Source organism: Leiobunum rupestre, chromosome 9 (assembly GCF_980474605.1).
Source record: "Leiobunum rupestre chromosome 9, qqLeiRupe1.1.hap1, whole genome shotgun sequence".
In the NCBI taxonomy this organism is placed as follows: domain Eukaryota; kingdom Metazoa; phylum Arthropoda; class Arachnida; order Opiliones; family Sclerosomatidae; genus Leiobunum; species Leiobunum rupestre.
The window spans coordinates 40,764,009-40,836,097 of record NC_143392.1 but is presented as its reverse complement, the minus strand read 5'-3'; the positions used below and the strand labels follow the sequence as shown (position 1 = coordinate 40,836,097).

Sequence of the window (72,089 nt, the reverse complement as noted above, 5' to 3'; positions counted from 1 at the left end):
ACACCATTTTGTAAAATGGCGGATATCAATAAAACTTATCTACGTTTTATTATCTGCCCGAGCTAATTAGGCCTATGGGTTTTCCAATAATAATCCGACGCCATTTTGAAATATGGTGGATATAAATATAACTTATGATGCGGTAACTGCCGAAATTATTTGTCGATTTACGTGAAATTTTCTACATTACATTATCTGACCGAATAAATAAGCCCCTTTACATTGTGATAGAAATCTGGCGCATTTTAAAAAATGGCAGATATCAATATCTCATAATGCGATAACTGCCGAAATTATTTGTCCATTAATTTGAAATCTACCGTTTGAAAAATAGCGCATAACAATTTATATCTTGATTGTTATTAGAAAAATTATCGGAAAATTTATTTAAAATGGGTATATTTCGGTATATTCCCATTGGATCGAAATCCCATTCGACCGAATTCAATATGTTTCCGAAATATAGCCCAAAAGGCGGATTCGGTTCATTGGGACCTTTTGTTTTGTTTTTTTTACTTCTGCCCCGAGATATAGCAGGGTACGCAAAAAACGTTATATACCTAAACAAAATTGCTACAGGTGTACTAACGGTAGGGTTAGGTTAGGTTAGCTTAGGTTAGTCTCTCACTTCCCTAGGGTAGCGCGCTTTTATAAATATATTTATGCTTTGAACTTTTTATTTATATCAAGAATACAATAATTCGAACTATTTCATTTTTAATGTGAATGTTTAAGTTTGTAGCAATTGCGTCAATAAGACTATCAACACTTATTTATATAAGAAGTAAACCTATTTAAAAAACGTCTCATAAAAACGAAATTTGATGTACTATAAAACCGCACAATTGGGGTATTTTCGATCGATTGGGACTCAATGTTAAATCGTTTTCGAACGAATGGGATTTCGGTCGAATGGGACCAAAGCTATATTTCGGCAAATTCAAATAATATTGGATATGTTCTTATATCATTGGGTTAACTGGAATAATTCAGGTTAATTTCACATTAAATTAGGAAAGGAAAACATTTAGGTAAATACTTATTATTTGGGTAAAATGGAATTACATTAAATTAGTTGAAATTACATTGTCGACATTCATATAAATTGAGAGAAATTCAAACTATATTTGGTGTTCTTAATAATATTGAGTAACTTCAAATAATTTTTGGTTAATTGAAATAATAGTATTGTGTATATTTATATAAAATTGGTAAATTGAAATAACATTGTGTATATTTGAATATATTAAGAAAATTCCAATAATATTGGGCAATTCACATAATTTTGTTTACAGTCTATTAATTTTCACTAAATCCAATTTATATAGTGTAAGTTCATTTAACATTGGGCAAATTATAATAATTTTGGTAAGTTTATATTATAATATATTATTTGATTAAAATAAATATCGGAAAAATTTATATTACATTTTGTAAATAGACGAGTAAAGAAATTAGCTTTTAAATTGTTGCAACGATTTTCCTAGGGAATTGTGGGAAGGAGAAGATAAAGTGATTGGCTATTTCAGGGGTCTACACATAACCTTACTACTCTTTAATCAAATTAATAAATATACAGACCAATATTACGCCTCCTATAGGTGATACTTTAACCCTACTCATTTGCTGTAGTGAAGCCCCAAACGTTAAAATATTTTTAATTAGTTCTACCTTACCTTGGCGCATAACTGATTTTGACCATGTTTTGACATACTGGCATATAATAACCAATAATTTCCCGAGTTACCAATAATTTCCCGAATTACCAATAATTTACCGAATTACCAATAATTTCCCGAATTACCAATAGTTTCCAGAATTACCAATAGTTTCCAGAATTACCAATAGTTTCCAGAATTACCAATAGTTTCCAGAATTACCAATAGTTTCCAGAATTACCAATAGTTTCCAGAATAACAAATTATTACCCAAATTACAGCCATTTCCTGATTTACCAAACATTTCCCGAATTACGAATAATTCTACAATGCCAATTGAACTAATTTAATAATATTTCCATTTACCCAAATTATGCCTAAATGATGAATTTAACCATAACTATTTTATATTAATCCAATGATATAAAAACTTACCCAATATTATTTGATTTTGCCGAAAAGTATTAAAATTTACCCATTTTATATGAAGTTTCCTATAATTTTTTTCTAACAATAACAATACGGAATTTATCGCACCAAGGGATACATTGATATTTTGAAAAACGGCTTATTTCTCTCAAAAGAAATAGGACTAATAAACTCGGTCAGAAATAGAAAATTTCAGAATAGTTGACGAGTAATTACGGAACTTCTCAGACATGAACCATTCTTTCAAAATAGAAAGGACTTATTTATTCGATCATTTAAAATGTATATTAAAATTAATAGGAATAATTATCTTTAATAGGTAATGTAAAGTAGAAAATTTCAAGTAATTGGACAAATAATTTTGGCAGTTATCGCATTATGATATCTGCCATTTTGTAAAATGGCGTCAGATTTCTATCACAGTGAAAAGGGGCTCTTTTATTCGGTCAGATAATGTAATGTAGAAAATTTCACTTAAGTCGACATATAATTTCGGCAGTTATCGCATCATAAGTTATATTTATATCCATCATATTTCAAAATGGCGTCGTATTATTATTGGAAAACCCATGGGTCTAATTAGCTCGGGCAAGATAATGAAACGTAGAAAATGTCTGATTAATCGACGAATATTTACGGAACTTATCGCACGATGAGTTTTATTGATATCCGCCATTTTACAAAATGGTGTCGGATTTCTATAAAAATCGATAGTACGAATTCATTCGGGCAGATAATGTAACGTTGAAAATCTCAGGTTAATCGGATACAAATTACCTAACATATTGCACCATGATTTATATTTGTATCCGCCATTTTATAAAATGGCGTGGTTTTTCTATAGAAATCTAAAAATCTGTTAACATCGTTCGGATAATGTAATGTTGAAATTTTAAGATTTATCGGCGAAAATATATGGCAGTTATCACTGAATAAGTATTACAAATATTTTGTATTATACCTAAAATTTCGACCTTATTATTCAAATTAGCTCGAGTTCACCCAAAATGGTTTTTATTCCCCCCAATTTGTCCAAAGTAAACCCAAAATGTAAAATTTACTATTTTTTAATTTTATTAAAAATAATTTATTTTTTTTTTGGATTTATTGAAGTTTTGCACAGGGTTAGAATTTGTCTTTTTCGCTTGTTATTTTACATAGACATTTTCTCATTTTATGTTGTCAAAAACATTTTTGGTTGTCATGGCAAAACGGAAGCCCAGCGTAACTTTTCCCTTTAACGGGTTTCATGTTACATCTAGGTCTAACAATCCCCCAACTTTGAACAAAATCGGTGAGAACCACCTCGGGTCGTCTCCTCGTCAGTGGAACGAAGGGAAAGAAAAATGGCATAAGTAAAAAAATATTAACTTTAGGAAACCGTCTTTCAGTTGCTGCTAAAACAGCTCTCGATGATCCAGAATAGTAAGGTACATAAATGTTCTATAATTTCCAGATCTCTTTCTTATATTTTTTACTCTTAATTACCTCATCTAGAAGAATGAAAGTGTGTAGTTGTCTTCCTTACCTCTTGGTATATTTCTTACTTTATACATATTTTATATTTGCACTACTTATTGTGCCACAATAAATAAGGTAGCTATTTGTGATGATAACAACGTAGTTTAGTCTAGTAATTTAAAGAATTATGACTAAAAGGCAAATTTCGAAAAGGAGAGAGATCTAGTAATCATTACAGGCGTTTGTTAAAAATAATATGTCAATTGTATTTTCAAATGAAACTCGTGTTCCTGCAAATGTTGATGACTATACTAGTTATATTTTTGTTTAATTAAAATGTAAAATTGGTGCATTAGAGGTTATTTACAGTAGATATGCAGTTTGATTTGTTAAATACCAAATAGAATATGGATCATATTTTGAATATATAATTATGATGTATTATTACTGTTGGTCATGTAAAGCAAATGACACCAAAGTAATTATCCTTTTTGGTAAAATAATAATTTTAATAAACTTTGACTAAAAATTTCATTTACAGTTAAGTTGCTTAACATGTCAATGTGTGATTGAAATAAGACGGTTTCATTTAAATTAATCATAGTTCTGTAGCTTATATATGGTTTTATTAAAAATTGAATTTAGTATGAGTGTGAAATGTAGAGTTTGGTTGGAAATGTAAAAATACCACGGTTTTTATTAATTTAATTTTAAACGTTGATTGAAAAATGTAGGTTTGAGTAATGGGTAATTTACAGTTTGAAAATATCTTATTTTACTGGTCAATGTGCAATTGATGTAACTATAACGGTTTGGGTCCACTTGCGCAGTTTTCATTTGCACAGTTTCCATTTGCGCACTTCCCACTTCCGCAGTTTTCGTTTGCGCACGTTCCCAATTGCGCGTTTCCCATTTGCGGAATTGCTATTTGCGCAGTTTGTCATTTGCGCAATTTACCATTTGCGCGCTTTTTCCCGATTGCGCAGTTTCCCGCTTGCGCGGTTTTCTCGTTTGCGCAGTTTCCCGTTTGCGCGGTTTCCCCGTTTGCGCAGTTTCCGTTTGCGCGATTTTCCTGTTGCGCAGATTTGTTATTTGAACGGTTTTCCCATTTGCGGGGATTTTTATGACTTAAATATTCACTATTAATCCTTTTTCCTAGAAAAAGGGTTATTTCTGGCAGGTAAATTTTAACATTACCTTGTTTACCATCCAGCTGCGCTGCTAGTGTTTGTTTAATGTTCGGTTGGGCTGTAAATACCAAAAAAATTAGGTTTTTCTTCGTTAAAATAGCATTCGTTGAATTAGTCTCTTGGGAAAATATATATAGTCCAACAGCGACTCGTAGCTTCTCGGCCTTTAGGCTAAGATCATAGTGTAGTAACTGTTTACTGACAGTTCCAGCTTTAAGGACCATTTTAATGATGGCCATACCTCTTAAACAATTGTAGGCGGCACAATAAAAACGATACAATAAAAAATGATAAAAAATAAAAACGATGTTTAAAATCTAAAATAAACAGGAATTAAAAAATGTTTCAATTTCAGATAAAAAATGCTGCTATAACCTTAGCACCACTTTTAAAATGGCTTCTGTCGTAGGACAATATACGTCCTCTGTAGTAGAACACCTATATGAAAACGGTGCCTACGCGCCTGCGGCGCGATCGGCTCACCTAACCGTTGCGCGCTAGCCTTGATATAACTACCTCTAAATAAAAACTATTTCGTTGAAATGGCCTCCAATATAGGACAGTAAGCATCCTGTATTTCGTAGGAATGGCCTCTGTCATAGGACAGTTACGTCCTATGTGAGAGGCCAATACTAAGATATTTCGTTAGAATGGCCTCTGTCGTAGAACACCTCCTATATGAAAACGGTGCCTACGCGCCTGCGGCGCGCCCGGCTAACCTAACCGTTAAAAAATATTCTTTCTGACCCCTAGGAAACATGCAGTGCAATTAAAAAGGGGCATTTTTGGTGGAAGGCACTAAATTTAAATAGCAGCCAATACACTGTCCTCAGTTTTACAGATACTACATTTTCTTTTAGCCTAAATGCTGCGAAGCTACGATTCGCTTGTCGACCGAAGATTTATTCCCAACAAAATAATTCAACAACCGATATGTCAACTTCAAACAACTTTAAATTATTGGTATGGACAGCGCGACCGGTAATTAAAAATACACCAGCAGCACAGTTGGATGGTAAACAAGGTTACGTTAAAAATAAACTACCTGAAAAAATCTTATTTCAAGGAAAATTGCTTAATATAGAATATTCAGGTCGTGAGAAGCCGCGGAATAGAAAAACCTGCGCAAATGGAAAACAGCCCCATTGGGAAACCGCGCAAATGGAAAATCTGCGCCAGTGGAAAACCACGCAAATGACAAACCTGCGCAAATGAAAAACCGCGCAAATGATAAACCGCGCAAGTGGAAAACTGCGCTTACGGAAAAAGCGCAAATGAAAAACGCGCTAATGGAAAACTGCGGAAATGGGATACTGCGCAAATGAAAACTGCGCAAATGAAAACTGCGCAAATGGAAACCCGCGAAATTGCATTTGCGGAAATGGGAACTGCGCTAATGGGAACTGCGCAATTGGCCCATTACCAACTATAACAGTAATATGAAACATGTCTCAACCGTTACTTATACTGCAAAAGCAATGCAAATTAACTGTTATTTCAACGTACAATGCATAATCACGTCACTGGAACATGCACAGTCATGGCACTGTACAACGCAGTCACTATACAATGCACAGTCACGTCTCCGTAAAATGCATAGCTTAGTAACTGTAAAATTAACAGTCACCGTGCAATGCACAGCCACGTCACCGTACAACGCACAGTAACCGTTAAATGCACAGTTAATTAACTAAAACCTACAGTCATTGTGCAATGCACAGTCACGTCTCCGTAAAATGCACAGTTAGGTAGCTGTAAAATCTACAGTCACTGTGCAATGCACAGTCACGTATCCGTAAACTGTAGAGTGAAGTAACAGACAGTTAAGTGAAGTAACTGTAAAATGCACAGTCACCATACAATGCACAGTCACATCACCTTAAAGTGCACAGGTGTGTCACCGTACAATACAGAGTTACGTGACCGTACAATACACAGTCACCGTAAGACGCACAGTCATGTCACCGTACAACGCACGGTCACGTCGGCGTACAATGCACAGTCACGTCATAATAAAATGTACAGTAGCGTCGCCGTACAATGCACAAGCGAGTCACCGTAAAATTTACAGGCCTGTTGGCGTAAAATGCACAAGCCTGTTAACTTAAAATACACCCCTCACTCCACTAATAGATATTTGGAAGTCTTACCAGACTTGGTCGAAGCGTACAATACCTCTTACGATTGCACTATAAAATTGGCTCCTAATGACGTTTCGGAAACTAACATCTTACGAGTGTACAAAAATATATTTACGCTAAATATTATGCCGAGAAACTGAAAATGAAACCTCAATTCCAAGAAGAGGATTTGGTTAGAATAAATACTACTAAAATGATAGTTCAAAAGGGGTTCGAAGCTAATTATACCGAAGAAATATTAAAAATTGTAGATAGTTAAAAGACATCCTCCCGTTTATAAAATAAAAGACCTAGCTGGAATTGATATAAAAGGGACATTCTATTCGAGATAACTTCAAAAGGTCAACCCACCTCGTTCGTACAGGTTAAACAAAGTTTTACGGAAGTGAACGAAAAACGGAGTCAAACAATTGTACGTTTGTTGGTTAGGATATCCTCCCTCGTTTAATAGTTTTGTTAATCAAGATGACGTCTGGGATTTACATAACTCTTCCTAGTTATAAAAGAGATAAGAACAAAAACAACCCTGAAAATACTCTAGCCTCGTACTCTACAACGTCGGCCAAACCCATTAGTTTACGAAGCGATTGGGAAATTGCCCTGGTAGAAATTATTTATCCTTTATCTTTTATTAACGTAAGCGAAAATCGGGGATGGGGATTCGAGATTAAGGAATTCATATTAAAGAAGCCAGAACACATAGTAGATTACAAATATAAATACGACTTCAGAAATATACCTCAAAGATACTACAAAAATCCCCATGAACTTTTGACTGTACTTAATGAAAGGCCCTAAATGGGTTAGAGTGTGCAATAACTGATGGCTTTACCGGGGAGTCGGGGTACGGCTCTTGTAACCCGTAAGGGCGGTGGCGCACTGGGAGATGTAAGCTCTGATCAAATGGTCCTATCTCCACCTCCGACTTCGGTCAGGTTTGGGCTGGATACTGAACTTCGGTTCAGGCTAACGGAGAGGGTCCAGGCAAACTGGCCGCCTTGGCGGATTGGGTAGCCTGCTGTGGGGTGGCGAGCCTCCGTATGAGGGCACGGCGGACCCATCTCCCGGCCTTTTGGACTAACACCGGGATCTCCGGTGCCAGCTGTGCCGGGTTATGCGGGCTGCTGTGTGCTCGTCGTTCCCCTTTAGGAGCTCTCTCCAAAGGGTTTGGCTCCTTACCTTCATAGGTAGGGTGTCAGCTGGAGTTGCTATAGCATCCATTCTTAATCCCACTGCTGTGTGCGAAGTGGGGATTGGTCCACCCATTGCTGCACTTTCTGCTGGGTTGAGTGGCTTGCGTCTAAGGTGAGACCATCAGTAGTAGGGTTCTGCTACCCATGCTGGATTTGTCACCTGTCCGGGCTAGTGGGACGCTGGCGTAGGGGACTATGATGATAGGCCTCCGTCGGTATGGTCTCTGTTACTAGGTACACCGGGCTATGAATTCTGACACACTGTACTTAAAGAAAGTATAAAAATTTTGAGCAGTCAATTAAAGGATTCAGTTAGTAGAAGAAAGTGATAAAACGGAGTTCGATAATGAATCAAGTATAATAGGTAAATTTGAATACAGTTTAGAAAGCGGGCCACGTACAATACACGTCCTATAGTAAACATTATTGTAATCTCGTATTATCCGAAAGATTAAGGAAATATTTAGGATTTAGAGATAATGGCACTAATATTTCACCTAGGCAAGCCTTCAGATCGGATACCCCAATGCAATTAATCTTATTCGTCCCTGATATTTTTTTCGTGTATTCCGATTTGGTGGGAGATACTTTAACGCCCCTGTTACGGAAAATAGTGGTAGACCAAAATGCTTCTCGCGGATCTACTGTTTCAAAAACTTTCAATTCGCCGCATTACCTTAAACTGAGTAGAAATTATTTTGACAGTATCGAAAATAATATAAAAACTAAGTTAGGTGAATTCGTGCCATTTCAGTTTGGTACAGTCAAGTGTAAAGTACATTTACGACGAGCTCCGTATAAAATGGATTATCAGTACGTAGATAGAAATTGCCCCTACATGCAATTTTATTTAAAACAGGTGGGGGAGGAGTAGATTTGTCATATTTCTCAGGGTTTGCGAGGCAAAATGAACACGGAATTGATAGCTTGTTTCTGGTCTAGCTAGGTTTGTATTCCCATTCCTAAAACAATCCGCAAAATACGTTGGAAAAAGGGCTCTTTATACAGGAAAGAAAGTACTCGGAGACGTCTTGCAAGGTCAGGACTTAAAACGTGGGTAAATAAAAGAATGGCAGAAACTGTGGATAATATGGCTGCGTAAGAAGGTTCGGGTAGGTGCAAGAAAAGATAAACTACTAAGAAATCTTTAAAGAAAACGCGCGCTAAGAAAAAGAGCTCAGTTAAACGCCGCCAGTTCACGCGTACGGTTCGCGGTAGTTTCGCTCTCTAAAGAATAAATGGAAGTACTTAAAAGCGAATTTAATTTTTCCAACGAACTACCGACTCAACACAGCGTTGAACAAGTCGGCCCAGGCCGTAATATTAGTTCCACATCAGTGTATTCGAATGGGCAAAGCCATACACCCTTAGTAGACACAGGTAGGCAAACTAATACAAAGCTTTTGAGTCTTTGTGATTTCTTATCGTTGGATATATAAATTGCCACCCTAAGTGAAAGGGTGGATGCCGCCCACCATCAGGAGACCCGGGTGGGCAAACTAATATAAAAACTGTTGAGCCCATGTGATTTCCTATAGTTAGATATACTATTTACCATCCTATGTTAAAGAGAGGCCACCGCCCACCCTCAGGATACACGGGTGGGCAAACCAATTCATAAGCTGTTGAGGTCATTTATTGACTTAACTTGCAAGGTAATTTGACAAAAAGCTATATTTTAAATTTCAATCTATTTGTGGTAGAGCTATAAACGGGTAGTCTTTACGTGAACTTGTAAGTTAATATACCTAAGTTTTGCGAATGGTATACGGCAAAGATTATCGTAATAAAAATTTACCTTCATAGATATAAAACTACATATGCCCGAATGCCCCTAGTTTTTGGATGAGTATGGGAGTCCAATAATTAATAATGGCGGTACGTAAGTATGTGAAGGGAAATAGAGTCTTCAATGCTTTAACTTTTTAAGCGTACGCGTGTTCTTAATAATATAATACCTTCTCCCGATAGTGACTTCAATTTATAATTGTTTCTCTATGGTTCTATTGCTTTTATTACCCAAAAGGAAGTTCGTCAGTGTGGATTGAACTCGCAGTTTGTCTTGAACCTTTTGTTTGTGTAACGGGTGATGAAGTTTTTTAATGTCTCTTGTTGATTTATTTAAATAAGAAAATAAGTATCTCATTGTGGGGCTTTTAGAGCATTTATAAGTGCATATGGGGAAGAGGGCATTTAAAATTTTCGAGCTCGTTTATTCGAGTACTCACTTTCGAGCGAGGCATCTTAAGCGAGTGTGCCCACCTACCACTGCTCACCACCCGAACATTTAAAATTTTCAAGCTCGTTTATTCGAGTACTCACTTTCGAGCGAGGCATCTTAAGCGAGTGTGCCCACCTACCACTGCTCACCACCCGAACATTTAAAATTTTCGAGCTCGTTTATTCGAGTACTCACTTTCGAGCGAGGCATCTTAAGCGAGTGTGCCTACCACCCACCACCCGACGCGAAGTTTGAGGTTCACTTGGCCTTAAACTCCGGAAATATACGTAAAATAAGGCGTAAAAACGGACGAGAATTTCGACAACTTAACTAGCCAACTCCCCCCGCGCCGCTAAAACTGACGAGAATACAGTAGAAGTTCCGAACAAATTTTGGCAAGCTTCCAGTGGCTGGCTAAGAGCGTAAAGGCGTCATTAATCGGAGTTTTTGACTGTGAGTTCGAATCCCGGTTTCGCCGAAACTGCAAATTATTTTCGCAGCGCCATCTGCCGTGTCGTTGCTTTCCACACCAAACAAACAGACAAAAAACAAACAGACAGACAAACAAACACACAACACTTAACGACAATCTGTCCATAGCAATAGTCCCACTTCGATATATATATATCTCGATGTGGAACTAAAAAGGACAATGGGTGTGGTACAAACCAATCTCGTCTATCTATCTATTTTGACTACCTGTGTTAAGACTTGCTGGTATTTTAATGTACTGTTTCCTAGCACAATAAACAATATTCAATTCAATTCAATATAAAAATCTGGAAAATTTTAATATTCGATTAATTTTAATTATGGGTTTAGGATTCGGTTTTATCCGTTTCAGCATCTGTCAGAACAGCATGGTGTTACCTTACCTAACCTAACCTAACCTCGTCTCATCTCACCTCACCTAACCTAACCTAACCTAACCAGTCAATTTTTATAGTATTAAAAAAAACATTTAATTAAAGGAAGACTAAAAATCTTTTTTTTTGCGGTCGCTCAATTGTGAATATTGCGTCGGTTGATTAGAAAAATACAGAACCCGCCTTTGGGCTAATTTCATCAAAAACATTGACAGAATTCGGTCTAATGGGAATTCGGTAGATGGACAATTTTTTTCACTCAAGAAATAGAATATGGCCGTTGATAAAACAGTAAGAGGAAAATTTGTGGCCCACTTTTTCTCCTAGGAGTCTAAAGTGGTCAGCATTGCGGTAAAGGTTTCGATTCTCCCCTTCCTGAGTAACGCAAACGAAATGTCAGTTGTGGCTGCTTGTTACTGGTTCGAATAATCCGAGAATGGAAAGTTTTGCTGGGCCAAGAAAGGCATTCTTGTGTGACTTTACTTAAAAAATTGCTGGAAGTCTGCAGTAACAAAGCATTTGAATCTAGGCATTCCCTCAACACAGAGGACAGTGTGGTTATTAGGTCTTTCAATAATCATTAGTGTTCTTACGGAATTGAACCCCTCCACGCACAAGTTTTTGACTTATGTGGATTGGGGTTATGTAGTATAAAAGTGTAAAATTGTATTATTGTATTATGACATCAATAAATTAATATCCAATCTAATCAAATTAAAATATTAGGTTAGCACCTTCTGAACAATTGCCTTCACCCAAAAATTAACTCAAGCATAAACGCGTGCTGTTCCAAAGAATAACGAGGCATACTTAACTCAAATTTATAAATTGTCGGAATAATTTTAAATACAGAAAACGTTACTTTAAATAATAAATGAGAAATTTTTCTTTTGACAATGCATTAAATTTATTCAAGTAGGTCTTAAATATCAAAAATTTTGATTGAATAAAAAGCTTTTTCTTTGCTACACTGCATAGTGTTTTGCTATTTAATTTATTTTGAAATGGCTCCGCAAAACCTGTTTTAATTAGTACGCACTTGATTTTGTTCATGGCGTTATATCTCAGTGAAAATTGGCCTCTTTCGATGGAAGAAATATAATTTGTTGGTTGGAGAGTACGCTATAAAGCTTCCCAATGAAACGCCAATCGGCGAAAAAATAATTTGAAAAAAACTATGAAATGTTTTTTAATTTTTCTGAAATTTACAAATTAAAAAGTTTCCTTGTCAATAAATGTACCCTAAAAATTTCAAAACTCTAGATTAAATAGTTTTTGAGAACAATTGTCGGTTAGATCTACCTGAAACACCTTGTATAAATATGTGAAATATTTGTGTTTTATTAGATTGTAATAACGAAATGTTGCCACGAAACCATGTAAAACCTCTAACTCAACGCGATATGAACCACAGAATTCTGGTTTCTCAGTTGTTCGTTTGTGAGAAGATTTACAAGAAGTCAAATGTTTGTCAATTTCTTCATTTTTTTCTAACTCAAAATGCCATTAATGAATATGGTATTTCTGCCACGTTAAATTAACGAAATTATTAAACTTTCTTTGTGGGACCAGCAAAACTTCAATAAAAGAAAGTATTTTGTCTCTTAAATATGTAGATGCCTTTTGTTCCGTCCGTTTAGGGGACGAATATTATTTTTTTTAATAACATATTTACTCAGCTTTCTTTTTTAAGTAAAACCGGTGCAGTTGCGTTTTGGCATTGCTAGTGGTTTGGAAGCTGTTGTGCATACTGTTAACCACCTCAAAAGGTTTTGTTGAAAATAGACTTCCTTAACGGTTTCAATATGGCCCGTCGAGATCGCTTTCTCGAATGCGTAAATTGCGTATACAGTTTGGCCCTGCGGTTTTCTGTCTTTCGGTTCAGAAAATAGCGTCTCGAATATGTCTTTCAAATGATACTTGGATGACTCTTGGGAGGAGACCCGTTTACAGATTTGAGTGACTTAATTAGTATAAAAATTTCTAGGCTGATACGGTTATAGCACTAGGCCCTGCCAAATGTGATTTATTAGTTGTTAACAACGGTGGCTAAAACGACAGCCACTTAATGTATCTTTTCGACTCATAAGGAGACTACCCGAGGTGTTTATCTCGGATTTCGTTCAAACTCGGATCGTTGGTAGACCTTTGTGTGACTTGATAATTCCTAAAAGGTGAAGTGAAGTGAAGTGAACAAGAATGGGCTTTCATTTAGCCATGGCAACCAAAAATGTTTTTGACAACTTAAAACCCGATTTTATCTACGGAAATTAACATGAGAAAATTAAAGATTTTAAGGGTCCCGAATATTTTTCAAAAATTTTAAAGTATTTAATTTAAACAGAATTTAGAAAATGGGTATTTTGGGTAAATAAACTTAAATTGGATAAATTATGTTCCAAATATTGAAATGCAATTATCTAGAGATAATACTCAAATGAGAGGAAGCGCACGCGGAACGAGCGCATGGAGGCGGCCGTGAAATTTGTTACGGTTTAAAGCTTTTTCGCCCCCTTTCTATCGTGGACGTTTCTACCTTTTCGCGTATTTTAACTTTTTGAAAAACCGTTTTCTTAAACGTGCACATTGCAAACTCATTTTATGCTTTGCGTGTTTTAATTAGGACTACCACATGCATTTTTAGTTTTATTTGTTTAAGAAATAGGCATACCAGTTAATATAAAGTATTACCTTCACTGTTTTGGTAATTTTTAAAATTAAATTATTTCTCTACATAACATTGCGTAACACTCATTTAGACTATTTTCATTGAGTAATAAACATTTTACTTTTCTGCGCTATTTTGAAACGACTTAATGTTCCAAAAGAAATATGAATGCCTTTATCAGCTTCTTTTAAATAATAGTATTAATCTCACAAAATTTAATAAGCATATTCATTATACTGTCGTAAAATTGTTTTTCAAATCATTACTTCAAATACCTGTTTTTATTTTAATTAAAATGTATATGAGAGTTTTTATTTCTAAAAAAAGGAGCCAAACCTTTCGTTAGCGTTTCACTACAAAATGTGCTGTATAAAATTGTTAAAAGAATTTAAATGGATTTTAAATGCGGTCATTTTTTTAATTAATGAAAAATATATTTATATAAAAATATTTTTCGTTAATTACTTAAATTAAACCTAATTTACTAAAAATGATTATAAAACATTAAATTTTTTAATAACTGTACTATTGTCGTACAATTTCACAGTTATTTGTTTTCTTATCCTAATAAAATGTTTCATTTTTTTATTAATTTTACTTTATCAATTTCGTACTTCCCTCATTTTATATATATATCCAAGTTTACTTGCAATTACCTATATTTCAATAAGTTGACCCAATTTATGTATATTCAAATTTACACATATTTAAACAAAATTACTCAATCTTAACCAATTTACGTATATTTACCCAAATTTGCTCAATTTACGTAAATTTACCCAAGCTTACCCAATTTACATAGATATACCGAAACTTACCCAATTTAAGTATATTTACCTAAATTCGTATATGTTTCGATATGTTTGCTCAAATTTACGCAATTTACAGATATTTTGAATAATTTTTCTAGTTAAATAAACTTTTAAATTTTGAAGAAATTTTCCCATGTTTATTTCCGTAGAGAAAATCAGGTATTAAGTTGTCAAAACATTTTCGGTTGCCATGGCGTGGTCGTCATCGAAACCCTGATCTCATTTGACAAGGAGGCTCCCGGCTTGGTTCTGGATCGTCTTTGGAAAACTGTTTGTTTGCTTTACCTTAGTGTAATTTTTACTGTTCCTTTTTAAATAAAAACTCGCAAAAACGTTTTAATGGAATTAAATTCTCTTTATTTCGGGGTTAGTTACATTTTTGAGCAAAAAATAAATGGATTGAATGTGATTGAAATTTATGTTGAAACAATAGCCGTTCAGGCAGGGGTGCTCACATTTTCAATTTCAAAGATCGACCTTTTGAAATTTGATTTTAGTATATTTTCGTTTTAAACATTTTAAAGGTCAAAATGACCGTTTTTAAGGTCAAGATCGTCATTTCTTGCACCACTGCGCTGAAGATTTACAATAATTTTATTAAATTCCCCTACTAGTTGGACTTGCCTAAAAATATAGATTATTTTAAATATGATTGAATTCAATCTCAATGTTCTCGAAAAACCAAATAATCGGTTTTCTAAACCACAATACAAAATAATTTTTGTTGAGTGTGTGGAGTATTTATTTTTTTTATTTCTAAATTATAAAAAATATTTTTTTCTTTTATTTGAGCCATTTTAAGATTCGGTGCTGAGCCATTTCAAGAAACATGGTCACGATGGAAATCTGTAATCCAAAGATCCACGAATAAAAAATCGACGTCAGACTATATATTTTCATCGTTTTTGGCGGAATGCTCGGATCCGGAGGGAAATCTTGAAGTATGTGTTGTCCGAATGGCCGTGTCAGTTGAGTCTCCACAATTCGAAAGACACTGAAAATCAAAGAGAAACGGAAATTTTATCAAAAATTTCTGACCGTTTTATAGTTGAGGATATTTAAAATATTAAAAGTCTAACTTTAGATAACTAAAATTAGCGTATCACAATTTCCAAGGTGATTTGTTTTAGGAGATACATAGATTGAAAATCCATAAAAGGATGTGGGATAAACATACAAAAAATGGTGATTTAGAACAATAAAAAAGATATTTCATTAATTAAATCTAATGATGATCATGATAAATATTAATATTTTGCTGAAGTAAGGGTTTTTTAATTTTAAACAAGTTTCATTTCCCATAAGCAGACGCTGATATGTAAACATAAGCATACCAAAAGCAGATCTTTGAATTTTTTTAAGGAATTATATATGAGATGGGGCAGATATACAAATAGTAACGAAATATCTTTGATTTAGAAACAAAATATGTTCAACATTCTCGTAGCCTGGATTTCACAAAGGAAAAATATTTATTGCGAATACCATTTCAATCGACTGATTGTATTCTGCCCATGAGCATTAACGTCAAATTTTTAATTCTTAGCTTCTTTACCGCTGATAAATTAAAATATAACATCAAATCTCATAAAGACTGTAATTCGGTAGATTTATCTTCCCCTATTTTAATTTCCTGATGTGAATAAGAAATGTCACTTTTGCAGGTCCAAAAACTGGTGGTTTTAAAATGTTCATATACATTTTAGCGTCGTCTTAAGAACGCGGGTAGTGGTTAGGTAAATAAAGAAAAATCTATTTTAGTTCTTTTAAAAAGGACAAATTATAAAACTAAGGAAAACTAAAACCATAATATACCGCCATTATCCTTCTTTTCTTAACAGTAATAGTTAACGTAGGGAGCTGTTGGATCACGTGGCATTAACGTATTAACGCCACCTTCCAACGCTGTAGCGGCCCCAGCAAGTTTTTCAGGTGGTTCGAGGTCTCACTCATTGCACGGCTAGTTTCGTAATGCCTCTCGAAAAGTATTGTTTGGGTTCAAATAAAATACACGCAATGGAATTAATTAGCGCTTTCAATTATTGGAATTTATAATTGCGGTTTTAAAAACTGAAATTGCTTAAATCTACTGAAAACCTTGCAGATTGCGATGCCTTATCCTAACGGGTTTCGCAGACTGACGTACAGGGTAAGAATAAGCATAAAACTGTTTACACCAATATATTATAAAATTCGGGGTTTGTACAGTTGAAGTGGCAAGATTTTAAGTTCAAATGTTTAAAACTAAACAAATTACACTGAGTAGAGTATTAATTTGTTGAATATTTACTCGTCATTGATTACTAAACAAATAGCTTATCGGTCCTTCAGCTACGATTAAGGTACAGATAATCTAACATGGCGTAGGATCGTTGGATAAGTTTAAGTGGGCAAGGTCATACAACCGTTGAGGTCACGAGAGTGGTTGGTTTAGAATATGCGAGGCACTGCAGTCAAAAATGTTTTAGATTTAATATTGATTTCGGCATTTGTAACTTTTAAGACGGATTACAGTAGATTTCAAGTATAATTAACTATAAAACCAAAATTTATTTAATACAAAAGACAACGCAGATCATTAAGTTACTCATCAGTTTTACCTTTTGAACAAACATTAGTTGCTCTTCCTAGCCAATATATTTAGGAGCGGCACCTGGCACCCAAAGTAGTCAGCTAAACTTAACTCTGGCCATGTCAAGAGTAGGACAGAACGTGTTTTTGGTAAACGTGGGATGTAATATTAACCCTTACTATTCACTTTTTAGTTCGACATCGAAAATTATTTCGGTATCATTAGAATGTAAATAGTTCTTAGTGAGATCATGGATAAAACCTCAATTATACATTCCAATAATTGAAAGAGCCAATTAATTCCATTGCGTGTGTCTTATTTGAACCCAAACAATACTTTTCGAGATGCATTACAAAACTAGCCACAATGAGTGAGATCTCGAACAACCAGAAAAACTTGCTGGGGCCGCTACAGCGTTGGAAGGTGGCGTTAAGACGTTAATGCCACGTGATCCAACAGCTCCCTACGTTAACTATTACTGTTAAGAAAAGAAGGATAAGGGTGGTATATTATGGTTTTAGTTTTCCTTAGTTTTATAATTTGTCCTTTTTAAAAGAACTAAAATAGATTTTTCTTTATTTACCTAACCGCTACCCGCGTTCTTAAGACGACGCTAAAATGTATATGAACATTTTAAAACCACCAGTTTTTGGACCTGCAAAAGTGACATTTCTTATTCACAACAGTAAATTAAAATAGGGGAAGATAAATCTACCGAATTCCAGTCTTTATGAGATTTGATGTTATATTTTAATTTATCAGCGGTAAAGAAGCTAAGAATTAAAATTTTAACGAAAGACTCCCTCGAATAAGTGGTGTCTTAAATGTATTAGTTTTCCACGCACCTTTTTTGTGCAGAAGAAAAATATCCTTGACCTCTGAAGATTTCGATGAAGTATTTAAATTGACTATAAATTATTTTTAAGATCTTCTATCTCAGGATAACCGAAATATTTATAAAAAATTATAAATGTTTTAAGAGAAGGCTAATTTTAAAGGGACAGATTTAAAAATCTGTCCGATTTCAATGGGTTAAAACTATTAATGCTGTTAGTGCTTTTTAAAATTTAATTGTCTTTCGGAAAGGGAGTTAAGATTTTTCCTAGTTGACTTTTTACTAAGTACTCTTATTTTTCATTTCTTTCATAAATTTTAAACGTTTTTTATAAAAAATCCGAAGCTTTAATTACAACAAACGTACATTTTGACCCCTAGGCGGGGTTATACAATCACCGTGTCTGTGTGTCTGTCTGTCCTGCGAACGCGATCGCATTTTCCGTGCAAAGGTTAATCATTGCGTACGCAGTTTCTCGAAATCTCTGCGTTCGCAGTTGCTAGGACTGTCGAAGGGGTGGCAAAACCATCATGCGACGGTGAGCGTTAACGGATTAATGTGCGGTTGGGTTTTGATTGGATGGTGTTTTTTCGTTAACTCTCACCGTCGTGACAGTTTTAACTCAGTTTGATTGGATATTTCGTTATTGTAATGTTTATGTGTAGGGTGTGAATGTCGAGTTTGTGTTATGACGGTTGTGGGTGCTCAGTCTGTTGTGTTTGTTTTTGTTGAGTCTATTGCGTTTGAGTTTGTTGAGTCTATTGTGTTTGAACACTCTTCAACTTCTTCTTATTGACTTTTGGGACGGACCGAGTGCTGAGTGTTATGCAACCTCTCAACGTTCAATGGCAGGGTTCCCGCCAATTGTTCACGGTATTCGTCTTAGAATCAATTTGCGATTTCTTGGCGCCGGCCGGGAATCGAACTCGGGTTTGCTGCGGGCAAGAGATTTACTCTAACCACTGAGCCACCGACGCTTGTTAAATTACGGTGTTTTTCGAAAACCGCTTTGGCGAATGTCCTTTACGAAGTTATAACGTTAGGTACTATAATTTATTCTACATCATTTTAAATATTTATAAATTATATTAATCTTATATTTATAAATTATATTAATGTTATATTTAATTTAATATTTTAGTATTTTAATGTAAAATTTGATCGTGATCAGGAATTGAACTCGGGTCGTTTATTACAATGCGGATAGTTCACCGCCGAGCCATTGACTTCCTTAAAGTCGTGGGTTGAAAAGTAGGAAATCTAGAGGGACGAGTCGCGAGCGCTAAATTCCATTGAGAATAAAGGACGAAATAATTCCCTGCGTCGCAATTTCGAATTTATTTGTTCGGATCCTAGGACCCCATGGTTTATCCCTATGTAAGATAGTGAAAGAGAGTGGTTCAAATTCATATAAAAAAATAGTAAAGATTTAATATCACACTGATAGTCTTATCACAGTTATATTATCACAAAATTACGAAGGATATTACCTTGTAGTCTGTTTAACGATGTTGAGTTATATAACAGGTTTCGACAAAATTATTTAGGAACTGAATGATCCTTTTAGAGTTGTATAGACTCAGTTTATGGGTTGGCAGGCAAAAGATAAATTTAAGTAGGGCGGCAAATGCAAAGAGTATAAAAACTACGTAACCTAGAGATATAATGACGGTCGAAAGCAGTAAAGGTAGTTGTAGCAATCGGGGGGGGGGCACTCAGTGAATTTGCTCTTCAAATTTCGGTACCGCAGCGCCACTACGGCAGTTTTTAGTATAAACAATGATAATACCGGAGAAAAACGGCAGTTACGGTGTTGAGTAGGTGCTAAATTTGGCATTTTGGATATTTAATTGTCTAAAATCTGTCAATTCAAAAAAGTGCCAGTAATTTGTTACTGTTTCGTGATTTTTGTAGTTAGTATTTGTTGATTTGTTGTTTCGGTGTTTATTTTCTAAAAGTGAAGAATAAGGCGTTTGTTCTCTAACGTTGCCAAGTCCTAAAGGTAGCCAAGTTCCTAAGGAATTTTCTAGAATGTTGAATGAGTATTTGTCTTTCAGTTATCTTCTATACTAAATCAAAATTAAGTATTGTCTATTTAAATCGTGTAAAAACAATTCTAAAAACATTACGAATTCCGGTATATTTTTATACCTAAACCAACTACAGACTTAGCTAGGTGTAAGATGTGGCTTAAAGCTGCTGGTCGTAGTGATATGAAAGTGCAAAGTGTGTGTCGCTCCCACTATGTTTGTTCAAAGCATTTTGGTGGAAGTGCTGGAGCCACTAAAGAATTTCCAGATCCTATTCCCGAAGAACAGGTTAAGAAAGTATGTGGCTGACTAGAATAAAGTCTGATGGAGTTTTTTTATTTTACTTATTATTTCATTTAGAAATGTGTTCACGTAGACCATTCATATTGCAAAGCCACGCAAGGTGTTAATCGTACTACTGACTGTATTGATGAAAGGAACCCAAATATTGTGCAAGAACTCCTTTTAAATGTAAAAACTTAGATTGGTTTGTGAATGTTGAATTTTTTAATGATTTTAATATTTCACAGGAATCAGAAGTCAAGAATACTGATATTGAAGTTATCAAAAATAAAATTTCATCAAATACTGAAAGAAACCCTACATTTTCACCAATTGAAGAAACCCTATCAATATCACCGATTGAAGAAACCGTATCAATATCACCGATTGAAGAAACCCTATCAATATCACCAATTGAAGAAACCCCATCAATTTCCCAGATTGAAAACTTGCTCTTGGAATTTAATCGCTGAGGATCAAGCCAAAAATTATGAATTCACATTTGTGAAAACAAAGAATGCTCCGTTTTCCATAAAAATCAAACACTCCTCTCTAGAATTGAATTTGTTAGTTTACGATGAAATTCTAAATAATGATCACGCTATATATGGATCTCAAAACTTAACTTTTGGAATGCACGTAACAAGTGTCAATGATTTACTGAAGATAATGTTAGAGCTGGAAAAATGGAATGTTTGTGAAGGAGTGAAAGGTGATTTGTTGAAACATTTTGAAACTACTTATTGCGCGCTTAGTAAAGCCTTAAGATCAAAGAAATGTGAATTTATATTTAAAAGCCAACAGACGAAACTTTGTTCAACGTGCAGACAGGTAAAAAGACCCTTAAAAAACGATTGAAGTATGACAAGGCTAATGAAAAGTTCAAAAATCAAACGAATAAAGGGCCAGCTAAAAATCGATGTGCAGCTTTAAGATTAAAGAATTTAGCTTTAAAAAAAAGGGTTAAATCTCTTGAAGAAAAGATTAGACGCCTTATATTTAAGGACGGTGTGAAACTCGGTCCTGAGGAGTCGGAAGATTTTGATAAACTTTTAAAGGAAAATCCATTTCAATGTAAAAATACATTCCAGATTTTTTTTCTCCGTGAACAATTAAAAATTCATCAATCAAACATTTCGAGACCAAGAAAATGGCACCCAGCCATCATTCAGTGGTGCTTGTATATAAAAGCTAAATATCCTACCACTTATGAGTAGAGGATAGCGCCGCCGATCAAACGCCGCCGATTATTTAGATAACGCCGAAACGCCGCCGCCGATAAATTTAATATCGGCGGCGCCGCCGCCGCCGCCGCCGAAACATTTTTATTTCGCCGCCGAATTTATTTCCATTATTAAAGTATAATAATTACGTTTTGAGATCTAAACTACATAGATTTTTCTTTTGGTAGTGCTACGATTCCTAGGCTGTTGGGTGCACCGTACTAGCGTTATAAAATAAAAATAATTAATAATTTCCAAAAGATCTGGCACCACTGCACCACGCGCACCAAGATTTTCTGCAGCAGATAGCTGGGATAGGAGAGAGAGAAACGAAAACGGCTTTGGAGTTGCCTCGCCTCGTATTTTGTAATAAGTACAGAAACGTATCAGCTTCATTGGCTGCATTCAGCAATAACTATTCTATTACATTTTAAAAATTCCTTTGATATAAAGATAAAATAATTTGTGATAATAGACTTAAATGCGCGGGGAAAAAACCGGATTTGGGGGGATGAAATTTATGCGGTAGAGGGCTGGCTCGTTGGGTGTCTGTACGATAATGGCGGCGCCCAGCAAAATTTTCTAAAAAGAGTGTATAGATAATAATACTAGTGAAATGGTAGTAAATTAGTACAGTATTGTTATTACTAGTGTAAATGTTTTAGTTTAATAGTATCATATGTGACATAGTTACTCATAAGTGTGCCTCTGTTTAACATATCTGTATTAAAAATTTAAATGAGACCTTGTTTCACAGCCACCAAAGACTATATAAAGCTACGCGTAACTTTATATAGTCTTTGACAGCCACCAAAGAAAATACAGCACTAACGTCGCGTAAAACTGGTTTTAACTTCCTTCCCCCCCTACGCGAGAACTAGTTTTGATGACGATAAAACCGTCATCGACTGGGAAATCCTTGCAACAAGGTATCATTATGAAAAAATTCTTTCAGGCACACTTATGATTAAATAAGTTACCAATGTTACCTCTTCTTTGTTTTGGACACAAGTGGTTCCTATTTTAATAAAATACATTCTATTAAACATTTTTTTTTAAATGTGTTTAACAATTTAAGTTCTAGCGGTCTATTAAAAGGCTGGCGCTATTTCTGAGGGGGGGGGGCATTTTTTCCCCTTAGGCGCCGCCGCCGCCGATTTTTTTCAACGCCGCCGATTATTTTCTGAAAATCGGCGCGCCACGCCGCCGCCGAACTAATTATCGTTCCCGCCGCCGCCGTTGAAAATTGGTTCGGCGCTATGCTTTACTTATGAGGCACTGAAAGAAAATTTAGTTCTCCCATCAAAAGTAACTCTTCATAATTACTCTAAAGACTTAAGTGCAAAAAGTGGTTTCAATGAAGACGTGTTAAAAGAAATGAGATAAAAAGTAAACATAGAAGTCTTAACCGGACATCAACAGTATTTCTCGTTAATATTAGATGAAATACATACAAAAGAAGACTTAGTGTTTAATAGTGGCACCGGAGAACTTATTGGTTTTTGTAATTTAAATGATTACCGCAACACTTTTCATAAAGCAGAACGAAAATTTAATGGATCATATGATGATAAACCGACTTTGGCCAACAGTGGTTTGCAGTTAATGGTAAGAGGGATAACAACCAATTCTAAATTGCCGTTTGCATATTTTCCTTTGGCAAAGTTATCCGCGGATGATCTACATTCGATAGTGAGTGAAGCAATTGAACACCTTTCTGGCGCTGGATTTAAAATATTAACAGTGGTGTGCGATGAAGCCGGTGATAATCAAAAAATGATTAAACTGTTTACGGAAAGTGAAAGGGTGAAAAATGGAGATAAAGTTGGATACCGAAGTGTCAATTACTTTAATGATTGTGAACCAATTTTTTTATTTCTGATGTCTGCCACCTCATTAAAACGGTGCGAAACAATTTGGCTAATAGTGGCAAAAAAACTTTTTTGAAGAACAAAAAGGAGAGATACATTAGATTGCTTAAAAAAAATAACAAATTAATGCTGTGGAAACATGTACATGATACTTTTCAAATTGATAAGCGTGAACTTTTAAGAAAAGCTCCCCGGGTAAATGCTGAACATGTAAAAAATACACCTTTTGGTGCTATGCGAGTTAAATTGGCGACACAAGTGTTATCTTCGACTTTTGCAAACGCAATGGAAGAACTTCTTACAGACCAAGCCTCGGAAACTGTCCAGTTTTTGAGGATATTTGATAAGTTCTTTGATATCTTCAATGTTTCGAACTTAACTGAGGGAAAACATGCAAGAAAACCCACTTTAGATCCCTTTAGGAGTGTAGATGATTGGCGTTTCAAATTAAGTGTTCTAGTTCCTTGGTTAATGTTTATGGAATATTTTTGGTAACGAAATTCAAATATTTCAGTGGCTGGACGAAAGGTTTCTGAAGTATTTGTCTGAGTGGGAGCAAGAAATAGCTGCCCTTGAAGATAAATTCATTCCAGATGGATTAGGCAACGATAAATCAAGAATGCTAATGAGTAAAGAAACGCTGCTAGGCTTACGAATGACAGGTAATTAATTTAATTATCTAATTTTCAAAATAATCAATAACAATTCCATTTTTTTATAGTAAAATCAACCACAGAAGCTGTGAAAATTTTACTCAGAAAGGGGGCAGACTTCGTTCTCACCTCGCGATTTAATCAAGATCCTTTGGAACGATATTTTGGGAAACAACGCTCGGCAATTGGACATGGATCAAATTAGAGGATAGCGCCGCCGATCAAACGCCGCCGCCGCCGATTATTTAGATAACGCCAAAACGCCGCCGCTGAAACATTTTCATTTCGCCGCCGAATTAATTTCCATTATTAAAGTATAATAATTACGTTTTGAGATCTAAACTACATAGATTTTTCTTTTGGTAGTGCTACGATTCCTAGCCGCTGTTGGGTGCACCGTACTAGCGTTATAAAATTAAAAATAATTAATAATTTCCAAAATATCTGGCACCACTGCACCGCGCGCACCAAGATTTTCTGCAGCAGATTGCTGGGATAGGAGAGAGAGAAACGAAAACGGCTTTGGAGTTGCCTCGCCTCGTAATTTGTAATAAGTACAGAAACGTATCAGCTGCATTGGCTGCATTCAGCAATAACTATTCTATTACATTTTAAAAATTTCTTTGATACAAAGATAAAATAATTTGTGATAATAGACTTAAATGCGCGGGGAAAAACCGGATTTGGGGGGATGAAATTTATGCGGTAGAGGGCTGGCTCGTTGGTTGTCTGTACGATAATGGCGGCGCCCAGCAAAAGCTTCTAAAAAGAGTGTATAGATAATAATACTAGTGAAATGGTAGTATATTAGTACAGTATTGTTATTACTAACGTAAATGTTTTAGTTTAATAGTATCATATGTGACATAGTTGTTCATAAGTGTGCCTCTGTTTAACATATCTGTATTAAAAATTTAAATGAGACCTTGTTTCACAGCCACCAAAGACTATATAAAGCTACGCGTAACTTTATATAGTCTTTGACAGCCACCAAAGAAAAAACAGCACTAACGTCGCATAAAACTGGTTTTAACTTCCTTCCCCCCCTACGCGAGAACTAGTTTTGATGACGATAAAACCGTCATCGACTGGGAAGTGACGTCAATAACGTCATATCCTTGCAACAAGGTATCATTATGAAAAAATTCTTTCAGGCACACTTATGATTAAATAAGTTACCAATGTTACCTCTTCTTTGTTTTGGACACAAGTGGTTCCTATTTTAATAAAATACATTCTATTAAACATTTTTTTTTAAATGTGTTTAACAATTTAAGTTCTAGCGGTCTATTAAAAGGCTGGCGCTATTTCTGAGGGGGGGGGCATTTTTTCCCCTTAGGCGCCGCCGCCGCCGATTTTTTTCAACGCCGCCGATTATTTTCTGAAAATCGGCGCGCCACGCCGCCACCGAACTAATTATCGTTCCCGCCGCCGCCGTTGAAAATTGGTTCGGCGCTATGCTCTAGATCAAACCCAACAATATCTCAATATGGACAAAGTGAAAAAAGATTAAAGTTAATTGGTAGTTTTGCTTTGCACCCCAGAAATGGTAATTGTGAATTGAAAAGGAAACGTATTTCACGGAAAAATGAGGCCAGAAAGAGACTAAGAATGTAAATAATTTAATTTATTTAACATGAAGTAACAAATAAATTTTATTTGTTTAAAATAAAATATCTTAAAATAATGAATTATTTAAAATGATAACTTAAATTTAAATAACTGTTACTATTTAAGTTGACTTCTTAAAGCATTAGTATTTAGGCTTTGTTTCTTCTCCATTTGAATTTCATTTTTGAATTTAGAAATGAAGGCTTTCAAATATGTATTCTGCAATGTCTTATACGCTAACTTTTGCGCCTTTACTGCGTCATCAGACTTATCTCCCCAAAGCTCAAACCAAGCTGCTTTTAATTCTTCACAATTATCAAGGGCTTCTAAAATAAAGCGATTCCGATTTTCATTCTCTTCCAGTATTTTCTGATCATTTATTTTGAAAAAAGGTTTAATAATTTGGACTGCCATTTTGAAAAAGCTGAAACCTTTTTCTGATAAATAAAGTAGTCCACCCCTATCTTGTTTTAATGACCATGAATGCTGGGCGAGTATTGAATCTTTAGGTTTTGGTTGGAGCACATTTTTCTGGAAATCTTTGCAATCGTACAGATCTATAATTTTGTTTATAATATTTCCACATGCATGGTGTAATTGGCCATATTCAAAATTTTCAGGCTCTTCTGTCGAATTGTCAGCTTCTTGGTTTGGACATGAATTTAAAAATTTACATTGCAGTTCGTTGAAAAATCGAATTAAGAATGAATAGATGACAGTCTTTCGGTTCCTTATGTTAAGTTCGTTAAATGTTAAAATGTGTTGAAATGATAACTGCACTTCATTTATGAAACCTGTATCTCCCAGCAACAACTCTTTCTTCAAAACAAATCCATTAATATCGAAATTATAATTTGGTTGGCGTTAGATAAGTGATTTCTTTCAACCTTATTTCATCGTAACATTGAAGAACTTCTTTGCTTTTTCCTATAGAAATAAATCTTCTTCATTTTGGAAGTTTCCTTCAAAATTTCGTTTAATTCTCTCAATAGCGTGTTTTCATTGTAAACAGCATTAAGTAGTTCTATATTAGTTATGAGTATTAGCCCATTAGATTACATATTTATAGTTTAGTTTATACCATTTAATATAAATTATTTACTTTCTTTCGGCTTCTTTCTTTTTGGGTGAGTATGCTTACAATAATTATGATCTAAAAGCATTATTCGTGAAAACATTTTTGGGTTGAAGAATGGTGACGCGTTTTTCCAATTTAAATGAGGCGCTAAGGAATTTACGATGGCCTCTAAAAACTGCCGTAGTGGCGCTGCGGTACCGAAATTTCAAGAGCCAATTCACTGAGTGCCTTCCCCCCCGATTGCTACACTGCCGTGATTTGCACAAAGGCATTAACGACCAAAACGTCATTTTAAGAAAAACTCATTTTTGTTGCTTTTTTTTATCAATGAAAAACTTTACCTCGGATTTTTCTTGAAAATATCCTATCTAGTAGTATTTTTTCTGCTCTTTTTAAATTTATAGTTCCTGATTGAAACTAGTGGTTCCTTTATCCTGCTTTTTAAGTTAAATTCCGATGTGCATGGTATTTTTTGAGTTTTAAATTTTCACAAAGGCATTAATGCTTTTGCGCAAATTATTTAAAGGTAATCTCATATTACTTAAATTATTAGCACAAAAGCATTTAAGATTCGAAGAATATATCACAGTTTTCAGTAGTCAAACCTTTTGACGTAACAACTTCCTTTACTGCTTTCGACCGTCATTATATCTCTAGGTTACGTAGTTTTTATACTCTTTGGCACATGGAGGTACTGGATGGTCGCTCCAAGGCCTAAGGGCTAGCGTTAAGACTTGAGGGCGCTGGATGGCCGCTATAAGATTGAAAACTAGTGTAGTTAACTATGGTGGGCTAAACTACAACCAGGATGGAAGATTCTAATAATAATGAGATTAATTTTAAATTATAAGGACGGATTTATAGAATTAATTACTAAAGATATACCAACTCATTAAACCAGAGTCATGCCAACAGGTCTTCAACAGAAAAATGACTTAAACAAAAATAATCTACGGGGTCGAAAAAATGCCGCTTTTAGGGGAACAGTTCATAGATGGGCCGGAAATAGGGTATATCAGTAATTAAGTATCAAAAAAATATACACTCAAACAAAATAATAGAAATGTTGAATTAATAAAGTAAAAAAGTACTTAAGGTCGTTTTGATCTGGTTTTCTTGACTATTCTTGACTCACAAGAACTACGATGGTTCATATCACACAAAAGACTTAAACCGCACAAGTTGACGGCACGCTCGCATAACTCGCACAAAACACTGAAGACACTTCTTCGGACACGAGGGGCAATTGCTTTAGCCGACTCAAAAATACTTCGATATTACTTTAAACTTTAATTACTGATTATTAACTATAACTTTATCCATAACTATTTAACTCTTTCATACTTAAGACAATTACAACTATAAAGACAATTTAACTAACTAACTAACTAACTAACTAACTAACTAACTCTTCATTTGTACCTTACACCAGGAGTTTCCTGCTCCTCTCTTCTCTGAGTGATCCTTAATCCCGGATTACCGAGGATTATATATGCTATTCAAAAAACTATAGAAACTAAAGCCAACGTGTTTACAACAAAAAACTATAGAGAAAAATAGCGAGAAAAAAAATAATCCATAAACTCTACTAGAAGTTTGCGTAACTGTCAATAGAGGGCGACATTGTCTCCACAAAAAAATCTTAATTTCTATTTCCATCGTGTAGATGGCTTTTTTTTCAGAAATCACGCCCCGAAAAGTGAACGGGTCGTGATAGATGTCGAATATAGCTATTCTACGGTATCTTCATCAAGGGCGAGTGTTGAAATGAAATGAGCGTTAAAGATGCAGCAAATATTTCGTAAGCGAGAAAAATACAAATACCCTCTGTAGATATTTCTTTCATTAAAATTTGCTTCGTATTATATTTAGTTGATAAACTTGTTCTGTAAATAGGGTTAAATTCAATTGTGCGTTGTTTTAGTACGTTTAACTCGCTGTTGTAACTACTTAATTTATAATATTCTGAATAAATTATACTCGGTTGTTGCGTCTCAATTATTTTAATTAAAATAAAAATTTTATACCGGGCGGGTTGAACCGGGAATACGTTTTTTGTAAATAACTCTGAATTGCGGAGCTATCTTTAAGGGATGTCTCGATAAATTAATACCACTAGGGACAATTCTTCCGAGGAGAGGTATATTTAGGCTTGCCAACTTGTTGTTATTTGCTTATTTTGGTTTCAAAAGAAGCTATGGCCTCCTACCGCCAACTTGTCTTCTTTCAAGAATCAAAACTCAGCTGAAAATAGCCGTATTTTGACCGAACCAATTGTATTCTTACTTTTTTCAATTTGTTCTTCAACTTTCTCATTGACACCATTTGTCTGCGACCTACCGGTGAAAAAATAAATTTTCTAACATGAACAATCCATCAATTTAAAAGTCCATTTATAGATTTCTACTTCCAAAACAGTTTCTAGTTATTTTGATAAGGTGAGGAGGGTCACAAATGAAAAGGATATATCGTTCACATCTTCAGGCTATAGGGCATACATGAAGTAATTTCTATATTTGCAGCTAGATCGGTCAACTGATGTTTTAAGAGCCTTAATACAGGGTGTTACGGATAAGAGTACCGAAACTTTTATTATGTGTTCTATGGGTCAATACGAGTTGAAAATGTCTAATGAACCGTGGTCCTAAAATGGGTATTTTCTCTCCAGCTTCTTCTTATTGACTTTTGGGCCAATCGAGTGCTGAGGGGTACGGTTAACGTCTTAACGTCCAAATGGCAGGGTTTCCACCAATTGTTCATGACATTCGTCTTAGTACCAAATTGCGATTCCTCGAGCGGGATTCGAACCCGAGTCCTCCTGCATGACAGCCAGACGTTCTACATGTTACAGTTCATTGAAAATTATAAACTATGCTTAAGCGGAAGATTATATTTATAGTTTTCAAAGTCTACATTTTTTTACGTATGAAATTTTAAAAGTCAAATCTTGTTTTAGCGCAGTCAGCAGAGATAAGATGGTTAAAGGGTAGACCCGGTGGTGATCCACTTAGTTACTTTATGTAATTTATTTACGGTTTTTCTTTTCGATTTAGATATAGTTGTATTAATGCGGTAGCGTTGTTTTGACGTTTATTGATATACTTTTGAACCGTTAAAATTCATTTATGGATACAATTTCAAATGGTATACAACGCGCTTTTTTCGTTAAGTTTTCTTTACTCGTAACTTCTTAATTTATTTTACGTGTTTTCTTATCGGCTTTAAATGGGTGATACATTTTCGTTTATATGGTTACGTCGGTTTTATATTTTGAGATATGCGATGTTCTATAGCATTCACTATTCAGTTAAGGTTTTTTTGTGTGTGCGTTATAAGCCGGGAATTGTTAACGGTAAGGTGTTTTTGGGTTTTTCTATTACAATTCTCATTACCGTGGGTATATGGATTGACATTTTCTGGATTTCTTAGTATTTGAATTGCCTTGTTGTTTGATTGGGTTATTATTATAATTTTTTATTACATATTTCTGTGAATACCATGTTTATTACTGTGGGTATTTAGATAAGACTTTTTCTTGATTCCTCAGTATTTTAATTAACTTGTTACTTACAAGGAGACATCCCGAAGTGTAACCCACCGATTTTGTTAAAACTTGGGGGATTGGTAGACCTTCATGTAACTTGAAAAATCCTAAAGGGAATTTATTCAATGGGCAACCGTTTTGCCATGGCAACGAAAAATGTTTTTGACAACAAACAATTTAAATTTTCCCATTCAAAATTTTATTGAATAAATTTCCTTTATGTGAAAGCTTATTAGTGATCATCAATCAATTTTAAATGAAGAGTTTGCATTTCTTGATACTTTGGTATGCTTGATTATGCATAAAATATGAAATTCTAAACTTTTGTAGCCTTCCTTAATGCATTTTACAAATTAACCCTAATACCAAAAAAATTGGATAACAAAACTGATATACCAAAGGATTTCTTTTTGGTTTTAATCGATTAGTTTTAACTATAATAAACAAAAATAACAGCCAACGTATCGAAGTTAAATGCTGTTATATAACCAATAATCCTTAACAATTTAATTTACTATTAAAGTTTCAAGGCTAAAATTTAAGCAAAGGGTTTTAAAGATATGCATTTTAAACTGATAAATATTTTTAAACGAGAACCACAGGACACAACACGATGCACAAGAATGATATCGAAAAAAAGTGCTTCCGTATTTCCAAAACCACGTAACCGCATAAATATATTCACAAACCGCCGAAAATAAGAAGTTCATTGGAAATAGAAGCGTTTTAGAAAACGTTTTACATACATTTATGAAATAAACTAAAAAATACCTTATTTTTAAATTATTCCCAAAAATATATATCAATCTAAAATTGATTTATATCAGCCCCTTGATAGATCCCAATTTAGCTTCCAGCCCTTAAATCTGCCTTTAAACTGCTTTGGTAAAAATATTTTGCTTTTAATTTAAATTTCTGATTCCCACCTCGTACGTATAGTCAAGTGCTCACATTAATCGTATAAAATAACAAAAATTTTGGAAATTGACAACTTTATTTACGTAATAAAAGCTTTTATTACGTAAATAAAGTTGTCAATTTCCAAAATTTTGGTTCATTATAACCTCAACTCATTCTTTATGGAAGACCCTTAACAATTTGACCAAGAATTCACTAACTAGCGCTAGAAATATCCAAAGCCACATAATGAAGCGGCCAATATTGAAAGCGCTCTAGAACTTATACTATGACTGGGCCGCCTTGTTGAAATAAAGAGTCGCCTGATGCTTAAATGTCAGAAGGACCAGAATCGCACTTCAGCTGAGAGGCAAGAGGCGATTTCTATTGTTCCGGTGGGCTTCATATTTTTTAACACGAAACATTGGCAATTAAAAGCTTAGCACTACCGAAAGTAAATGAATTGAAGTTATACGATGACCAGGGATACAGTATATTTGCAACTTTCTTGTGTAAACCTCAGAAACCTACGAGTGAAATTCAAAATTTCATAGGATAAAGTGCAATCAATTAAACGAATTTTCGCAAATTTGTTTTTCTTGAGTCACAAAATTTTGCATTTTTAGCGAGGAAAGCCTATTTTTCGAAAAGCTTTTGTTAGTAAAAGCATTGAAAAATAAATATTTATCAAAACGATACCGTAGAAATTAATTTTGCACGTTGGAAGATATAGGGGATTTTTGTTATTGAAGGTACATTAATAACACTTATACAAAGTGCACGATAAACAAATGTAAAAGATTAGAAACCGAATAGAACGATCCACCACATTTAATTTTAGGGCGATTTTTTTGTTTTTAAATAATGATTTCACGAATAATAAAATTTCGTTATGAAATACGCAGTTATTTTCCATGTTACTTAGCCCATCACCGCAAAAAAAAATCGTGCTTGTGTCGTGGCACAAAGATGAGGCAAGAAAAGCGCAAAAAGAGATCAAATATTTGCTATTTCAATTTTGGTAACTTCAGTTCATTTTCTTCTTTTAATTTAAGAAAACGTACTCACAGATCTTGAGCTTTGAGAAGAATGATTGGTGGCAGATTAGGTGAAATAAAGAGGTAAAGGTTTTCGACGAAGTAACCTTGTCGGCCCTGAAAGATCTTATCGCAGGTTTTGATCCCCCGTCGTGAAATTTTAAAGTATTTATTCGATACGAAGTAAATTGAACTGCGAGATATTCCGGATGCAGATTTTGCCGAATTTCTTATTAGCAGTCTTTCAAGTAACTCCCAAATTTTCGGTGATGCTTCATTCTGTGAAATCCAAATTTGTTTATTAAAATCCACTTGATATTTCTTAAATATTTTCATTTGATATAATACTAAACTGAGCCGCTGTAAGGCAACTGAAAGCGGTTTGGATTGGCAGATTTTGGTTCGACCATGTAAACGCGAAAGTTTGACAGAAGTGGAACATTTTAGTTGAAACAAGACGTACGACGGTCAGAATACACACAATCCTCCTAATGTGTTAAGTTTGTTTGAGCTATTCACAGCAACCTGCAGCGGCTTTATCACAAACAAAATATATCCACGGTCACACATATATACAAATTTACACTTATTTGTTACTTCTAGTCATACTTTGAAAGCATCGAAGATTCCTTCGATCAGTGTAACTCTTATTTTTTACTTCTGATAACACTTATTTGTTACTACTAGTCAGCCGTTGAGTGTCACACTTATTTCTTCTGGTTATACGACAAAGACTAGTTCGATTAGTTTCATACTTATTTGTTACTTCTTATCACACTTATTTGTTACTTCGGATCACACTTATTTGTTACGTTGAGTGTCACACTTATTACTTCTGGTCATACGCCGAAGACTAGGTAGATCAGTGTCATACTTAATTGTTACTTCTGGTCATACGTTGAAAGCGCGGCCCACTCTGAACGGCCTTGAAAAACGCCAGAGGGAAACGGGCGCGTAGACCTTTATAAACACGCGGATTTACAATGTTGGAAATTGCGGGGGTCCGTATACGCTGCCCAAAAAACCTTACTTAGAATTAAATTTAAGGAAATATAAAACCACGAAAATTGGGGTCCCGTAAATTACCCTGAAAACTATACTTAAATTTAATATTTACTGATATGACCGAAGTTGTAGGTCCGCTGAATCCTAACCTATCCAATAATATTTTTTTTTAACGTTATCGGACTTAATTTTAAACAAAATATCTACCACATAAAGGAAATCACCGAAAATAGTAAATTGGGCAAATTCCCAACATCTTGGGCTCCGATTTGAAAACTTTATGAAAGGCTATCAATGGTAATATATGTACTTTTGAACGAGATATCATTGACTCTTCTAGTTATAACCGGCGGCAACGGCTACACTGTACGTGAGACTAATACACACAAATCCTTAGGATTGTGTGTAAAAACGTGTCAAGCTTTGAAACTGAACTTTGAATGAAAGTATGAACTAAATCAAGAAATCCCAACGGGCTGCGACTTGTTTTTAACGTAACTAGCGCTAATTATTCCAAGCTTTTGTTAGCCTTGTGACAGAAAATGGAAATTTGTTGAATCACCATAAATATTAATGTTCATACTCCCCTTAAGAAGCAGATAAACCCTATGAACAAGAATGATAAACTGTGAATAAGCTTTATGAATTTGGTAATATCTTAGAGATCTAATGAAAAGTCCCGGCTAGAATTGATTTAAAATACTATTATCCAACTAAACTGCTCGATTGACATCATCTTTTACCGTTCTAAGTACTAAAAGAAAATTTACTTACATTAAAATGAAGTTTTTGATCTATATAAATATTTTTAATATCTGATCTGGCCCATAAGTCTTCGAATGTGTTGATGTAGTGTATTTTCGCTGTAGCGATTTCTCCCTTCAGATTGCACAAGTAGATTCTGTTGAGAAGGAACGCGCTTCCAATCAACCAGGCGGACAGCAGCAATCTCCAAGACACTCGTTTACTTAGTCCTTCGCTGATAGCTAATGGGAGATAAATTAAATCTGATAATGTTAGGTATATTACGTTTACTAGTAGAATAAAGATTTCTTCGTGAGTGGAAATGCAGCTAACGACTACTTCTCTATAGCAAAAACAGTGCCGTAACTAGGGGGAGGCGGGGTTGGCCCAAACATGGTGCTACCCGATTGGGGCCGTTTTGGGGGTGACATCCGAATGTGAAAAAATAAAAACTGACACAAACTAACGAAATTCGACTCGGGTACCACCCATGCTAGCTACACCATTGGCTAAAAACAAAAGTAAATATAGGTAGGTAGTAAATCTTGAACTTGATTAAAACTTATCAATGAGGAATTATTTTTAAGTTTTGGTTTTTCAAATTGACCTCATATTCTTAACCAGAATCCTCACGTTAAAATAAATAAATTATCAGCTAGGCTAATACCCAAGGCACCACCTTAGGCCTTAGTCATCAAGCGACTTTTAAAGCTATTAAAATAATATTAGTCAGAATGGGAGCCAGATTATCAGGTCCGTCTCTCTTCTCTAGATCTATAAAATTGTGCTAAAAATATTTAAATACTGCCATTTTTGTTGGTCAACACGAAAACCAGGTTGGTTTATGGAATGGATGAAATATTATCCCAACGTGGGAGCCGCACAAACTCTTTTGTTGGTCATGGATTAACTAACTGCAACAGGATGAGCCGCACGCGTAGAAAACTTCGTAATATGGCAACGGGCAAGTGTAATAGTTTTTTCTTGGCTACAGTTCCATTTTTTGGGAGAGCAACGTAAATAGGGTCCGAAGTGCCATCTTTTTTATTTTCGTTCGACGTTTCGACCAATTTGGAGGTCATCAACGTTTGCCTCTGATTCTGTTGATTTTCAGCATGTCATGGAAATAGTTTGTTAGTAACTAATGAAAACAGTGTGGTATTTTAACGTAATTTTATCTTAATTTTAAATATATTAAAGGATACAGAATGTATTAGTAGTTGTTATATATTTACCTAGTTGTAGGTTTCAAGTAAGATCAGGTATTTATGTGAAATTTTAAAAACCAAGGCTTAGTTATATTTCTTTATTTAAAATTTTAGATTACATATGGATCATGGATTAACTAATTGCTACTAATTTGTTATTAGTTCCGGATATCAAATACTATAGTAAGATGGGTCGACAAATTATGCAAAAGTTATTATCGTAAAGCTCACAAAGAGCACAGTTAATCCCGTTTCCTAAGCGAAAAATAAATATGATAAATGGTCTGAAGTGGCTCAATTGGTTAGAACTAGGGTTGCCACGGTTCAGTTCGTTTCTGGTTCTTGAAGGAACCGAACCGAACGAGAACCGACTAAGTAGAACCGGAACCGAACCGATCCAGACAAATTTTAACTGGAACCGAACCGAACTAAGAACCGAAATTATAGGAACTCATTTTCGAACCCTGGCCGAGCAGACTGTCGAAAACTATAAGTAAAACTAGCTCGCGCAGGCGGCGAAGCTATTTTCGCTTATTTCCACATATTTGGAGGTAACATAGAACACGCGGCGAAATAAAAACCAATACTTTGGACAAAACGAAATTAAGTGATTTCTAAATACAACGGTTTTTCCTTTACTTTATAGTATCGCCTATAGGGACTTGGCAGTGCTTCGTCACAGTTTTTTTTCAATAGTTTTTATCGTGGGGAAAAAAATATGACCACAATGGCGGCCATGGCCAAAACTACGTAGTGCCGAGTCTCTATTAGGCGATACCATAGACATAGGAACTATACTTATACCTAGACAAACTGCTGGATCTACGAAATTGAGGCCGGTTTTGAGCAATGGCGCTTTCTTATGCGTGATATGGACAAAATTACGTGGCGCCGCCTACGGCGTCTACGCGCGGCTAACTATACCTAGGCTATAGCCTTGACTATACTAAAAAAAGTAAGTCAGCTGTAAGATGTAAACAAAGGAAGTATGGAGGAATGTACCAATAAATTTCCAAATTATATAATGAAATGTGAGTAAATATTAATGATATTTATTTGTTAATGTAATACTTATGAATATATTAGTTTCAATATTAATATAAATAATAGCAGAAATACATGATAATAGGAATAAAAATAAACAGTGTCTGAGTATTTGGCTATTTACATTGCAATCAAAGGATGTAAAAGGGAGGTATAATTGTGGAAGGGATTCTACACAAACTGATAAAGGATTAAAGAACTCTTATTGCCCTTGAAAAAGTATTAGCTTGGTGAGTCTTTTTCGAATAGCTTCTTTCTTCATTTGATTGTTTATGTCTCTGCTTATTTTCCTCAGCCTTATGTTAACGTATATTTTGATAATCTTTTCATCAAAACATTAACGTGGTGTTGTGATCCAAGTTCGTCATCAAACATGTGTTCAGTAAGAGTTGGAAAAATATTGTCCGTTACTAACTGGCGCAGAACCCAACATTCTATTTTTAAGTCAATGTTTTTAGCCACAGTTTGAATTGATCCAAAGTATCTCACTGCCTTCTCGGTCAAGCTACAAATCTTGAGAACACTAGCTGTCGGATGACATAATCCACCATTGTCCTTTAAAAGGAGAAGAAGTTTGGTTGGATCCCCCTTTACATAGCTATGACTTGATAGTGAGGAATGCCTTTCGTCTAAAGCGTGTAAACATGTTTCGGATTTTAATTCTTTTTGTAATTTCTTTACAACAAAACCAGCCATATAACGGATTATGTTTTCTCGTAAGATGTTGATGTTTCATCAGTAAGAAACATAATAAAGTCATCCATTTCTTCCTCTAGAGATTCTTCTTTAATAACTCTAAGTTTGTTGGTTGGAACTGGCACCATGCACAAATTTGGAACGTGAGTGTTGTCCAAAGCAATTAAGTGGCCACTTTTTTGATTTTCAATTTTAGTAACCAACGTGTTTTTGTATGCAGCAGTGAAGTTTCTACAAGTAGGATTGTTGTTCCAACCTCCTCGCTGACGAATTGTTTTAAAAACTTAAAAACACACTATTTCAACCCCTTGGCCTCTTTCATAGGAATGAACCGTTTGCAAAATCTGGTATTTTAAAAAATATACTTCAGTGGTCCATCAGGGGGAACAATGTACTTCTCTCCAATGTCCAAAACACTGTGAATTGTGACACCAAAACCAATAATGGCTGTCTTTCTTTGGCTTTAAAAAATCAAGTTGCCTTCCAGGTCTGTTAAATTGAATAGAAGTTCTTTTGTCTTCATTATGTAACATTTGGTTATTTCAAGGTTGGAAAGCCGAATTGGTGCCTTGTAACCTTTAGCCCATGGATTTCGAGAGTTCAATACCTCAAACAAACTGCAAGGGACAGTGAGGTAAGATACGGTGTCAAAATTGTGGAGAAAAGTTGCTTAAAAATTGTTTTTTTGTAGATACCGATCAATTTTTGATATAAATTTAGATGTTGGCCCGCTTCTTTGAAACACTAGATCACCAGCCTCTTTCAAAAATTCTATGCTTTTTGCCACAGAACTGCTAACTGTTTGTGCGGCCAAGTTGACTTTCATTTTTTGAGTTTTAAACTGTATATGAAATTTTGATAATTTGTTAGCCAACGTTAATCCTTCATATTCTTGATACCTCTGAAGGATGGCAATATATGCCCATTCGAATTTCTAAATATTTACATTAAATGTTGTTCAATTTCCTTGATAACTTTTTAAGGTGAATGTTAGATCACTTTTTCCCCTTGCAAAAACCGAAGGAATTGAGTCTTCCTTAAGAATTTTCCGCGTGAGATCTTTCGCCTTTTTGGCAATATGATAATCTGATTCTTTAAAGTGTTTTCCACAAACAAAGTTATACTTTCCGGGTATTAAGTTCAATCGATTTATTACCTTAAGATATTTTGAGCACAAGTTTAAGTTAGATTGAGGTAATCTTTATTGTGAAAAATGGACAATACAAGGTTTTAAACAAAGACCTGAAATTGTTATGATAAAAACAAGAAATACTTGTGAAATGGTATTTTTTCCTTTGGTGACCGACTTTGACGATTGGAAGCCACACAAGTTTGTACCATTTTCAATTGTTTGAAGTTTAAATTTACGTAAAATATTCTATTTCGCGTTGTATTTTACCAAAAACTAACTTTATTTTCGAAAATTAAACAATTTTTACAAGTCTCGGTAAGCAAATACGTTTTTGCGTCCAGCATTAGAATTTTCCGCTTTTTATAGTTTCTCCATTCTCCACCAAACGATTTGGTGGCGCCACGGAATTTTGTCCATATCACACATGAGACGCGCGTGGGACTAAAAACCGGGCACAAAAAGCTAGTGCCTTCAAAATCTGCAATACTCCGTCTAGGTATAAGTATAGTTCCTATGTCTATGGGCGATACTATAAAGGATTTACGGTCTTGCTCAACTTGTTAAAATGTTAAAACTAAACCATGTGATATCCAAGGTACGGCCAACTGTTTTGGACTTTTGGTGGAGTTGGCCGTGTGACCGCAAAGTAAAAAGTAACCTTCAGACTGGGTGGTCGGGTCTGCTACTTTATGTTAGTGTTAAAGAGTAAAGAAACAATTTAAACTTAAAATATTCAATTATATGAATTAATTAGTCATTATTAATAAAGTACCTGCACCCTGGAACTGGAACTAGCATAAAAATTAAAAAAGTAAGAATGAAATAATATATATAGATAGAAGTTAAGCCTTGAACGTATTGTATTTAAAATTGCTGAATATTTATTTTTAATTTAACTTCTTTAGGGCTTCTATGAAGCATAAAACGAAAGCTATCTTTAATAAATTCAATTTTCCAAAAGGAAACTGGAGTAAACAGTTAAAAATCGCTCCTTCGTCTTTTAAAGAATCGAAAATTACTTCGCTTCATCGTAACTTGAATGCCAAAAAACAGTAAAACACTTGACTCTTTGATACCATGTGTTCAAGGCCAGTAAAGTTAGTCAAGTATTATTAAGTTCAGGATCCAAATCCGAAGAGTCATCGCAACAATATATTTATATTAAAAGTATCGTTGAAGCTTCCTTTACTATAACTACCAAATATGAAGTTGCTATTCAAATGGATAAGGAAAATGGGATGGTTGAAAATGCTTGGTGTGGATGCAATGTGCCAAGCTGGAAGCTTCGGTGTTTTCTAACTGGTGTACTCCAAGGTCTTCTTTTACCGTCTTCAACAATACTTGAAGTATTTATCTTTATGATCCTGACCCATTCTTTGCGGAGATTTTCATCCTTCGGGAAAGGGCTAAATGTTATGGAAGGATTTCTTAAAGGTGTAGATTTACATTCAGGTACACAGCATTGGCGAACCATAACGTATAAACTAAAATGATTTTCAAATACTGATGTGATAATAATGTCCAGAAGGATCCTTTTTCACCAAGGTTTAAAAAGTATTATGAAAATTTCTATATAAGTACACAAAAATTAACGGTCAAAAAGTAAATGGAAGTTATTTTATACTTTAAAAATTATGTTTTACCTGAATTAATATATTTTTTGATTAAGCATAGCTCCAAATATCATTTAAAAGAATAATAGACCACGATCAAGATTTTATGTAGCCATTTAGATAATTACGCGTCGATGTAGTATGTACTTCTGATCGTAGATGGCGCACTAGTGCACAGTCCTTGTCACTGTTGTCAGTGGTTTATTTATTTATTCTTTTTCGCGGCTTTTTCAAAAGTAATAGTATTCGAAAAGTATTCGGTTCTTTCGGTTCGGTTCTACATGGAAACGGAACCGATCCGAAGTGGCATCGGTTCCCATTTCTTGGAACAGAACCGCGAATTTCGGTTCGGTTGTGGTTCTAAACGCCAACCCTAGTTAGAACGAGTAGACTACACGATTGGCCGTGTAAATATGAACATTTTTCTTCGCTCGAATCATTTTGTGAGTGGAAACGGTCGAACAAAGGAGTTTCCAAATACTATTCATAGAGAAAAGGTAAGCCGTAAATATCCTGCATGCGTAAGTAAAAAACAATGTTATAAACACTTTCTGATACAAAACGTTTTAGGAACTTGTTAGTATTTTGAAGCCTACGCTGGCAGGAGTAGAAAATTCAGAGGTGACACATTCTAGAACAATCTGCAATTATCATCCTTATAGCGAGATTTTGATTGAAAAATAAATTTTTATTTGGTAGAACTTTAATGGCCTTATAATTAAATCAACTAATCATTTTCTGGTACCTTTTCGTGGCATATTAAAACTTATAATAAGCTAGAAAGTAAAACGTAGTAGGACTATAAACAATGAAATGAATCTACACAATACCGGCGACGCGCGATTACCGGACCAACGAAGAGAACGCCGCGAAGAAAATCGCTGGCTTCAAACTAGGAGGATGAAAGTTACCCTGGAGAGGAATTTAGGAGTTGCGCCTACAGAGACCGGAGAATTGTTGACCTAATAAACTACTGTCATCTAGCGGAGAAATTGTTAGGTTTTGTCGTCTGCTCGAGTTACTGCTAGGGTTTTATAATGTAGTAACGTGCCGCTCGTGTGTTCGTGTTTGTTTTGTTTAAACTTTTAGCTTTCTCCTTAAACTCTTTTTCGTTTTAATTATGAATATTTTTCAAGAGCTTAGTTATAGTGTGTTATTAAAGAAAAGTGGGAATGATATAAAGAGTGGTAAGTAAAAAATAAATACTAAATCTCTTTTCGTAATTATCGATGGTTAGTATATAATCATAATGAAATTGTACTATATTTTTTATTTTAGGAAAACAAAATAAATCTTCGGTGTTTATTCAATACAATGATTTTTTAACTAAAAAAACTACTGAAGATCTTAGCACAATTGTTACTTTGAGCCTAAGTAAATAATTTAAGGTAAATATTGTGATATTTTATTACAATATACGCCAAATTATTTACTGATACAATTTTCCACATTGCCTCAAGGATTGCTTGAATGAATTAACCATAAATCCTGAAAAAATGAGACTATCGGAAGATGTATTTAACTTTTTAAACGTATTTGAGGAAAGCACGGTTAAAGACAGGTGTGATTTCACAATGGAAATCCACAAGCTGATGAGTAACAACAACGTTTAAATTAGAAGTAATGAATCTCTTATACATTGTATAGTCATAAGTATTTAGATTTCATTCTACAATTAATTTTACTTTTTAATTATAAAGGGATTTGAATTACTGATGACGAAAAATATCAATTTTCTCAATGTTACATACGGAGATACCTAAATAATGCTCTAATCAAAATAGTCGAAATAGAATCTTCAGCTTCAAAAACGTTGAAAGATCAAAATTGTCATCAAGTTCCTCTTTTGACAGAAAATCAAGCGACGCAGAAAGAACGCTTAGTTATCCACAACATTGGTGGGTATATTGCACGCCAGTTGATATTAACATCCCCTGTAGCAAATTAGAGTCGGGCCGACCAGTGCCCCCGCCAGCAGTAGGCACAAGTAGGCACGTGCCTATGTTCAAAAATTTTAGGCCTATTTAAGGGGCCTCTAAAAGTTTAAAAAAATTGCCTCTGGGGCCTCCAAATGTGATTTTTAAATTTTATTTATTTTTAAAAATTGGTCATCTAGCCCCCTAAAAAAAGAACTCCCATTCAATTCCAATTTCCAAGAGTCCTAAATGGCCCTTACAAAACGTTCTCTTTTGAACCACCTATACTCGAAATCAATATTACTTGAGTACACAACCAAAGGCAGCGAACTCTGTGGTTTCTGCTTTTGGTAACATTGATATAGAGTATATGACAAAAGACTGGCCCGGGATGGGGAAGTCCGTCGTGCAAGGAAAGCAGCAAAAAAAAACTACCTGTTCGCCTCAGTGATAACTTAGCTCCAACCAACACAATAAACATAAGCTTAGTTTCTAGGAATTCTACAAAAGGGGGCATAAAGTGAGAAACTGGATTTCTTTAATACGACTTAAACCATTGCAACGCTTAAACGAAGGGAAATCCCCGCGGAGCTGAAGTCGAAGCGCAAAGCATCGTACCAGTCACTACTTTGAATAGAGAGCGTCCTGGGGATTAGGGTTTTTTCTTTTTTAATCCTTGTCCCTTTTGCGAAATCACGTGATATCAGTGACCACTGATCGTAGAGAAAGGACCTAGACCTTGGATGGTTGGACTTGTCCCAGATAACGCGCGTTTCTTCATTTCGTTTTCTGCTCCTGAACAAATAGGTAGTTCTCAATTTCGATTCTCTCCCAGTCAAATTTTTTCAAAGTCTCTTCCGAGACTAACTTTGCCAAACAGCCTTTTTAAAGGCTATTTAGCTGTTTTAAGCTAATTTTTAAACAGCATTTTTCAAGGCTTATTAGCTATTCTAGCTTAATTATTCAAAAAGCCTTTTTCAAGGCTAATTAGGTATTCTAGAAAAAATATTCAAACAGCTTTTTTCAGGGCTTTGATATAGCTGGTATTATTAAAAAGTCTGTTTGAAGACTACATAGCTTTAACTAAGCTTTATTTTCTTAAACCTTTTTAAGGTTATTTCGCTATTAGTATATAATAGTAGCATTTTGAAATATGAGTACCAGAAAATTTTTATCTAGGTCCCAAAAACGAGAAAAACGGAAAATGGAAGATAATTTCGTTAGTAGTCAGAAAGGTGCAATGGCACGGTTTTTTGAAATCGTCGGCGCGAGGCCATAACTATAGTTCTGAGAAAAACCTAGTCAAAGAATTGGGAAAGGGTTTAGAATCCTTGGGGACTGATAACAGTCACTGTTTTAGTAATACTGCTGAAGTTCTTCCAAACGTCAGTACTGATATGGAAATGGAACTAACTCATGAAGGAGAAATTGCAGAAGTAATTGCAAACCCCAACTCTAACCATGCACAAAATACATCAAACAACGTGTCCAATTAAAATGAAATGGGCATACACGCGTTGAATAACTTGGATATTAGTCTAGATAAAGATTGCCTTCCAGTTCAGCCTAAACTAAATCCTTTTCCTAAAAGATTAATTGGCGGTAAAAATCAAGGTTTCAATTCTTCTTGGTATGACAAATATCAAATGTTTGAATATTTAGTTGCAAAGGATACAGTGTATTGTTTTTGTTGCCGTCATTTTTTAGGCAGTAGAAACACTGCATTTCTAAAGGGATTTTCGGATTGGAAAAACATGGGGAGACAATTCGAAGAACACTTCACTTCCAACAAATCATCTCACCAACTATAGCCTACAAAATGTACTTAGACTACATGGAATCCAAATCCCGTGGATCAATAGTTTGCCAGGTTAATGACCACCATAGACTAGACGTTATTAGAAACAGAGAGGTCCTATCTACAGACGTGGAAGTGATTATTTTATGTGCCCAACAAGATTTAGCACTTCAGGGGAACACTTACACATCCGCCGACAATATTGGGAATAGGGGAAACTTTATTGCAATATTAGATCTTTTAAAAAGAAAATGTCCTGATTTAAAAGCCAAGTGAGATAATATGCCGAATAATGCCAAATATTTGCACAGCACCATACAAAACGAAATAATTGGCATTTTTGCAAGTTTAGTGAGAAAAATTATTGTTCAAGAGGTCAACGAATCCGGTGGATTCTACTCTGTAATAGCTGACGAAACACGAGACAACGCGGGAGTAGAGCAGTTAAGTCTTTGTATTCGATATACTAAAGCAGAAATAGGTGTCGTAGAACGATTTATAGGGTTCACAGATTTACACAAGTTTGATTCTGAGAGTATCAGCTTGGCAATTATAAATCTTTTAAAAGAGGGTGATTTCAAACTGGAGAATTGTGTTGCACAGACTTATGATGGAGCTAGTGTAATGAGTGGACACGTAAAAGGAGTAAGGGTTAAAGTAGAAGAAGCAGTAGGTGGCCATTGTCCGTACGTTCATTGCTACGCCCGCCGCTTAAATTTAGTTTAAGTTGACTGTTGCTCCAAAATATCGACAGTTAGGGAATTACTTGGTTTGGTTCAAGCCATTTAAAACATTCAAAGCAATTCGGTTATTAGAAATGAATATTTTGAAAACTCTCAAAAAGGGTACGACATACTGAAAATGCCACAAAGCTGCGACACTCGATGGTGGAGCAAAAAAAAGGGATTCACTATTTTAGAAATAGACTCGATTCCGTAGTTTTAACTTTAGAGAATGTGATTGAAAACGGAAAACCAGACGAGGCTGCTGAGTGTCGTGGGTATATATCCCAATTACATAACTTTAACAACTTAATATTAGTCGTTGCATTAGACGAAGTATTAGGCGTAACAAATTACCTGTCGGAATATTTACTAAGTTCCAAAGTTATTTTTACGGAAGCCGTTGCCATTTGCCAAGCTACTGTCAAGACCTTAGAAGATTGTAGAAACTCTGAACGCTTTGATTCTATTTGGGAAGAAGTTACTAAAATCGCGGAATCGGCTTTTATTTCAGTACCTAACCGTAGCAGCGAACCATTAGCTTTACGTAAACGTAAAATTATCCCAAACAGGAGATTAAAACATAGTGTGGTAACAATTACAACGGGGACCAGAGAAACTGAAGCAAAAACCCTAATAGACCAGATGAGGTCCACCTATTTCGAATTAATAGACAAATTTATTTAAGTACTACAAGGTTGTTCAATGCATTCCTGTCGCAAACACCATCTCAGAAAGAAGTTTCAGTTCCCTGAAAAGAATAGAAACACGTCTTCGAACAACTATGGGAGAATTTAGACTTTCAAATCTGGCTACGTTGTCCATTAATCGGGATTTGTCGAATTGTTTAAAAGAAAACCCTAATTTAGTGGTTGACGAATTTGGTAAAAGCTCTAATTGAAGAGTATCATTCTTTGATTAAATTGCGAGGGCAGAAAATTTTATCTTTCCTAAGAAAACGTTTAAATTAACATATTAGTGTCATAATTTTAAAATTTTAACTATAGTCAAGAAAATTCTTTAAAATCGGACATTTCAAAATTAAAATATATCGATAGGGTGGGGTCTTTAAATCAGACCGGGCCTGTGTGTTAAACATTCCTGGCGGGGGTACTGGGGCCGACGTCGGCAAAAGGTACTAAACACTTAAGTCGGCCGACCTTTGGATTTAGGGTCGAAATGTCCTAGGGGTTAAAGGGTCGGCCTACCGTCGGCCGCCTACAAAACGTCGACTCTTTAACGCCTTTTAATAGACCTAAGAACCGACTCCGAAACGACGTCATCCCGACTTAGAATGTACTGTATAATAACTTCGAAACTACTTACTTTTTGATATTTTGCGTGACTGAAAATGACCAAATAAAATCGTAAATATAGCTATATACATGTATGTAGTTGGTTAAGTTCCGTGAACGGGAGTGAAACAATGAGTTTATTTCCGTCAATTGGAAAGCTCTTGAATCTAGAGTACAGATTTCTAGAGTTTCTTGGGGCTTAGTAAAAGTAACGAATAAATCTTCATTAATAATATCTTAGCCTACCATATTTATCTATACGAATGTAACCTACTTGAGCTGAGAGATTTTTAATAAGGAAACATTCTCAGATTGAATATATAATCTTTTTCGAAAAAATATAATACAGAAAGGAAGTTATTTTAAAAATATTTCAATTTGTTTTATTAAATCGCCAAAGTTTCACAGTTTTGAGCGATTAATTGGCAAAGCGCGAACTTAAATTGACTCTTAGTGCTACAGGGGTAATAATTAAATGTAAGGTCTATTTGAAGTCGGATAATGATCGCCATACCGACCATAAATAGTCCCAAACAAGGATTTACGGTTTTAGTGTCGAAAAACGTTCGGACGTTTTTAGGTCGGCATTTGGTCGTCGACTATAAAGCGACTTTTCGACCGTACCCCGACCCTAAAACGACTTCATGTGCTACAGAGGATATGGTTAAATCTTCAAAAACATTCGTCACAAATTCAGTCAAAAGCAAGAAAGAAAAATCCAATGATTTCACAAAATGGAGCGAAGACTTGAACTAGGGAGGTTTAATAATACTCAAACCCAAAGCATTTATCTTCATAATGAAGCTACACTGTGAAGCCAAGAAATATTTCAAGAAGGAAAGTATTTCAACAAGGTGTAAAGATAGGATGGAGAGTTTTTTCAAAAAGGTTTTAAGCAACGAAATTTTAGTTCAATTATGGAGTGAATTGTGGAGATCTAATGGTAAAGCACACAATAACTGATTAATCAGGGCGAGATATGTGTAACGGCAACGCCAACGGGGGGATACGTGGGGGCAGGGGTGGGGACACCCGTGGCGGAAGTATTCCGACCACCCGTTGGGGGATTGGTGGTCGTCCTCACACGGCCATCCACAAACTCTGCCTCCCGGACGCCTGGGATTACAGGAGTGGGCCACTGCTCCCGGCCGCAAATGATGCATTATGAAAATCCTGCAAAGTTGCAATGAACTGTATGGGAAAAGGGCTAACAGGGAAGTTAAAAACTGAAATACAGAAAGTTAAAAGATAATCACTCAACGCAGCGGCACTAAGAAAGGTAATGAAACCTCAAAATAAATATAAAAAGTGCCAAGACAAACCGCAAGAAAAGGTTTAAATTAAAGTTCCTAGAATAAGAAAGCCTGCAAAAAATGGCTTCCTACAATTGTGATATATCATATCATGGGTTCCTATTTTTAATTACCTTTAAGTACAAAAAAATTAGTCAAATTTGTTGACTGTGATATTTTTTACTTAAAATCTTAAAGGTTGAGTGAAAATTTCTTTCATTCTTGATCATATTCTAAAATCAATCTTCTTAATTTTTTAATTTTTGTGGATTTTACTGTAATATTTTCATTTTTAGGTGACGATATAAATTTGCGTAGACATTTAATTTTTGGAATGCTTTGTTGATAGTTCATAACATTCGGGTTGTCGTTACTACCAGTAGCTGCACGATGTTTTCCAAAATACCTTTCTAGAGGATCCTGGTTAAAGTGTTATGTTAGAACAAATTTGGCTCCGGCTTTAAGAAGAACACACGTGGCTTCTATGATTGAATGCACTGTAAAATTTAATATTGTTTTCTTTACAAATCTAGTTTTAATAAAGTATAGAAATAGAGCTTGCCTGTGATTCTCAAGCCATAGCGTGTATCTTTGCTCGGCAACATTTTTGATTCGTCAAACCCCTTTTCAACGGGCAACTTCTCAACCTCTTCTTCCCACTCATCTAGATAACCTAGAAAGGTTTCTTTCAATAACTATGTTCTTAATATTTGAAAGATTTTACTTTGATTTACTTTGAATCGCCAGTCATTCACATTTCTGTATGGGTCAAGAAATTCTTTCCGATTATGTTGGAATTTTCTGACATTAGTGGCATCGAAGAAATGGTTCGTCATTTCTATGAAATTAATGGTTTCGGATGCTTCGCAACCTACAAGACAATCTACCGCTTTGGCATGGTTGAACTCAGTATTTGCGCTGCGTAATTAACTTTCATTCGTGAGAATGAGGACAGATTAACTAGATCCCACGTTATTTTGGGAGCTAATTTCAATCCAAATTGATTTTCACTGTCCATTTTAAAAGTCTCAGTAATGTGCGACCACAAAATATGTTTTCCGTCAGTGTTGGGCACCGCTCATTTCATTGTGAGCGGATTTGTTATTATGAGCGAAAATGAGCGGTAAAATATCTTCTTAAAAGAGCGCAAAACCAAAATGAGAGGAGTGCCAATTTTACGGCTCAAAATAAGAGCGGAAAGAGATAAGCGAAAGTTTTACCGCTCAAAAAATAGCGGAAAGAGAGAAGCGAAAATTTTACAGCTCAAAAAAGAGCGGAAAAAGAAGAGCGAAAATTTTGCCGCCCAAAAAAAGAGCGGAAAGAAAGGAGCGAAAATTTTGCCGCTAAAACTTCTGTATGTCCGATTTCAAAATAATTAACAATGGCGACGAGGGTTTTCGATACGTGAAACTAGGGCACGATAATCCCTATATAGTGCCGCCCGGAAGACAAAACCTTGGGACCCCTCTCATACAATTAATATTAATTAATTAATAATAATTTGAATGACTTCAAGTATTAATTAATTAATTGACGAATTAATTCATTATTATAGCAAATGAACTACAAATATTATTTGCTTTGGTAATAAACATTGAAATTAAACTTAAGACTTTACTGAAAGTCGGAAATACAAGGAATAAAAATGTCGTGATAATCTGCGACCGACCATTCAAAACGCGCCCTCCGCTCCAGTAAGTTGGCTCCTAGGGCAGCCACCCTCTTCACCCCCCCCCGATAGATACGCTACTGCCCCTACATACCTAGGGATTGTGTGTAGAAAGTATATGAAGATGTAGTTAAAGCTACTTAAGTTAATTGTATGCTAGAAAAGAGCGGAGAGGGAGAGGAGCGCAAATATTATCGCTCAAAAAAGAGCTGAAAGAGAAGAGCGGAAAGAGAGTTTATTACTCCAATGATTTCTCCAGTGCTGTGACGGTTTATAAGGTCTTGTTTGATGCTCATCTCATCTATCATTATTGAGATATATTTTTTATGTTCTTCAAGCTGCTCATAGTTTAGGCTGTTTTTCATTTCTTCTATGGTTTCTGCCTTAAACCCGCTCTCAGCTCTCATGTCTTTGGAGTAATTGTAGGGAGTTCGAGCTGTTGGGACAGTCATAGCTTGACGTAAGGCTTCATAAGTAGAAGACGATTTACTTTTTAAGTAAAGACACCAGTGAATTATTGCTGGATGCCATTTCTTTGGGCGCGAAATGTTAGAATTTTCTATTTGGAGCTGCTGGTGTAGAAGAAACCGTTGATATTTACTTGGATTATCTTGCAATATATTAGAAACTTCAGCATTTTCTTCTGTGGTCAGTTGAATACCGTTAGTAGCAATTAGATAATCTATTCTTTTTCAGAGTGCTTTGTTTTTCCTGGTTAACGCCTGGTTTTTCAGTTTCAACGCTGTCATTCGCGCTCTTATTTGATGTAAGCCTAAATTGCGTAATGTGGTCTGTTTAGGGAAAATCACACTTTTCTTCTTGCGTTTGAGTCTATTAAATAAATTCTTTTGCAAAAGACCACAATTTCTACACCATCCACTTGATTTCGTCTTCACAAACTGACATTTAATGGATCTAAGGCTATTTGACTCAGGACAATACGTCGCAGATTTGTGATTGTGATTTAGATAGGCATCAAATATAGTGTTTGAAACCCACCAGCACACATTCCATTTAGACCCAAAATTGGAAGTCATATTAATTAACTTAGCTGTTGATTCAATTTTACGTCCATTGGAAAAAATGTTGTGTGTTTTTACAATACATCTATCAAGCACGAGAACTTGAACCTCCAAATTTTCCGCAACTTAAAATATAACTGTTAAAAGACTTCCTTTGCGTTTGTACAAAACTAACTGGTTAAGTTCGGATGCGATAGTCCATAAAAATGTTTTTTTTTGTTTTCTTCTTGGTGCATCATTAAAAATTTTCATGTATAGGTTGGTTGTTGAGCAATGTCTCTGACGCTGATGATAAAATTTTGGTTGGGTTTCCACTCTGAGTGTCCTAAATTTAAAAGAGTTTTTAGTGATCAACAAACTTGGAGAAAAATAAAAAAACTTCTTACACTTATAAGCGTGTCACTTGAGTTGTTAGATTCAAGTAATGATGATACTGTATCAACTTCCATTATATCTAGCCTGCTGCTGTTTTCAGGGATAATTTCGGGAATTGGAGAACTTTCAAGAGGTTGTTTCAAATAGTTTTTTGTACCGACCTTGTTAACACTTAATAAAAACAATGGATCCCGCACTGCTTCCCTTGACAATCACGAAGGGAAAGGGTTCTCTTTTGTTGGCCCCTTAACATCAACAAAATGTAAACTACAAACACGATGATGTGGTTTTAAAGTTGTCACCGTGATGGTGTCACGGTTAATTGCGTCAATCCATTTTTGGGTTATCAGTATATTTTTACCATTCTTACCAGGTTTAGGTACTGTGTAAAAATTAAAATTTTTATGGCACCTTGAGTCACTCTTACAATTATCATAACAACAATATTTCCCCATCACTTCCACATTTGGTAGATAGAAACTAGAATGTTGAAATGGATTTCCAAAATACAAATTAGGCTCCAAATTAATAACCAATTTACTGAGAAACAAATCGCCTAAAATTAAGTTGTAATGGGGATAGATAAAACCGTTACAGGCTCTAGCATTTGAAAAACTGACAGTTTTAAACTGTCCAGCAGAGTGAGTAGACGAATTCTATAAAAAAATATGTGACAATATTTATTCCGCCTATCGAAAACCGTAGTCTAAGCTGCATCTCGGAGCCCGTATTGGGGGAATACAATTTTCTATTCCAGGGTACGGAGTATTATATTGCTAGCTTGAAGCTAGCAATATAATACTCCGTATTAGTAGCTTCAAATACCTACCCAGAAACCTCTAGAGGAGCACTATTTTTTGTGAAAAAGGCACGAATTTCTAGCAATCCTATTGGCTCTCTGATTTAAATGTTCTCCAGTGCGTTAAAAAGCATAGTAACCACAGTGAAAGCTACACTGTTAAAAAAATTCGTTCAGAAGACGTTCAACTTAGAACAGTCTGTTCAAAAATGAACGATAGCGTTCTAAAGGTATGTAACAGAGAACGGTGTGTTCAAGATATTTTTTGTCGTTCAAATAAGAACGAATGCTCTTTCGCCCTCTGGAGGAAGGCTTGTAAACTACACAGTAGAATATATCCGTTCCCCTTAGAACAGGTTTTACACACAATCCTATGTGGATTTCTTTGTATTGGTTTCATGTACATGTACTAACATGTAAGCGTGACACTTTCAACGTATGACCAAAAGTAACAAATAAGTGACACTATTTTGCGGAAAACGTCGCAAGGCCAAAAGTAACAAATAAAGGTTACACTATTTTGCGGAAAACTTCGAATGGCCAAAAGTAACAAACAAGTATAACATCCATAAAGTAATAAATGAGTGGTTTAGAGTGCGCTTTGTTATAGGTAGTTTTTTCGTACATTATTATGTTGTTTTAAGTTAGTGTACTGGTTGATTGAATTATTACTCGTAATAGTTTATTTACAGGGTGAGTTAGAACAGGTTGTAATGAAGTTGTTTTTGTAGCTGTATGTACAGTGTGTTTGAAAATTTACCGAAGATTCAATTTCATTAGCGACTCAAATGGCGTTAGATCTGTAACGCTGTTTCGCAGAAACTACCCCACCTATTGAAAAGAAACTTCACACAAATAACGATATAAATAACCTCCGTGTCCTAACGAAGTGAAAACGAAAAATGGGTTGTGAAAGATCCGATTTTATAGAACACGCATAGTTTTTTTTAAGTATATTTTTATTTGATTGGCAAGGTAGACGAAATTCGTTCGGAAATGTAATTGCCCAAGTTCCAGAATTAAAATTTACAGAAAATATTTCGTAATATACTGCAATTTGGTTTGACGTTTTAGCATATAAATAAATTATAAAATCGCTCGCTACTAGTTTTCGGCCTCTCGGCTGAGAAAAGATTGTTATGTCTTTTGTACTACGAAAATGTTTTTTTATATCACCTGATGTTAAGCATATCACTTTCGTGGTAGATATTTAAAGCTTAATAAGATGGTTCTAGTTGAGGTTGGAAGTAAATTAAATTAAACTAGTTATAGGGCTGGTTATACTTTTCGGTGAGCAATGGGTTAGGTTAGGTTACTTTTATTAATTAAGCATGATGAACCACCGGCAGGAGACATGAGCTATAATTTTGAAAGCAATTACTTAATGTACTCTTTGTATTGGATAACGATAAAGCATTCCAAGTCGAACGAGAAAATGATCCACGGCGAACGGCTAAAAGTTCTACCGCGAACGACAAAGCGTTCCGTGGCGAACGAGAAAATTATCCACGGCGAACGACAAAGCGTTCCACCGCGAACGACAAAACGTTCTAATTTGAACAAAGAAGGTTTGTTCAATATAGAACATCTAAGTTCAATATTGAACCATCAACCATCGTTCTTTATCGAACGAATATTTTTTGTTCATATTAGAACAAAATGGCGTTCTGTTACAGGGACAACCTTCTGAACGGCAATTTGTTCAAATTAGAACAATTTTTTTTAACAGTGTACAAGAAGGGAGAGTGCAATACTTTCTCCCCAATGTTTACTTTTGATACGCGCAGTGTTCGCTCCAAAGCTATTTTTCACAAAAATACCGCGACGGCGAATAGTCGACTGCTTTAATCTTCGTCAGGCCTAACACAAAATTTTTTTGAGTCGACAATCCGCTTAGTAAAAACACGAGAACCACCAATGGTCTAGAGAGTGAGGAGTAAAAACGCGAACAAGTAAAGAGACCAAGAAGTGGGGGAGAAAACTAAGCTTTATTGGGGAAAAATGTGCGGTACTTCGGCCGATAGGCCTTCAAAGCGAAAAACTTTAATCCGCTTAGTGGCATTTTTACCGTTTAAAAGATATCCCCTATTTCTGGCAATGTTTTCATCCCAAATGGCAGGGATCTGCGTGTTTTTTATTTATAGCGAATTGTCGAATCAGTTTTATTAAAGAAATTATTAATTATTTAAAAATGGCAATTTAAACGATACGTATACGATTTAGTAAAAGATAAGAAAGATAGAAGAAGGCGCAGTCCAAAAGGGTAGTTCGTCGATTTCCGTGAAAGAGGCCTTTGAATATGGTTGTGGTGCACAGAGTTACAAGGAGGAAGGACAGAAGTAACAATATCCAGTTCAATCTGCCAAGTGCCTGAGGTGGCAACAGCACGTTTTCGCCTTCTCCGTCCAAGCAACTGTAGAAACGATAGTCATCCGAAACCACTGCCGGTGTAAATCGAACCCCATCTCTCGTCAAGGCTGTCTCCAGTACATCGTTTTGAATAGTTTTAGAACAGAAAAATCTGCATACATGTACATATTAGTATAGATTCTGAAGAGTGCCAAAAATTTTGTTATTGTTTTTCGAGAAAATGACTTATTAGTAATGCCGATGCTATTAACCACCGAAATTTGCTAATCCCGACTTTTGGTGGTAAATCCTCTGGCCCGGGCGATCAGGGTTGGTAATTCACTAATCGAAGGTAATTTACTTCCCTGTACAAAATTATGGGGTTACGTAACATATGTCCGACCCCTAATCCCAGCTGTAATATTCTTATCCGCTCACAGCATTTCGTAATTTGTGAACGGCCCAGTTAATTCGGTTGAAGATTGCGTAACCACAACCGAACTCCGGCAATGAAAGTGGAACTGACCACCGAAAATCGACTTTCGGTTTTTAACGTATTTTCCCGCCTTCCTACGTGAGGTAATGGAATGATATTAAATTGATACTTTCATTTTAAAATATTCCAACATTTGATAATCAAAGTGAGCGCCCGAAAACGTGTATGGGGATTTGAAGTGTAGACGTACCTTCGAGTGTTTAAGGGGTTTTCCCCCGAGTTCTTGGGTTTCCCCTTTCCACAACTTGTAGAGGTTAACGGTAATAGTTAGTGTAGGGAGCTGTTGGCTCGCGTGGCGTGTAGGGCTTGCCACCACCCTCCTACGCATTGATAATTATTTTTTGTAATTACGCAGGAATTTATATAATTAGAAGTTTCATTTAAAACAAGGAATACCTCCGCGTGTGGTGCCATAGTAGAGTGACTGAGAAAAATCATATCACCTCGGTCAGGAATCGAACCTACGACCTTTGGGTTACCGTCCCAACGCCACTACCTACGCTTTGTAACCCGGCCACCTGTTTAAGTAATTAAAAGTCGCTAGATGACTTGGGCCTAAGGTGGTGCCTTTAGTATTAGCCTAGCTGATTATTATTTGTTATTTAGTGTACACCCTGCACTACCAAAACGTTCCTACTACACGTTTTGTGGTGCTGCCTTTACCTGTCATTTATTCCATCAAGTTTAATTGAATTTTGTAATTGTTGGTTAATTTAAGGTCGTTCGTGCAGAGCGAAATAAGAAGTAACTTTTAAAATAATTATCAAAGATTTTTTCCATTTTAGCAAACTCGAGTTTTTAAATATCTTCTGTCGTGATTTTTAAACATTTCAAGCAATTTATATAAAAATTTTCTATCTATCAGACGTGTTTGCAAATATATAAAGTAAAGCACGTGTCGTTTAGAAGTAAAGCATAATCTAATTGTTATAATTTTAAAACATTTATTATTCGACGTATTGTAATTTGATCGAGTCATCAGGGGTCGTCCACATAGAAAACCATATTTTATTTTAATAAGGTTTAATTTTCACTCGTAATCTCTTTCTATTAATTTGTCTTTAAGGAACATTTGCTCTTTATGTATCCAACTAGGGTCATCCACAAAGAAGACAATATTTAAATCTTTACTATTTTCAAACGTTAATGTTTCAGCTCAAACTGATTTCCAAATTATCCCTCTGTTGGAATATCGAAAAAAATAATTATCAACTAGGCTAATACCCAAGACACCACCTTAGGCCCAAGTTATCAAGCTACTTTTAAAGCCATTTAAGTAGAGCTCGTCTACAAATTCAAACATGTAACTTTTTATTTGTGAAAATTTTCGAATATTAATTCTTTCAGCTTTAGTTACTTTTCAAATTATCTCTGTCGGAAGTGACTTCAAGTAGTCGTCTTCTATATAGAACCCGCTTGGCAAATCCAAATTTGGAATAATTAAAAAATAATACTGTTTGACTTAAAGGGCAACACAAGTGACCATGCATGGGGGTAAATTATCTTATAGATAAAAAGAACGACTGCGCATGCGCTATCTGCCATAGCCTTTCCCTCTGTAAAAAAAGCAGAACCATATTTGCCGAATTTATTTTGTATAAATGCGCCTCTCGCGGTTTTTACGCAAAATCCATGCATTCTTTAGTCGCGAAAATGGCCGAGGAAAGTGAAGTCTCCGTGCTTACCGACAAATCGGATCCTAAACTTCTACAAAATAAATGTAATAAAAAAAGATAAATATTCTGCCGGGGTATAATGATAGGGAAATTGTTAAGGGAGATGGGATATAGGAGTGTGTGTGGTGTTGAATTTTCTTAATCCAATGTGAGGCTAGCGGCAGAGATTTACCTCGTCCAAGGCCTAATTTTTCAACATCCATTATTAAAAATATTCAATTCACAAATAATTTTATTCCAAAACATTGTGAAATCGAAAATATCAAACTCCAACTCTCGGAAACTAACCCAGTTCTTTTCTCCATAATAAATAAATTAAGCTAGGCGTAAATTCCTGGATTCGTTGATTGCGAGCTAACTCAGCTGTATAAAATCAGCCTTGGAAAACCTACTTACGGCTTGTTGAAGAAAACATAGTTCCCCCTCCCCCTGCATGACCACTTGCGTTCCCTTTAAGCGAGTTGATATTCCTGGAGTATCTGGCGGCTCTACATAACAAAACGTTATGTTATATTTTTAAGAATTTCTAAACGATATTATTTTAAGTTTACCCTATTTTTAATTGTCTATTACGAGTGGGGTCGATTTCTTTAGTGTATTGTAAGTAGAGGATATACACTTATTTCATACAAGAATACTGCATTAAATTAATGATTTCAATACATTGTAGTGTTGCTGTGTAGCACGAGTAACGCACTATATATTGTATCTAAATTAAATTCAGAACAGTTCTCATTATTTTAATAGATTTTTAATTTTTGTTGCTGAATGGATGTAATACCAATAAAATGGAGCCATAATTTTTTTTTAATTTAGCGGCTCGAAAGACATAGCTATTGCATGATATCCAGGTGCTTCACATCTCGACGCACTGGGGAAATATGCGGAATGCGTTAACTAACAAAAGCAATTTCTGACAAACTGAAACGGCTTACTCAAGCGCATTTCAAAGAAAAGATAAAAGTAGAGCAACGACATAACTAAGTTATAATTTCTGGCAGCCAACCTAGTCTCAAAAATTTCCAATTATGAAGCTGCAGTAAATTACTTACTCCGCACACGATAAATCGAGAAACGTCTTTCGATTTTATGAGTCGCGTCTCTACCCGAATTAATCTGAAATCAAAATATTGAATTGACTTAGCCAAATTAAATTGTGCAAATAATACATGTATCGGTATGCGATTTAGATTGAAAGTGAATTTCTCTTTAGTAACATGAATAATTTAATATTAAAAAGGTTTATTACGTCGTGTTAGGCAGACTGTGCAAAAACAAGCCAAAAACGGAGCGTGTATCTAGACGTTGAAAATGTTGAATATCTCTTTCATTCTGCGAATCAAATTGTCAAATTAATTTCGATTTATCTGAAATTCTTAATATTTTGTATGACCACCATTTATAGAACAATAACAGGAAACTATTTTTGTTGGCGTTTCCTGGGGTTCGTGCGTAACATTAAAAACCATTTTTCTAACACTATTTAAAAACACTAATTTGCACACGGACGTCTACTGTGTTGTGTTTCGAACTGAATGCGGCAAAAGTGGGCAATGTTAATCAATTCTTTCTTTAAACATTTAGTATTTCCATTTCTATCTATTGGAATCAATTTAAGAGCTATTAAATTAGGTTTTAGACAATTTTAAACCGTCCAATTGAAAAATACTACAGTTATTCTTCTTAATTTGAAATGTGTAATTTTGAAGCGTGTTAAATATGGACTTTGATAAACGGGGTCGGCGTTAGAGGTAAGCGAGATAGGTCATAGCCTACGTTTTTTTTTCACTAAGGGGCAAACTTTACAAAATTTATTTTTAAAGTCAATATATAGGGGGGCCCACAATTGAGAAATCTCCAGTCGCCGCAATTTTTTGATTAAAATCAAAAGTCTATAATGTACAATGTATATTTACGAAATAAATATTCATCTGGATTATAACATATAAAAATATCATTGCAAAGGCCTATTCACTTATTTTAAACCCTTCCTAGAAAGTCACTACAGTGGCAGATTTTGTATTCGAAAGATATCACAGACGTTTGCGTATATTTTTACATCATATTTTGCCATGCATAACTCCTTGGAAATTTCAATTGTTTTGGAATTGTCATGAAATTTTATATAGAAAACGTATATTCTTACGGTGCTATACTTGATTTCAATTTGACCAGAAAAGGAACGGTTAAAGTTTTCAAGACAGTTCTTATCTGGGTGTGGCAATGTGTTGCCAGGAATGAAATTGACCATTCTGATTTAAGAAATAAAAAATCATTAAACGCCTGAAATCTGTTTTATCGAAAGTAGTTTCGTCATAATAAACTGCAAATGATCTACCCTGAGATAATCAATGAAATTATAAACGGAGAACGAGCCTCGTTGTACCAAATTCCAACCATGGACTAATTAATTAGTCCATGTTACAACGTTAGAATACCTCTATGGTGACAGAGCAGTGCCGTAGATAACTATAGTCCAAAGTTATTAAGAGTCTAAGAGATATTTATACGAACATTAATTTCTTTGATTTCGGTCTCGTTTAAGTTTTGTAATGTGCGTATAAACATAGCGTATTATTATAATTATTATACATACACTTTTTGACAAACGAAAATCCAAACCTTTTCAAACCCAACAAAATGTTTCGTTTCAACTATTTGTTTAAGCAAGAGCTTCGATGAAAAATTAACCAGGTAAATACCCAAAGCACCACCTTAGGCCTAAGTCATCAAGCGACTTTTGAAACCATTAATTCGATGAATTATTCTGACGATATTCGTTATTTTTTCTGAAATACCTAGTATAAATATGCAGGTTCGAAACGGGAAGTTTGCATAAACTGATACAATCATGGAAGTCTACACTTAAGGACGTAAAGGGGTAATATTTAATACCTGCCTATTATCGAAAATAACTGAAAAGGGGGCTGGATGGTTTTATAGTTTACTTAAAAATAACCGTATTGTACCATACACACAGTCGCGTCGCCAGTATTTTGGGAATGAGGAAGCTTAAAACATTACTAATGCGAAAAAGTCTAGTTAATACCAACAAGTCCAACATAAAAAAAACTTAACATATTTACATTGAGGTCGACAGTGGAACTAATCAGTGTCACTATTTTTTCCACTGTACAGTGCGGGGTTTGATAGTTATTGTTGATAGTAACAATTATATCGCTAGCTTGTTCTCATAATATTTCCAAGTTTATGTGAAATGACTTTTAATATCCTTAAATTTGAATATTTCGTCAAATAAATGCAAAAAAAATTTAAAGACAGTACCCGAGTGAAGCTCTACGCTCCTCCAAGTGTATAATACGCAATTAGATTATTTTCAAAGTAGTGAGAGGAATTTCGAGACAGTCTATAGTAGCAAGTTTGGTCGTCGATTTGCAAAAGTAATTTCATAAAATGGAAAAAAGTCCAATATTTAAATTTCTTAATGTACATGAATTTTTAGAGCTAAGTGCAATCAGACAATATGAACTTAGTAGGATATTTTTATTATTATGAAACAAGTGAAAAAATTTCGAAGCCGCTTATAATAGCGAGTTTGGTCTTCGATTTGTTAGAGTGGATATCTGTTGAAAACTATATAGAAGTTTTAGTACCGCGTGCAATCAGAGTACATTAACTTGGAAACATTCAAAATGGGTTTTTATTTTAACCTTTATAGCGTATAGCGCAGAGTGAAATGGGTCTACATTATCACAAGGGGATTAACTTCGTGGCACTTACCCCAACGTTTATGGGAGGGCTTCCAGCTTGTCAATAAGTTGAAACACGGTTAAAATCATGATATTACCAGAACTTTTATTCGTAAACCTTTGTGAATAATGTATTTTTTGGAATTTATTTGTTTATTGAAGCCAAGTTTAATATATTCGTTGTTTTCGAAACTCGATAAATTTAAATATCCACATGTAAAAATCGGTTTCATAAATGACGCGACTGCTATTCATTCCGCGTGCCCTAAAAGAAATTCAAATCAGATTATATTTACTGTTCCTGTAAAACGTTACTACGTAAAGTTCATCTATTCTCCTGCGTTCGATGATTTCTATTTGCAATGCCATCTGTACCACCCAAATGACGTGTGGTAAGTCTCGACAATCGGAAAAGAAGCTGATGTTATACGTATAAATAACAAATAAATTCATAGTGTTGTGGTTTAAACATTTCAATCGTTTGTTAGCTAGCTGTAACAAATTCGCTTATTTAAAATAACGAGGTGTTTTTATTCTTTATAGCTAATCAATCAGGTATATTAAAAAAATTAAATAAAATTTGAGTGTAGGTTTTTGGAAAAAATCGTAATTAAGCCAACGCCCGTCCAGGGGGGCTGAAAAGATGGTAGTCACGTGATTTTGTGGAGAACTGCAGCGCCATCTATCCTAAGAAATATGAACTATTATTCATTTTATTTTGCTAATGGTGGTTTACATTTTTATCGATTCGTCTAAATTATCTATTTATTATTATTATTTAAAACATTTTGTAATAGAAAAGTGTAAGTCTGCAGTATCTGGAACGAATCTATTGTTTTCGTTAACGTCGCACGGCCAACTATTTACACGAGTTACCGAATCGAAGTTGGCTATGAAAAGGTAGTCACGTGATTTTGTTTTCCCATTTTAACAAGTTGTCACGGTCATTTAAGTACACACAATCCCCCCGATGTATTAAACATATTTTGAATATTAAATTTCAATTTGAAAAAAAATAAACCATCTTGTACATTAACCTGATATTACAATAGCCCGCGGGCAATTTTGTCGAGAATGAGCGTTTTCTCAACCACCCTGTATATGCAAAACATCTCAATCACCCGGTCGTTTAACATAACTAACCCACTAAGCATAAAAACCAAAGTGTAATTTTAACTCAAAGAAAACCGATGACCACGCTTAATTCATCAACCTGTCCATTAATTAAGAGCAATATTTGAATTACCTTGTACATAAAATTAATAAAAAAAACTAGGTGTAAATGTCACCAAAATGTCAACCGTCCTGTCCTTTATTATTATCAGGGCACTTATTAATAACAACCAGAATATCAGAAGAGAGTGAAATTGGTTTTTATACCTAAAAGCAGTCACACCTTGCGCGCATTTTTTTTACCAAGGTTGAAGATCAAATATTTGGAGACAGATGGCAGTTGATATAAATTTTCAATTGGTACGAATTTCAAATTTTAAAATGAAAATCGACAAAAAGCACCAAAATATACAAATGACGAACTTCTTGGGCTCCGATTTAATTGGGCTGCTGACTGAGGGTTTGATACTCGCGTTCGATTGACGTATCATTTACCATTTTACTACAAACCTGTAGAGAGTTATGCCCCAAACGGCAGCGGTGGCTACGTACCAAGTGAAAATAGTACACACAACTCGCTCAGGGATTGTGTGTAAAAACGGCTGACAGAAATGAAAACTAGGAAAATAAAATGAAATGAAACTATTTTAACGGGGTACGTGGAAAGCCAGTGATTTTTCATTCCTCGGTAGATTCAAATTCAATAAAATTGAGGTTAATTATTATTTTCTGTATAAACATTGAAACTAAACACTTTCATAAACAAGAATTGCTATTTATTTTCTGAAAAAATTTAAACCGACTAAAGCGCAAAACAATACAGATTCTGTTGGATTTCCCAATATTTGACTAAGCCTGCAATAGCTTCTGAATTATTTAACATTATTATTCTAGATTGAATGTTACGAACGTAATACCGTAAACATTGCCTACGACCACAATAACATTGCTGTTAAAATTTCTCGTTTAATTATATACTTCAACTTATTGGCATAGAAAATGATTGTTAAGATATTACTTTTTAGTGATTCGTTTGTTGATCTTTGTCGCCATGGTAATTCGATCGGTTTAACACTTAAAAAAGATCCTAGTGCAAGGACCAAAGAAAGGCAAAACAAAAATGGGCCAGCCAACAACACTCTGGGAAAATGTGAGGTTTTATTTGTTGAGCCAAAAACTTCTCCGTATTTGCTAATGACTTTCACCACAATAGAACACTGATTAGCTGACATCTAAGTCTAAATCAGTAGTTCTTTAAATAACTTTGTTAATTTATATAATTATACTATGTATAGTATAATTATTAGTTTGAGAATTCTGGAAAATTTAGACCAAAATCTGATTTATGAAGTGTGGGGGGGGGGCGGTCGAAGTACATTGATTGTACCCCTGCCGGAAATCTATGAGTGTAAAATGTACCCCTGTACCCCCTATTCCGCATCCAATGGCTAGGACATTTCTTTTCAAAAGATTAAAATGAATCAACTCTTTAAATGATCTTTACCTTTTGAAATTTTGGTAAATTAAAGCACTGTTCAATCGTAACAAATAACACCAAGAATATATTCAGAATAACAAAGAATATGTGGCAGCAACTAAATCCTCTTTTTCATGATTCGCATAAGATATTCTCCACCCGCAAAAAGAAAGATCCAGCGATCGTACCAAACAACTTCCCCCTTACTGAAGCTGTGGTATTTCTTTCGGTAATGATGAGACGAACAACTTAACCTTATTATATACTATCTTAATAGTTCAATAAGAGTTGACATCTTCGGTTATGCATAACATTTGCTATTCTTACCTGGCATCTTGAGCCTGTAGTGGTCTAAAGACTGGCTTCGATCGAGACTAATCTGCACCAATGAAATAAAAGAATTGAAATTTATCGTAATTCAAAACCGTTTCTATAGGTAAAATAACTATTGCATTCGTCCGTAATATCGAGTGCTTATTTGAAGCGTTCAATACTTTTGAGCGAATATTTGGAGTATCCGATACTTTCGAGTTAATATTGAAAGCAACTGATACTTTCGAGCAAATATTGGGAGTAGCTGATACTTTTGAGGGAATATTTTTAACGTCCAATACTTTCGAGAGAATATAAGAAGCATCTGATACTTTCGAGCGAATATTGGAAACAGTTGATACTTTCAAGCGAATATTTGGAACGTCCAATACTTTCGAGTGAATATTGGAGGCATCTGATACTTTCAAGCGAATATTGGTAACATCTGATACTTTTGAGCTATTATTTGGAACGTCCAATACTTTCGAGTGAATATTCGATGTATCTGATACTTTCGAACGATGTTTGGTTTTATTCTAGACCTTTTCAGAAGGCTCAACTTTATTTAAGACTTACTAAAGAATTGGGATTTTAACGAAATAACTTTGAAATTTTATCGGACAGATTCTTAAATCGAAATAAAAACTTGATACTGCAATTTCTGCATGGTCTGGTCATGCCTTATTTAGGGCTCGGGGTTTTCTGATCATTTCGATCGAAAAATTCAGTGAACTATAAATAATCGGACAGTTTACAGTTAATTTTCCGAATAAATCTCTCGCACGTTTCCCCGATGACATTTTAGTTCAAATAAATTTCATATTATTTAGCTGATTAAGTTTTTATGTATATAAACCTAACTGGTTTTTTAAACATAATAAGTTTATCATTGCCTGTTTTCGAAAATATATTTTACCCGAAAAACCACGAAGAGCTTTAGCTATTTAATTTTGTAACTGTTAATTTATTTTTTAGAAATAACCAAACAGATTATAGGTTCGTAATAGAAAGAAATTTAACATATTTCCGAGAAAAGAAAACATCGTATTTTTGAACAAATTTTACCGTCATTAATTCATCAAAAATATTTTTCAAATCAAATAGAAAGAATTCTAATTTAAACGAACGACAAAACATATGTAATTATCCAAATTCTGTATTATATACTCGACTAAATTTATTTCAAATATATCGTTTAAGTCGGTTAATAATGCTATATCTAAATTCAATATTCTTCGGCTCAAAGCAAATAACATAGACTTAAATACGTCATAACTTAGATTTTGAATTCCCATTAGAAAGGCTAGAAATGAAATAAGATGTATGTACTTTGACACATACCCCTTAAATATTGGGTTACCACAGCGGTTCCCAAAAGGTGTTCCGCGGAACCCTGGGGCCCTATTCTGAGATAGTCGCTACCTTACCGACTAAAATATTAACCACTATTTTACCGATTTCTCTTTAGCGACTTTTTCATACCGATCAAAAATTTCGTATTCTAAGCATAGTGGATAGGATGGTCGTTAGGAGAAAAGTCGGTAACTTGGGATTACCACCGGAGTTTAAGGGTTTTTTTTCCTCCAAAATTTTTTGCATCACGTGAGATAGACGAGCCAATCAAAGAGCTGTATTTTATCGGATATAATTTCGTTAAAATAAACCACGTGATTCAACAGACGACGGCCGTGTTCTTTCTTTCTTAGCTTATTGTTTAGCCTAGGTATTTCGGATTTTCTTCTTCAAATAAGATTTAAATTTACAAAAATGGGACCGAAACGTGCACCTAAAGTTACCGAAAGGCAATTGATTAATCTGTTAGAATTCATGGAAATTCACAAAGAATTAGTATCCGGGAAATTTTGCCCCAGCTTCACAAAACCAATGTCCCAGAAATTGTGGGGAGTAATAACTTTAAAGTTAAATAGTGACGGTGCTGGACCTAACAAAGACGCTGCCAGTTGGAAACGAGTATGTATAGATTTTCATTAAATAATAATCGAAATGAATGATCAAGTACATTTTATTTTCAGAAATGGATCGAATGAAAATCGGATACCAAATTTAAAGCGGGCAGGCGAAAAGAAAGCCAACGGGTGGTGGTCAACGACCCAACAATATTGATCTTAATCATATTGAGTGTAGGTTATTGGCTCTGTTGGACCAATTTGTGTGGAAGGAGATCCTGAAATTGTCGAGGCTGGATTAGCTTCGGATGATAATGAGACATTCGTAAGTATTTGAATCAACTTTATGCTTAAATACAGAAGCAATTTGTAATGAAATATTTTCATTTCAAGTTATTAATGCCAAATCAATTACAGCATTGTGGAAATGGTAGGACAGTATCATCACTGGCAGCACCATCAGAAATTCAGACTGCGGAATCTTCAGCCACAGAAAGATTGGACGTAGTTACGAATGAATTTGTTTACTCTCCTAATAATTTAGGGTCACCTCCTCAACATAGTTCACCCTTAATTAATGATCATCAAAACCAAACTTCAGTGAACAAGAAGCCACAAAGATCTATCTACGAGTCACTGCCTAGCACCTCTACAGCCGAAGGCATTAAAGGGTCAATTGGCCAGTCATTTTTTTTCAGTATATGAAAAAGACATTGAAACTGAAGTAGGTTCTCGTACAACCTCGTCTGTAATTGGTAAGCTTATTTAAAATCATTATCAACACAAAATGGTTTGTAATATTTTAATTTAATTTACCAATCTTATTTTTTTGTGTACTAATTATGTAAATTTTCAGATGCAGATGCTACAAACACTGTCAAAAGCTCTAGTCATAAGAGATCTTCACCATCATCTGAAGGCAATAGGCCTAAAAAAAGGGTAATAGTTTTGAAAAATATTTTGATTTAAAAACAAAATACATATATAGGGTTGATATATTAGGCACGAATTGAGCACTATGCAAAAGCTAGTGAAACTATCAAAGAGATTGAGCATGAAAAAATTAAGCTTCTTCGTCAAATTGCTGATGCAGTAACTAGAATAGCTGGTACATTTTGCAGTTACTTTCAACCAAAGGAATAAGTGTCTTTCAACAATGTTACATTTTTTTAATAAAATGCTTTTAAATACTCGCTATTGTTGGTTTATTATCAGACAGTTTTATAATTGTACTTCAAATAATACCGGTAATTATTATTTTTTTTATAGGAAGTAGGTTTACTATGGATAAGGAAACTATTAGTTATATACTGTGATATTTTAAAATTTAGGTGCAAGTAAACGTGTACCTTTAGCCATTGTATTAATTACAATGTTGCCGACACTAGCCAACTACGCTCGTGTTCGAATATTTTCAAACTTCTAGTGTCATTAAATAGATAAATGAAAATAATATATTAATACTAAGGAAGTTCTCTTAATATATTATTTTTATTTATATATTTAATGGCCTTGATAAAAGCCTTTTGTTTCAAGAAACTTATCTATTTGGTCTCTCAAACCTTCTGACAATTAGATTGCGAGTTGCTTGGCCCTGGGCGAGCCAATTTTCATTAGCTCTTGGAATGTAGTTTGGCACATCCACATCTATAGCCCTTCGTCGTCGTTCTTGCCTTTGATGATTTCGCCTAGGTCCATTTTCTTCGTCGCTCTCACCTCCATCAGTATCAGAGAATTCGTCATCTTCTGGCTGGTGGTCCCCATCTCGACGGATGTTATGCAATGTACAACATGCATAGATAATTCGTGCCGCAGCAGTTGGGTGATAACAACCATGGGCGTAATGGGTAGCCACTGTCTCCGGCATATTAAGAACGTTTATTAATATTAGTATCTTAGAATTTATTCTATTAATATTACGAAGTAGCCATGAGTTTTTTGTTCCATTTAAAAACGACTGCTCAAGGTATGTTGAAACCTGGGACATCTTAAAGATGTGAGAGTCATGAGCTGACCCAGGAAATTTGGCATTTGTATTCAAAATTTGAAGATTGTGATCACAAATCTATAGATTAAATAGCCGTTAATGATAATTGTACACATATTACTCGCATTTAAGAACTTACAAGTTGCACATTTATGGAATGGAAGCCTTTCCTATTAACATATAAATGCTCTCTATAGTCTTTATCAGTAGTCGGTGGAGCAACAATAGCAATGTGTGTCCCATCCACTGCTCCAATTATTCCTGGGAATCTCGCTACTTGGCTAAATCCATAATTGTTAAATCTTATAGTTTAGGTCATTTGTTTAATTATGGTTCTTAAATCATTAAAGATAACCTATTTTAATTTCCAATTGCTTCGCATCTGTTTTTGGAAATTATGTGATGTGGCATCATTATGTCAACAATAGCTCGGCTTACATGTGCAACACATCGACTTACAGTGGGCTGACCAACTGCAAGATATAAATCTTGCGCCACAGCAAGTTGAAATGAACCAACCGCGTAAAAACGCAAAGCAATTAGGATCTAAAGAAAAATAATACGTTTAAACGTTGAAATAAATTAGAAGCAAATAAGACAGTAATATAATACCTTGATATCAACAGGTAATGCCAGGGCATTGTTCCCGGACAAACGATCTGCCAATCTCTCAGTAAGACCATACACTAAATCCTTCTTGACTCGAAATAGCCGTTAAAATCGATAATCACAGAGTTCAAAGGCTTGAGCTCTATCTCTCAATACTCTTTGACGACGAAAATCACGTCGAAATAATTCATTTTCGTCATCTTCTGCCGCTAAAGCTAAAATCTCAAGCCTCAAATTATTTGCTGCCATTTTGAAAATGATGAAAATCGGTGGGTGATGCTACCCACCGATTTTCATCATTTTCAAAATGGCTGCTCTAAACCAGTCGTTACGTTACCCACTATTTTCAGTCACTACTAGCGACTATTATCCGTACCGATCGCCTTAGAATTGCTAAATATTTCTCTAACGACAAATTTTTACAATAACGACGATTTTCAGTGGTTAACACCCCTAACGACTGTCTCAGAATAGAGCCCCTGGGGTTCCGTGGAAGGGTCACAGGGGTTCCGAGAATTCGCAGCGCGGTCATCTTTGGTCGTGGCAACAGTCTTCTAAGATAAGTAAAAAAAATGAGTTGGGGCTCCGCCAGTATTAGCTGCATAATTTAGGGTTCCATAGCAAAAAGAAATTGGGAACCGCTGGGTTACCAAATTAAAAAAGCAGGTGTCGCGCTAAAACGGCTGAACTGGTCTTGAAGATCTGCAGACCAGAAAATTAGAGACCCTATCATAGCCTAGGGCCTGGAGTCAAAGATAAATTACTCGAGAGGGTGGGCATCCGTACTTGTACTGTTGAAGAAACCAGGTGGTACTTGTACTGTTGAAGAAACCAGGTGGTACTCGTACTGTTGAAGAAACCAGGTGGTACTCGTACTGTTGAAGAAACCAGGTGGTACTCGTACTGTTGAAGAAACCAGGTGGTACTCGTACTGTCGAAGAAACCAGGTGGTACTTGTACCGTTTGAAGAAACCTGGTGGTACTTGTACCGTTTGAAGAAACCTGGTGGTACTTGTACCGTTTGAAGAAACCTGGTGGTACTTGTACCGTTTGAAGAAACCTGGTGGTACTTGTACCGTTTGAAGAAACCTGGTGGTACTTGTACCGTTTGAAGAAACCTGGTGGTACTTGTACCGTTTGAAGAAACCAGATTGCGGCCCATTTCCTCAGTAGCTTTATCTATATCTTGTACCGAAGCTTCCGCCATCGTAACGCGCAGTTAACTGCCGAAAACTAAATAATTCTAGCGTTTGACAAAGGAAGTTAAATTGTTCGAATTTCGGATTTTCGAAAGGTTATAAGAAACAAAAGTTCAAAAGTACTTTTTTTCCGACAATAGCTAATTTATATAATTTATGTACGATTGCCGTTACTTTTTATCGAAAAATAGCTATATTATCTAAATAAGGAACTTGACCGAAAATCATAAAACAGTTAATTTAATTTACGAAATAAAATAAGTTTACACATTAGTTTTCATTTGGTTGAAAAATTAACTGTAAAAAAAAGCTGACATAAATAACTTTTAATTACGAGTATAGAATTCCTTAGATAAACAAAAGTATTAAACGATAAATAAACGGTTATAAAATTAATCAAAATATGAAGTGGTTAATTTATTCGGATAAAATTAATCGAATAATACGAAGAACAGCTTTATTCAAATAATAATTTATCGGCTAAACTGGAAAATTTTATTTATGGATAAAAGTTTACCAATCCCCGAGCCCTTGCCATATTACAACCAAATTGGCTTGATGACTTAGGCCTAAGGTGGTGCCGTGGGTATGAGCCTAACTGATTTATATTCGTGTTTATTTACTTCATTTTTATCTTCATCCATTTCTGATACACCGACTTTACAATTCATGGTACAATTACTGATACTTTTGAGAGAATATTTTTAACGCCCAATACTTTCGAGATAATATATGAACTATCAGATCCTTTCGAGCGAATATTAGAAGCAGCTGATACTTTCAAGCGAATATTTAGAACGTCCAATACTTATGAGTGAATATTGGATGCATTTGATAGTTTCCAGTGATTATTGATAGCATCTGATACTTTCGAGCGAATATTGGGAGCATCTGATACTTTCAAGCGAATATTTGGAACGTCCGATACTTTCGAGCTAATATTGAAAGCAACTGATACTTTTGAGCGAATATTGGGAGCAGCTGATACTTTCGATGAAATATTTTTAACGTCCAATCTTTCGAGCGAATATAAGAAGCATCTGATACTTTCGAGCGAATATAAGAAACATCTGTTACTTTCGAGCGAGTATTGGAAGCATCTGATACTTTCAAGTCAATATTTGGAACGTCCAATACTTTCGAGCGAATATTGGATGCATCTGATACTTTCAAGCGGATATAGGAAGCATCTGATACTTTCAAGTCAATATTTGGACTTTCGATCTAATATTTAAAGCAACTGATACTTTTGAGCAAATATTGGAAGCAGCTGATACTTTCGATGGAATATTTTTAACGTCCAATCTTTCGAGCGAATATAAGAAGCATATGAAACTTTCGAGCGATTATTTGGAACGTCCAATAAATTTGAGCGAATATTGGATGCATCTGATACTTTCGAGCGAATATTGGGAGCATCTGATACTTTCGAGTGATTATTTGGAGCGTCCAATACTTTCGAGCCACGATAAATCGAACTTAAAGTGTACGTTGATGTTTTTTTTGTTTTATTCTACACCATCTTAGAAGGCTCAACTTTATTTAAGACTAACTAAAGAATTGGGATTTTAAGGAAATAACTTTGAAATTTTATCACACAGATTCTTAAATCGAAATTAGAACTTGATACTACAATTTCTACAAGATCTGGTCATGCCATATTACAACCAAATTGGCAGAGCCACCATCACAATTTATATTCTTGTTTATTTACTTCATTTTTATCTTCATCCATTTATGATAAGTATTAAATTCGACACCGACTTTACAATTCATGGTACAATTACAGAGTATTTAAGCATTTTAGTATGTGACCGAAGGAAGTTATAATCGTCTACATGACCTTCCAAACTTTCTTTTGTATCCTGTGCCGGCTTTCTTGAAAAATTAATGACCACGGCGGCTATTTCGATTTTTATGTCAAAACATTTTAAATTATCTATGAAAACCAATGCTAAGATAAGGGGTAAAGCTTCAAATTTTTAAAATGATCGTTTCAGAGTAATTATCATTTTATCTTCTTAAGACAACAATTTCACGATTGAAGAGCGTTATAATCCTCGCTAAGACTCCGGTGTGGGCATTGGAAGCCATCTTGCAAAATGGTCGCCGTACAGTAAGTTCCAATTTCTATCGGTACGAGTTATTAGTAAGTTTTTTAATTTCTTCAAATTTGTTTAGGATTTAGATATATTATCCCTTTTAATAATGGACTAATCTACTTTTTCGCGTATTTTATCATCCTTCTCACAGTCCATAGGTGGTCTCTTCTAACTTAACTCCAATTTCTTTAGAGGTTATCTGACGATTTAGAGGAAATTGTGATAAAAAATGTACCTAATAAATGAGCTCTTGATAAAATTTAACGCTTCGTTTAAATATTTAACTTTTCCCATCTTATCCCTAAATATAGGTTCACAATTAACTTTCCAATACTTGTTCTGTTATGCTAGAATTTGAGTGTTTAAATGTAGTTTAAAACCCCTCTCCATTGGCTTCTGCTCAAAGAAAAATGTTTGTGAATTTAGCATAAACGAAGATCCGTGGTGCCGAAGATTTAGTAAATGCCGATCACGACCTTGGAAACGTTTTGATTCAAATTATTTCGTAGAGGATTTCAAATGTTGCCACTTGTCTATTGAATAAAAACAAATACTGTGACCGAAACTTTAACTCGCTCCCTTCTGATTGTCAAGCGAGTGCTCTACTACCGAACCACCGCCACATATTATAATTCTACGATATTTAGAGAAACACCTTTGGGGAAAGTCCGTCTTCCTTAACGTTTTTATCAACTTAGTAACGTCAATTTATTCTATAATAAATGTACGTTAATAAGTTTATAAAGTTAATTTATTCTGTAAGATTTTTATTATTAATAGATTATATTATAATTAATTGATTTAACTTAAAATACGGTTGAACAACGTCAGAAGGTTGAACATACGCTACAAAGATATTTCGGCAAACAGCCTTGGAGAAAGTCCATGTTCCTTTTTAAACTTATTAACGTCAATTTATTCTTTATATTTTTTAATATTTATAAATTAAATAAACTAATTAATTTTTTTAATTAAAAATACCATCGTGGCCAGGAATCGAACCGGGTCATATTCTAAGTAGGTGGATCTTTTACAGCTGAACCATTGACTTCCACGTCATGAAATTGAAATTAAATAATATCATAGACAAACCATGGAGGAATAACAGGATAAGTTTAAATTTGTAGCGCTTTATAGTATAGTACGGAAATTAGATGACGCTAGCATCTCTTTTCAAAATTAGCCTACAAAGCCTGAGTCAGCCCACCTGTTATTTATCCATGGATAAAACTGTTCCGAGGAGAGGTATATTTTGGCTTGCCAACTGGTTTAAAATATGTAGTATAGGTAAAAAATTGATTACACAGTCATTGTAAGCCTTCTAGATTAAAGTTAAGGATATTTATGAAACGGTAAGATCCATAAACAGAAGGTAAAAGCACACAGGACCAAGTTGAAGAATTTAATTGAATAACTAAAAAAATTCCATATTGTAGAAATTATAACATTAAATGACTCAATATTAGAGGCTCAAGGATAAAACATTTTAAAACTAATAAAAATGATTGTTAACATAAACAACAACAATTTTTACAAATTATCAAACTTATTGTAAATATGTTAATTATGTTGTTAATATAAGCATGATCGCAACTTTTTTTGTAAACCAAGTAACTCAAAACATTAAATTTGAAAAAAACATAATTTACATTTTAAAGTGTTACGAAAATATTTTTATATATGAAAAACAACTTGTTTATTAAGGTGAAATGACTGCAAATATATGTAGTTTGCAGCCAAATTACAATTATCGGCCGTCATGTGTCTGCAATTGTAGCTTTATTTCAGAATGTTGCATCTTTATCAAAAAGCTTTTTTTCCAGTCACAATACAGTCATATGTTACAGAGTTTACGCAGTTGAAATAAGTAAACTGCAATTGTAGCTAAGCTAGCTGCTATTAAAGTTCAATTTCATCGACTTTGCAGTCTTTAAATTCAATGCAGTTTAATTGCAGGCTTCATGTTTTCGACGGAAATTTGACTGAAATTCATAGCAGTTCAGTGCAGCCAACTTGTAGCTAAATTTTAAACTAGCAGCTCACAAACAACTGAAAACAAATAACAAATTACAGCTTCTTAGAGGATAGTTGTTCTCGAGTATTCTCAAAGTCGAGAAGGCGTCTTATCCGACTCTCATTCGATAACAAAATGGGTAGTTATTTTGTATTCGGCTAACAGTGAGTGTCAGATTTATATACCGGTGGGCCTGAAATATAATTGCATTCTATAATCACCGGTGATATCATCCAACTCCACCAGAGCGTTGACAGTGCAAGGACCTCCCCCCTTAGCCTGGGGACTGGCGAATGGAATGTATAATAATAATTATAAGACCAGCGTATTATTACACGTGGAAAATTAAATCGACCTTACTCTAAAAAAGTCAATCGCACTTTTTTCTTCCACCGGTTTTGACATAATTTTTTTTATTTTTTTATTATTTCTTAATACCCCTTATAATTCAATCACTGAACTGAATTCTTTTTTTTTGGAACCTGATTCACGGATTTGGTTTTTTATTTGACCGCGGCATTTTTACACTGTATATC

General features: G+C 34.8%; 1 long non-coding RNA gene across 1 annotated transcript; it reads left to right on the top strand.

Annotated features, from left to right (window-relative positions):
- Window positions 1–37,273: 37,273 nt before the first annotated feature.
- On the top strand, window positions 37,274–37,985 carry LOC149927826 (uncharacterized). The gene is made up of 3 exons (XR_016474068.1): window positions 37,274–37,456; window positions 37,517–37,603; window positions 37,661–37,985. It is a non-coding gene; the product is annotated as an uncharacterized LOC149927826 (long non-coding RNA).
- The last annotated feature ends 34,104 nt before the right edge of the window (window positions 37,986–72,089 follow it).